General features: G+C 39.1%; 2 protein-coding genes across 3 annotated transcripts; both read left to right on the top strand.

Annotated features, from left to right (window-relative positions):
* Positions 1–15,476: 15,476 nt before the first annotated feature.
* On the top strand, positions 15,477–64,293 carry LOC149199496 (disease resistance protein Roq1-like). Of its 2 annotated transcripts, none has more exons than XM_089402466.1 (4): positions 15,477–16,298; positions 16,456–17,545; positions 17,682–18,047; positions 62,720–64,293. In XM_089402466.1, exons 1-4 carry the CDS (start codon positions 15,757–15,759, stop codon positions 64,058–64,060), a joined length of 3,339 nt encoding a protein of 1,112 aa, XP_089258592.1. In that variant the 5' UTR covers positions 15,477–15,756; the 3' UTR covers positions 64,061–64,293. The 2 variants fall into 2 exon arrangements, with proteins under 2 accessions (XP_089258592.1, XP_089258591.1); XM_089402465.1 differs by lacking the exon at positions 17,682–18,047 and adding an exon at positions 62,204–62,572 and having other exon boundaries at positions 62,720–64,287.
* Positions 60,033–60,824, top strand: LOC149199497 (putative 2' cyclic ADP-D-ribose synthase BdTIR). The gene has a single exon (XM_089403657.1). The coding sequence runs from the start codon at positions 60,279–60,281 to the stop codon at positions 60,822–60,824; it is 546 nt and encodes a 181-aa protein (XP_089259783.1). The 5' UTR covers positions 60,033–60,278.
* Positions 64,294–72,089: the final 7,796 nt, after the last annotated feature.

Genomic DNA, 72,089 nt, shown 5'->3' with positions numbered 1-72,089 from the left:
GAGAAGATCTAGAAGTGGGTATGTGTTTAACCTATTTGGAGGTGCAGTCAATTGGATGAGTAAGAGATAGTATGTAGTAGCACTTTCAACAACGAAGACAAAATACATAGAAATCACTCATGCAAACAAGGAATCAGTTTGGTTGGAGAGATTGTGTTCAAGTATGGGGTTAGTAAAACAAGCTATAAGGATAGACTGTGACAGCCAAACTGTAATTTTCTTAGCAAAGAGCCCTGCTTATCATTCAAAGACAAAGCACATTGATGTTAATTATCACTTTTGTGAGGTATATGGTTGAGAACAAAAAGGTGTTGCTGGTAAAGGTGGACACTTTAAAGAATATTGTAGATGCATTGACAAAATCTGTGGGCACTGAGAAGTTCTCTTGGTGTAGAGAAACAATGCACGTTGTAGGGTTGGATCAATGACTAAGCTCTCTTGTGGCCCCCTGTGGAAAGAAAACAAGTGGGATGATGTTGAGTGTGTGTTATATTCTTTCCACGACTACTGCACGCGTGGGAGGTTTGCAGGGGGGCGGTAGTGCCCCTGCACAGGGTCTGAGGCAGCACCCTGAGATTTTTTTTGGACCCTATATTAGGTGGGAGGAACTACCTATGGTTTTGTGCATGGATTCTGCACATGGATTTGGGCATGAGGGTTTTATGTCCATGGTATTTTGTAGATCCGGTCAAGGGAACTACGGTTATGTTCTAATCCAGGGTTAATGAATTTGGGTTTTTGGATGCTTCAACATGTATATATATGTATTGTAACATTGAAAGGAATATAATGAAAAGTCAATCTAGCAATCCTCGTTTTGGGATCCAGGGGTAAATCTCTGTGTATATCTATTTTATGTTTATTCTCTCACCGTTGTTTATTTTCTATTTTTTAGAATTCGTATGCAGGTAATTTTTGTACGGTGTTAAAACCTACAAACGTGTTGGATTATTCATGTGCCATATGTTTTCAAGTCATCGTATGTCCATGGGAACACATTATGGTACTGTCTGAACAAGCGAAAAAAGGCTTGCCGCTCTTCTGGTGTGCAACATGTATCGAGATTTACAAACTTCAGATCTTTGTCTTCTCCCAAGTTAATCTATGCTTGCATCAGTGTGGAACTTTTGGTTTTAGTGTTCCTGGGTCCCTAGAAGTGGTTATGCAAGTCGTATATCTTCTCGAGTGATACCACACCCTTGGGGATGAGGTTTCCTTCACAATCATCAATTGTGGCTTGCATAGACTGCTCGTGCACGTCTTCGTCAATCATTGTGTCTTTGAAGATGTCAGTGTTGGCCATAAAATGCAGTACCTGTTGATCATCGTAAAAAATGTGTAAGTTAGTAATGTTATATGGGACATATGGCTTAGACAAAATTTCAAATTCTAGCAGTTGCGTTAACCAAGGCATCTACAGTTGCGTTACACATTCTTGGTACATAAATAATATTAAAATCTTGGAAGTTTGAGATGAGTCACCATACCTCTTGTTGATAACTTTTAAGATGGGGTGAAAAACAATGTATAGTGTTACATACAAATGGGGTGAAAAACAATGTATAGTGTTACATACAAATGGGGTGAAAAACAACGTATAGTGTTACATACATGTCCTACCATGATCTCTGAGTCACCTACCACTTTCATCACAACAACGTTGAGGTTGATGACTTTGTGTAAGCCCAAAACAAGTGCTCCGTATTTAACAGTGTTGTTCATGCAATCGAACTCCAAGTGGATTGAGACTAAGTGTTTCCTTTGCATCGGGTCTATCAAGACACACCCAGCTCCAAATCCATCTCGCGTCTTGGATACATCAAAAAACAAGGTCCACATCTCATCTATACAAGGACCGCTTGTTGTGCTAGTACTACTACTACTGCTACTATTGTTACAATGTATTGTACATGATTCATTTCTTCTAGTTGGGGAAGGAAGGAGACCCAACTGTGTGTCTAGTGGGGTGGGGGTTTGATGTGCAAGATAACACCCCAGTTTTTTTTCCAAAAGGCAATTACCGAACATGAGTTCTGCGAAAGCCAATGGTTCGTTTTCACCGTTCAAGGGAGTCACGTTGTGTTTCATGTATCTCTCTAACAACACCTAGATTTGGTTGTTTCTACCCTTGTGTGGAAGCCATAAGTGTGACCAGTTTGTGGAAAAGTATCCTTGCAACTTGCTGGACCAGTCTCTACTCAACAATAGTCCATATGCTTCCAGAATGTCCACAATCACAATGTTGATGCACTAATGAACTAATCCATCGCACGATAGCTAGATGATCACATCTCGGAGTTCACGAATGGTTGGTACACATATTTGATCAAGTTGGATGATCTTCACAGTTGTATTGCTCCATTATGCATTGATCTACTTAGCAATGGAGAGTGGCATGACATTGACTAACGCGCCAGAGTCAACCAAACAATTGTGAACATTAAAGTTGAATATTTCAAATGAGAGAAAAAATGGTGGGTAGAGTGAGTTCGCTTCCTCCATGTGAAGTGTGTTGAGTATGGATGTGAGTGGGTCAGAAGACTTTCTTGTTCCCTTGCTAGAAGAGGCAACCCTATCTATGGAGGTTTTCCCCAGTGCGCGCAAAATAATGTCCCACTGACCCGTGATCTTAGTTAGATCATACAGAGATATGTTCACACAGTTCTTCTTCATGTCTCCAAAAATATTGTAATCCAAAGCGAGGAGACTCACAAAGATGTCTGGGGGTACAATTGTGTTTGTACTATCCAACGAAGTGTTTTGATCTTTGCTGCTCACAGACGTACCTTTCGCTATAGCTGTCTTCCCAGACTTGCTTTGTGTTTTCTGTGTTGAGGAGACTGGAGGATCAATTGCTTTGAGAAGTTGTTGTCTGATTTTTTCTTTCGATATCTCAAACACAATGGGGGCCCCTTGACTTCTCAAGTTGTATCAATTGTTTTGCTTTGGAGGCTCCTTCTCGATGTTTGTCTTCTGGGTAATGCATTCGCACTAATACATGTTAATCACCTGCCTAACACTTGGAGCTTCATCAGACGCAACATATTCTTATTCATCTTCGTCCTTAGGCTAAACCTGCTCACTGGATTTAAATTGATCTGTCAACCTTGTAGCTATGGTGCTCATCACTCTGTTCCATTTTGGACAAGTTTTTTTTTTTTTTTTTTGAATTCCAGTCTTCATGGACTGTGCAGAAGTGATCCGTTGCAATTTGGTCCAAGTGGAACACAATGTAAGAGCTCTGCGCAGATTTAGCCAATTGGCTATTGCTGCTAATACATGTTAATCACCTGCCTAATACTTGGAGCTTCATCAGATGCAACATATTCTTATTCATCTTCGTCCTTAGGCTAAATTTGCTCACTGGATTTAAATTGATCAGTCAACCTTGTAGCTATGGTGCTCATCACTCTGTTCCATTTTGGACAAGTTTTTTTTTTTTTTTGAATGCCAGTCTTCATGGACTGTGCAGAAGTGATTCGTTGCAATTTGGTCCAAGTGGAACACAATGTAAGAGCTCTGCGCAGATTTAGCCAAGTGGCTATTGCTACTGCTTGATGTCCCATTCCTCTTCTGCGCAAATTTAGGAGGCATACTTCTCACAACTATCTCGGTCGTCCGTTGCTTAAGGTCAGACACTTTGGTTGTCAGGGACTTGACGAGACATGTAAGGTTATCAATTTCACTTGCTTCCTTTTCCTTTTCCTTAATCGTAGCAATTTGAGACTTCCTGCCCGTGTCTTTGGAGTCTTTCATAGATTCATCATCTACAATGACTTCTATAGTGCGCAGGTATTTCTCCACAGGAATTGCCTCTTGGTAATTTTTAGGAAGTGTTGGTTTCATAGATCTCGATTTGCTTGACGAACTACGCAATATTGGTCGGTAGTGTGGACGTGTAGTAGTCAACAGTGATGGAGTCGTGAGGTTTAGTGTCCATAGACGGGTAAACCTCTGGCTGAAATATTTAACTTTTTCTTTCTACTCCATCTTAAGACTACCCAACTCCTTGGGAAACATGGTGGGGGTTTTGTCATTAGTAAATTTCTCAAGGAAAATTCGTTTGAACATCCCCCAGTTCTGAATGGAGTTCACAAGAATGCTATGATACCATATAACTACTCTATCATTAAAGGTACATGGAAATAGTCTACACGCAATGTCGTCAAAACGTACCTCAAGTGTCTGTATATGTAGGTAGAACATGTCTAAGTGGTCTTCCTCATTCACTACCTTGTCAGGGTCATACTTTGTTAACAACTTCTCTGTGTGCCTTGGCATCTTGTGCAAGACACCCAAGAGTGCCAATGGGACCTCAGTCATCCATTCATGGTTTTGGTTAGCCATGTTGTCTTCTTTTTCATCCTCCCCTTCTTCTTTAGAATCTGAGGGTTGCACTTTTGAGTCTGTTCGTTCGTCTCCACCTCTGCCTCCTCCGCTACCTTCCCCTCCGCCTCCTATTCCAGAACCTGAGCCTAAGAGCAAGAGATTGTATTTTTCTCCTTCTCAGAAGATTGAAGGTTCCTCTTCGTTCACAACAACTTCTGCCAGCTCTTCAAGAGTGTCGAATATTACTTCTTCTACATATGATACTACCACTCCTATGCGAGTAGTTTTTGGCTTCTTAGGTTCATATGGAAGAGAGTGTACTCCTAGAATCAGTCCGAGTGCTTTAGCAAATTAACAGGTGATGGGAAAAACATAGCAAATATGATAATACAAGATTTATTGTTTGGGTATGAGAGGTGAGGATTGACCAACTTCAGAATTGTGTGTGCGGGAGAGGGAGTGAGTGTTACTGTCTTGACCAGATGATGGATGAGTGGGGTTGAGAGGACATTCAACAATAAAATATTGGCGGCCCGCCTTCTGGCACAAGAAATGTTGATGGTGCTAGACTCACCAACATTCACGGGATCTCCTCGGTATGGATTCCCAACTAGACCTCACACCGTTTGGTGTAGAAGTCCCATCTGGTACAATGGCCTGGTTGCCATTATCTTAAAGGTTTGCTTTAGCTCTCGTTTTTTAGCACATGAGAGTGTTATTCTTGTGCCTTAAAAAAGCGAGGTAGGTGTGTCTAGTGAATGCGTAGTGTAACTTTTGTCCAAGTTATATCACTGTAAAGGGAGAGGGTAAAAGTGAGCCTCTAGATGAGAGGTAGTAGTACAACCCAGGGAGAGACACACGTGAAACAAGTGTCAGCCCAACATCCAACGGAGTAGTCCACAGCGCATGCAACAATCGTTAAAACAAATGTATAAGTAAAAACACATACACCACCTGGCAGAGTAGTCCATACAGATGTGACAGTCATTATAAAAATTGAACAAGATGAATTTTTCTAGTGTCCTATGCAGTAGTCCACACAGGTGACAATAATAGAAACCAATACAACACATCTTCAACAATGTATGCACTAAAATAGCCGAAATAGGTCAAATATCTTGGTACAAGTTAAGCCAACATGCATTACGAACATTTAAAGAATATCCTTACAAACAGATACAAAACATATGTGAAAACGTGATGGCCTAAACATGCTTATGAATTAAGAAAAATTTCCAAGGCACATATGTACACCATACATCGTTAGTCCTAGTAGTGGGACATTGGAGCCACTTCTTGCTCCTCAAAGAATAGACTACAAACTCTCAAGGCTATGTGGGAGGAGCCAAGGTGAAAATTACTTTTCTCATACAATGAGGGGTATATATAGCCAAGGGTGATGATTGACCCTTGTGACTCTTAGACTTCCCTCATGACCGTTCAAATTCCTATGACTTTTCAACTGACATGATTCTTCAACTTCATGTGTGCGTCCATTGGAATTTCACTTTAAATTACATTTAATTACAACAAGTATGGCCCATAGTAGTGATTTGGCCGTGACAACTCATGACACAAATCGACATGACATTGCTAACATGTACTCGATGATTGTGATGTCCATGTCAAGTTGTTACGCTGTTGAGTGATGGATATGCTCTCGGCGTTTTGTGTCTTCACCTCCGCATGGCAAAGTGTTGTGGGGTCTTCGATGGTCTTGGTATTTGTTTAATGGTTTAGTGCAAGTATTCCTTTCGCTTTTTGCTCGATGTGCTTTGTACATCCGTTCAGTTGTGAACAAGTCTTCTAGCATGTGATACTTCTTCATCCTGTTTGTCACCGTGCCATGTTCTATCAATGTACTTGTTCCTCCAATTCACTCATGACGGGACGACATAGAATCCAAAATTTCCTAGTCTAGCATGATGCATTGTTTTCTGTTTTGGTGACAGGGAGGGAGGACAAGACACTGAAACTGCATAGAGCACAACTCAAGTCGGGATGAGGGGTTCCAGAATACTGTAAAAAAAAACTACGTAGAGGTCACTGGGAGGTGGAATTGCACAATCAGGGACATCAATGACAACTACAAGGTGGAACCCAGCTAGGCAGAACTCCATAGTTCATGGATGGAAGAAAAGGCAAGGTGTCAGGGGGAACTGCTCGACATTTTTGCTCAATTTTCAGGATGAGGAATGAGCGGGTCATTTGGGCTCCAGCTGGGAATCTTATCAGTTTCTGAGATGAAGACAGAATGTGGTAGTAGAGGGAACTGACAAACAATTTTGCGCAGTTTTCTAGAGCAAGGCATGATTGGGCTGTGAGGAGAAGTTGGTCACAACTGTGTTGTTTTGAGGGACAGTGCGGGACAGGCAGTAGGGACCTTCCTATTATGACTGCACATTTTCTAAAAACAATGCAGAGTAGGGAAGCAGAGGGTGTACCAGTAAGAACTGCACATTTTTCAGGAATAGAGAAGAGTAAGCCAGCAAGAGGGTCCACTAGACAGGCTTGCACAATTTCTAGGAATAGTTAATAGCAAGGTAGCAGAGGCCTGACTCAACATGATTGCACAGTTTCTATAGGCAGTGCAGGGCAGGCAGTTAGGCATGTTTACGCAGTTTTAGAGAGCAGTGCAACCCGGGTCACAGTGCAGTGTAGATTTTCGGCAGTCCAGAGGGAGGCTTGATAACTAATCTTGCGGGAAGCGCAGATTAGTTCAGGCTTAGGGATAAATTTTGCGCAGTTCTAGGAGATATAGTAGGGTCATTGAGGGCTGAAACTATGTAGTGCATCTCAGTCAGGGTCTGGCTGAAGGAGGTTGTCCAGTCGAGAAAATTTTCAAGAAAATGGTTGTGTATCGAAAGCAAGTGAATCTGTGTAGACGTGACATTGTGATCACACACTTAGCATGACTCCAGGACAAGACACCACAAACCAACAAGACAATCATGCTCATTGAGACTGTCTTAAGGTTAAGAGAAATAAGTGTGACACTCGAGATAAACATTTGAACGACCGTGACGACACTTGCGCGAAAGTGCTTGCAACTTTGTGTTTGAGTATGAATGATGTTCACAAAGCGATGAGAACTCATGCACACAATGACAGAGCTTAAAAATTTCCAGAACAAGACTGCAAGCATGAAAAAGCAATCAATATTCCAAAAGATGATTATTGGACGAACAAAAAAAGGGTGTAAATACTCTACAAGAGCTCATGGAATGAGCTCGAGTGTTTGCAACCATCAGTGGAAAAACCAAGGAAGGCTCCGAAATTTGGATGCAGACCAAAATTTTGGAGGGTGTTGCGGCCAATACAATAGATCTTGATCTAATATTCAACTATATCTCAAAGGACTTGTTTCTTGGGGAAAATATGATAGCACCCCCTCCACAAATATCAGCCTAAGAAGCACCATTAATGAAGAAAACATTACATGAATGTGGGCTTGGAGGATATCAAAAGGAGTAGATCCATTAGTGATTCAGAGGTTGAAATAAATCTTTGAAAAATGCAAGAATCTAGGGCAAGATACAAGATTAACTGGAGGCCATTCAAAAATGAATTTGTTATAAACTTTTCGTATGTCCCATGCAAAGAATATAGGCAAAGATTTAAACATTCCCGTTTAAATTCCGGGAATGTTACTGTTCCCATTTATACCCCTTTATACTTTTTATTAACTTTGACCTCCATTTTTTATATCTAGCAATATAAAACCCCTTTACACCCTATTATATGCTCAATATATTATGCCATTTTTTCCTCAATATATATCCCCCAATATGAATGCATTGTGATATGGTATTTCTCCCCTAGTGAAGCCGTTTTCAACACTGCAGTGGAACGAAAAAAATCAAATCTTCAGCTCTCACTCTTCCTTGAACACATAGAACATTTTTAATGCATAAAATTTTTATGACAACATCTCAATTTGACTGATCAAATGATAGAAAAGACATGCTTGACCATCATCTTCAGAATAACCGAGACAAAAAAAGAACTATAATATATTGAATAGCCATAACAACGCCTCTTTCTACTTTTGGTCCATCACTGGCCAGACAAACATAGTAACGAAGACACACAAACACTATCATTTAGATTGGGCTTACACACTTGTAGTAGAGTGGGAAAACTACTCAAATAGATATTGCTACATTTCATTCAGTTCTGAATAGAAGAAGTCGATTTGAAATGGAACATTTGAAGATCCAAAAACATTTCATTGTGATGTCATGGTTGATTTTTTAATGGAAATCGGGGGCAAGAGGGCACTCACTGCAACCCCACATACCTGATCAACAATGCAACGACCTCATACCTTTTCACTGGCAGTCACGCTTGACAATCTCATTCTATTTGAATTCTCCAGTCTCCAATGTGCACAACGAGGAGTCAAAGACATGCCCGTTCTGCCATAATGTGTCGACAAAGAATCTCCTCCAAGATCTTATGACCAATGCTTTGGATGGCTACATGACTAGTGGCTCATTATATTTGATAGAGTAGATTAACCATGCTCTGATACCATTGTCGGAGACATGAATTGGAAAATGAAATCAACGCTATTAAGCTATCTGCTCAAAAAAATGATGTGCAATGTGTACACATTAATAAAATATGAAAATCGTTGATTCAATTTCCAAGTTTTCTTGGACTCTAATAACTAATCTCAATAACACACTGCAACCTAAATCATGACGAGAGATTTAGGTGTCTAACACTTGCTTGTTTGCTACCTATCTCAAACAACTTATCTAATTGGTAAAAATGTTGGAATGTCATATAAAGATCAATAACTTCTAGAAGTAAAATATAAATTAAATTATATAAGGATTATAATATAATAATACTAAGTAGAGGGGTTAAAAGTTAAAAAAATTAATGTGAAAATTACAATTTACTTATCATTTAAATTGTATGTAATATACCCCGGATGCGGGTGACAATGTGGACGGGACACACGTTTAATGGAGGCCACATGCCAGCCATGCGCTGTCACAAGGGTTATGCATGCGAGAAGACCTGTCTTCGGCCGCTAAGGAATAAATGGATGGATATTTTCCAGAGGCAATTCAATGCTCTGTCCGGCTCTTTGGTTCGAATGGAGAGTGCAGTAATGGCGGACAAGTTTCGAGGTGGCGGCAGGGATGTTAAAAGCCGCGGTGGGTTGGCTCTCTATGCGCCGGTTCATGCTCAGTCCATGGTTCTCTGTGCGCCGGTTCATGTTCACTCTATGGTTCTCAGTGTGCTGGTTAATGCTCAGTCTATGGTTCTTGCTGTCAGGGCCAATTTGCTGACTGTTTTGGGTAGTCCTAAGCCTGGTCGGTTACTCAATTTCGAGCTGCACTATATTCTTGGTGACCCTGCAAATATGGTGAGGCCTTGACAGCGAATGCTCAGCCATCGAGGTTCCTCCCGTGGCAGGTCTTTGCGCCCTCCAGTAGATGCTCCTTATCCCCATTGTTGCCACTGCTATTGCCATCGAACCTCTGAAGCTAACCCCCTTCAGTCTAGCCAATTTCTAGACTCAAGCGCTCCTGATTTTGGTTCGGCTTTCACGCCTGCATTCGGTTCCGCCATTTTCAATTTTAGCAGTTCTCTGAATAGACCCCGAATCAGTGCCCATGTGTCATTTCTCTTCCTCGAAGACTCTCCGGATGGTGGCGACTCTCAAGATAGTAGAGGGAAGCATCCTGCTGGCGGCTCAGAGAATGTCATGAAGAATCCTGCGGATGTTCTAGAGAATGTCTCTAATCGCCCTCTGGCTCAAGAGGCGACGACCAGCAAAGGGGACGAGGTCAACATGGAAACTGTTCCCACTGCAGCGGAGGTGGAGAATTATGGATGGTGTCGGGTGGTTGAGGAGGAGCCGGACGAATAGTTGCTCATCTGTTTGGACTCTCGGCCTCCCTCGCTGCTCAGGTTTTGTTTTGGTCTTATTGTTCATGTTATGTTGGCACATAGTCTGTTTATGGTATGTTGGTTCAGGGATGGGTCTGTCTTCCTCACGCGGGATTATGCTGAAGTTCTGCTGGCGCCCTTGTGGGGGATGTAATGCTTTGGTCTGGTGCCCCTGCGAGGGCTGTTTATTTTTGGTCTGGCGCCCCTGCGAGGGCTGTTTATTTTTGGTCTGGCGCCCCTGCGAGGGTTGTTCATTTTTGGTCTCAGCTGTTCCAAAGTGCCACAACAGGCCTCTGGTTCTTTCTGCCTTGAAATGATGTAACTATTTTCTTGCTTCTGTATATAATAGATTAGTTTTAACAAGAAAAAAAAATGCATGTAATATAATAAAAATCTTATTTCTTTGCATTTCACAACGGTAAGAAATAACTCATAGGCATGAAATCCATTAAATTATTATGTTATGAAATAAATTAAATTAAGCTACATTACCTTTTAAGATCAACCATTAACATGGAAGAGAAGACCATATCTTTGTAAAGGTTATGATTAAAATATAAACAACAAAAGAATGGATCATCGAAAGGATCTCTTTTACATAAAAAAATAAGATTATGAACTTTTTTTAGATAAAAGAAAATCATAATAGACATTGCATTAAAATATAACATATAAACCACAGTTATAAATTAACATCCATTTTACCATATAAATTAAAATAATGATTAGGTAACATATTAAAATTTAATTAATAAGCACATAAAAATTTAATATTTACAATATAACAAGATCTTAACTATGAATATTCATCCCATTTTATTATGGATATTATTAACTTCTACATAGGTTTTTTTACATTACCATGGGCCAATACCAGGATTATCAATACCACATACCCAAGTACCCTCACTCATTTAAAAAAAAATTATAAATATTTTAATGTAATTTATTTTTATAACATTTTTAAATTAAAAATTAATATTTACAAAACCTTCGATCGGGGTGTGAGTTGTCGGACAGAGCTAGTAAGGGTGTCATTATGATAGGGACTAAGCAGAATGTTGCCACCACCTCCCACACGCTTGAAGCGCAAGGTGCAGTGGCCTTTGGCATGTTTAAGGCAATTGGAATGAAGGAAAGCAACAGATGCGTGTGGGAAAGCTTACAGAACACGACGAAGGATAACAGATCGGGGACTGATAAAGAAGAGGTAGCGAAGGCAAGAGTGAAGCAGAGGCTCCAGAAAGGCAGGGTGATCCATCGGATCCAAACGCTGGTTACGAGGTATGTTAAATGGTCCTGCATCCACTCCATTATGCTTCCCTACATTTGGTTTGTTAATTGGGGTATGTATGGGGGCATGGGGTCCGTGGCCGAGTGCAATTTGGGCTGGGAGATATGCATGGTGTCAAATGTCTGCTGGAATAATCCTAGCTCAATGGGTTCCTCCCTGGTGTCAATCCATTATGAATTTTTTCTCTCTCACATGGGGCTTATAGGGTATGGTTAGGAGGGTGTCAGTATGAGCGAAAACTTTATCTTGTATGCTTGGTAAACCTGGGGATTGAGGGAAGGGATGTTGTAAATGTCGATGTGTTAATGTGCGTCTATTTGTTGGTATGCTCTGTGAATGTGGAGAAAAGTTTGACGTACTAGCTCCCAAGGACTGGAACCAAGTACCTGATGGGAGCTAGTAGTGGGGAGGCTATCACGGGACATGGTCTTTTACAGTTGGAGAATTGGCATGATTTGAGCGCTGGCCATGCTGACCTTGGTTGGTTGAAAGAAGTTGGGTGGCAAGCAAGGTTTGGGCTGGGTTCTTCTTGGAGGTTGGGGTTCATATTTTGCACTGTAACGATGGTTAGAGTAAGGTTAAGATGGTGATAAGTCAGGGGGGATGGGGGATTGGTCGTACTAAGGGAGGTAAATGAGGTGAGGGCATGGCTCCCATGGGCTTCGCTACCATGCTACAAGCTCTGGAGATGGCTAGCTTCTAGCACCTCGCTCCCAAGGTCGAGGTTGAAGTGTTTGTAAGGCTGGGGTCATGTCAGGGTGTCTGCTAGGGAAACGTTACTAGGGGGCGGGTCATGGTCATGCTGGGTGGGGGATCCTTAAGTTCGGGTGTAATACACATGTATCAAGGGTGGCAGATTTAATGAATTGGCAGATCCTTCGGGTGTTGGCAATACAAAATATAATGTTTTGGAAATTATGGTTTCCTGTTCCCATATCAAGTCCGCAGAGCAATAATCACTCTCGGACGAGAAGAGCAAAGAGGCTATTTTCTGGCCAACCACAGGATTTGGTTAGAAGGCATAGTGACAAAGGGACAATGGGTCATGTAGCAAAAGGCAAGGGCTGAGGAAAGTGACCGCGGGGGATCGATGCCGAGGTTGAACCAAGCACTTCGGGTAAAAGACGAGGTAGAAAACCTGATACATGAAGCAATTATTGCATATGCGGACGACACCAAGGAGGAGATAAGATGACTCATAACAGAATGGGAGAAAGATATAAATCACCAAGCGAGCGTGAATGAAGTTGATTTGGAGGACTGGAAACTCGTGGTTCCAGATCCGGGGCACACTTGAGGAAAAGGGACTCAATTCAAGCAAATGTTATATCTCTATTGGCTAATGAAATGCCTCTTGGGAAAGGCCATGGAGAAAATCTAGATGACTGCTATCCAAGATTTCCCAAACTACAAGTAGGATTTTCAAAATATGCAATTTCAATTACAAAAACAGGATGGTTGCCTCAACCGTATAGAGAGACACTTCACATTCCTATTCTTGTGGATAGAGCTGCCAGGCTCTAGTGCTAAATAGCTGACCCTAGTTACATTGGCATCCGCCAAGCAAGAAGAATAGAATGATTGGTTTTTAGTTATTTTTGTTTAGTTTTCATGTGGATAGATTTTAATTTCCAGTTTGCAGTTATATATATATATATATATATATATATATCTATATATATATATATATATATATATATATATATATATATCTATATATATATATATCTATATATATATATATATATATATATATATATATATATATATATAAAAGGAGATAGAATATGGAGGTGGACTTGGCAATCAAACATATCTAGCTTGGATAGATAGACTCAATATTTTTTGGTATTGGATGGTTTATGACGTGATTAGGTGGTCAACACTTGGTTTCCCGATGGGGCCACTTAATCTGGCTTTATGTTGTTGTAACTTGCTTATTTTATAATGCAAAAGAAGGATAAACCAAGCTTAACAAAAAAAACTTAATACTTACAATAAGCATATAATATAACAAGATTCTTAATTATGGGTATTCACCCCATTTTACCATGGACATTATTAACTTATAAATAGGCTAATACCATGGCTTATCAACACTACTTTCCCAAAAATCATAACTCATTTGTAAGTATCTTATTTTAATTTAGTTTTATAACATTATTTAATTATATATTTTTTAACAAGATTATTAACCATGGATATTCACCCCCATATTACAATGAATATTATTAATTAGTAAATAGGCTTTGTTACAATACCATGGGCCAATACCATGGCTAATCCATATTTTCCCAAAAACCATAACTTATTTCAAAACCTAAATATTTCATTTTAATTTTATTTTATAACATTTTAAAATTAAATCTAAAAGAAAAAAGCTATGGGATTCATTGTCGTAATTTCAAATTTTAAGCACCTATCAAATTTGATTGTTTCACAGACAATTTTCCCGTTTTCCCGTCAAATTCCATGGGATAGATGTTGTGGTGTAAATGTTTGTAACCATTTACATGTAGGCTCAGTGAACCCTCAAATTCCATCTCTGTATGGGATAGATACCAAGCACCTAGAGAGATCAAATCTTTTGAGATGCAAACCTCTTTTAGAGTGAAAGGAGATTTGAACCCTCTCAGGGCTTGGTAGATGTAGAGTTTTTTTTTTCAACTAAAGAAATTGTGCCTTTCTTACACATTTGTACCCAGGAGTGGCCACATGACCTGTGGGGACCACATCCTCTGGGCTCAATTTAGGTTGGTTCTTTTTGCAATTGCTCCTCTCTAAGTAACCATCATATATCCATCTTAAATACAGATCTAACATGAGCCTAGAGAGATCCAATTTTTTTAGATGCAAATTTTTTTATGAGTCAACATTATTTAATTATTTAATTTTTTGGATTTTTAATTTTTTTTTATTTTATTTTGGATGACATAAGCAAAATTTCAACTTTGATGACAGACGAACATAGTACACATCAAATTGGGTTGTAGAATGAGCCTCTAGGGTCAAATATCATATTGGGTTTGTAGAATGAGCCTCTAGGGTCAAACATCATACTGGGTTTGTAGAATGAGCCTCTCTGCTCAACAAAAAAAGAATTCACCCATGCCAAATTAACTAATTCTCATTATTAAAATGTAATTTCAATAAATAAATAGCACATGCATACATGAATTCCATAAAAATATAATTGTGTTATATAGAAATTATAATAATTCATTTTTTGAATTAATATAGTAAAGAGATAAAATATGAATATTCTTTTTTATATTATTATAAAATTTAAACATTTCTTTTAATAAAGAAAAAATATTTTTTTGGATAATGAAATAAAAAGTCATTAATAATTAGTTAAAAATTATAAAAATAATGACAAATATAAGATCTTGTGAAAATTTCTTTTGCTTTTTAAAAGTGATATAATTTCAATTTAAAAAAATTGTTATATAATTTCAATTTCAATATTTAGTGATTTTTAATGCAGGCTCAAATTTCAAAAGTGTAGGTGAGCATCTTTCCTTTTGAATGGAGGATACGTGTCAAAGTTTCATTACATGCAATAAAGTCATGTGAAAAATCACTCTTCCAAAGAAACACGAAAGTTAAACCATTGTGGACCCACAGGCAAAGAGAGGAAAGTCAAAAGTTATTCAAGAAAACATAAAAGTTAAACCATCGTGGACCTCGCGGAAAGAGAGTATGGCCAAAATTAATTCTGGGAAAAACACATGAAAATTAAACCCCACCCAATGAGATTATAGTGAAAGTTCCGAAAAAAACATGAAAGTTGAACCAGTGTGGAGTCGTGGACCCCACGCGCAAGAGAGAAAGATTCTCTGTAAACCATCAACCGTGTGGATCCCACGCACAAGACATGAAATTCCACGCGGTTCATGTGTGCGCCTACCACTGCTGTGTTAAAGTTCAAATATTTTATTTTTTTCACTGCTACATGCGGTGGTGGTGCAAGCATCTGGCAGAACGAAGATCTATACATCTCCGCACTCCCAAATTTTCTCCCCTTACGATCCTCTCCACATTTTCTGGTAGGCTCTTGAATTTATTTCCACCCTCGCATTTGGCGTCTCAGTGGCTTCGGCTTTCAGAGTTTCCCACTTTCTATTTCTATTTCTATAACCATTTGGCATTCACATACCCAACGCCCCCATCCTCGGTTCCCAAAAACCACTCTGAAATTCAAATTGATTCCTGCAACTACCATGCACGCTTCTGGCGCCTCCTCTTCCTCTGCTGCTGATCCCATCAACAGCAGCAGATACGGTGTGTTTATCAACCACCGTGGCCCCGACACCAAGAAGACCTTCGCTACTCCTCTCTACCGTCGTCTCTTTGAACGTGGACTCAAACCCTTTTTAGACCAGAAGGAATTAAAAGTGGGATTCAATTTTCCTTCTCAACTACTCGGCGCTATCCGAAATGCCCTGGTCCATGTCGCCGTCTTTTCGCCCACTTATGCCCATTCCCGATGGTGTCTCGATGAACTCTCTCTCATGCTGGAGTCGGGGGCTCCGATTATTCCTATATTTTTCCAGGTCGACCCTGCTGACCTCAGGTGGACAGATCAGAAGGAAAAAGGAGTGTACGCTGAGGCCCTCCACAAACTCCAAATGAAGAAAACGGTCGATCCTGAAACTCATGAAGAGAAGCCACGATATGACTCTGCCACTCTTCAAAAATGGAGAAAAGCTCTCTCTGATGTGGCAGATATAACTGGCTTTGATTTAAAAGGCAATTTTAACGGGTGAGACATCCAACTGCCTCTCTATGGATACAATATATATAACGTGTGTATGAATTGGTAACCAAATTGCCTGTGGTTTCAATTAAAAGTATAGATATAATGCATATGCATTTGGTTCCAATTACTTATTTATTTGGTTTTCTCGTTGAATGACCAGCGACGAGGGTCTGTTGCTAGATGAGGTCGTCAAACGTGTGGTGGAACTAATGCCCCCAAAGACAAAGTTGTATGTGGCCAAGAATCCCAGCGGTCTAGATGACAAAATTAAAGAATTTGAAACTACAGTATTAGCACAGCAACGCACAGGAGAAGTTCAGGTCGTGGGCATAGTCGGCTTAGGCGGAGTCGGCAAGACAACTTTGGCTAAAGAGTTTTTCAATCGAAACCGTTCAGAGGATAGCAAATCCTACTTTTTATCAGATGTAAGAGAAAATGCAAGAATCTCATTACATTCGTTGCAGAGTAAACTTCTGAAGGGTTTGTTTGATGTTGATCGGCAAATAGACGACATTCATCAAGGTACAGAGATGGTTAGACAACTTCTCTCATCTTCTAAAATATTTTTAATTTTAGATGACATAGATCATGTGAACCAGGTAGATGCCCTTTTACCGGATATAAATGGCTTAGATAAGGATAGCTTAATTTTGATTACATCTAGGGATGAAGGTGTCGTAGTGAGGTCAGGGGTGAAAGAGTCATCCATGTATAGGTTAACAGGCCTTCGTGAGCGACATTCGCGAGAGCTCTTTTGCTTATATGCCTTCTGTCAGCCCTATCCACACCGGGGGTTTGAGCATCTGGTAAATAAATTTCTAAGTGCATGTGATGGATTGCCCCTATCGTTAGTAGTGTTTGGGGCACTTCTCTCTGGAAATAACGACAAATCTTATTGGGAGGCCATACTTCGCCGAGTAGAACTTCCCAATGAGATAAAAATTAAATTAAAAATTAGTTATGATGAACTTGGCAATGAGGAACGACAGATATTTTTAGATATAGCCTGTTTTTTCATAGGAAAAAACAAAAATAGTGCCATAACAGTATGGAACGGGTCAAGGTGGGAAGGCTCGTTGGGGTTTAAAAATTTACAGCTCAAATGCCTTGCAAAAGTAGACGATAAACATGTTATACATATGCATGATCACCTGCGTGATTTGGGCAGAGAAATTGCAGAGACTGAATTCCCGCGCCGTCTTTGGCGTCCCACCGGGAACATTAATGATTGGCTGCACCAGCAATCATCTGTAAGTCCTCAACCATTCAAACTTTTAACATAGTTATATTTTTTCCATACAAATCTGTATACAGTTCTCAACTTCTCCATCGGTTTACATTTTCAAAATAATTAAATTTAACCATAGCAAGCATCCGCATGAACAGGTTATAATGGAAGCACGCGGAATCAGAATGCTTGCTCAAGGGCATAGCATCGAACCATTGGAGAGGAGGTCACAAATGTTGGCATGGTACCAATGGTGGAGTCACCAAATGTTGGGGAACCGCGTGATATTGAAGCTTCGCAACACACTGTCCAATAAACGTTTTGATGTCATGAATTTGCAACTCGTTGAGACTCAAGGGCATCTGCTGGATCGTGTTTTGCGGTTGCGCTCGCCAAATCTCATATGGCTTTCCTGGCGTGATTGTCCCTACAAGTACTTACCTTCGTGGATTACAACTAAGAATTTAAGGGTTTTGACAGTGGAGGGGGGTGTGTTGGAAACATTATGGCAAGGAAAATGGCAGGTAAATCTAAACTTTTTGATTTGGAGTGTGTGGTCATTAGCTATTGATCATTACCTATTGATATTACATTCTAAAAGCTTGATCTTGCAGGCACCTTTGCAGTTGCAGGAATTAGAGATAATTGAGGCGAGCTGCCTCTCCAGCATTCCCAAGTCCATAGGGCAGCTGGAGCACCTGGAAAGGATCGTCATTAATTACTCCTTTCTTGCTAAATTACCAAACTCTTTTGGTAAATTGAGGAACCTCCACAGCTTGGCCCTGAACAGGTGCGTGAAATTGGAGAGGCTGCCAGATTCCTTCGACAGCTTGACGAGCCTCCACAGCTTGGAGCTGGTTGGGTGCAAGAAGTTGGAGAGGCTGCCAGATTCCTTCGGCAGCTTGACCAGCCTCCACAGATTGGACCTGGATGGGTGCACGAAGTTGGAGAGGCTGCCAGATTCCTTCGGCAGCTTGACCAGCCTCCACAGCTTGAACCTGGATGAGTGCAAGAAGTTGGAGAGGCTGCCAGATTCCTTCGGCAGCTTGACCAGCGTCCACAGCTTGAACCTGGGTGGGTGCCAGAAGTTGGAGAGGCTGCCAGATTCCTTCGGCAGGTTGACCAGCCTCCACAGCTTGGACCTAGGTGGGTGCCAGAAGTTGGAGAGGCTGCCAGATTCCTTCAGCAGCTTGACGAGCCTCCACAGCTTGGACCTGAAGTGTTGCTTTGAGTTGGAGAGGTTGCCAGATTCCTTCGGCAGCTTGACGAACCTCCACAGCTTGGAATTGGGTTGGTGCGAGAAGTTGGAGAGGCTGCCAGATTCCTTCGGCAGCTTGACGAACCTCCACAGCTTGAACCTGAGTTGGTGCAATAAGTTGGAGAGGCTACCAGATTCCTTTGGCAGCTTGACGAACCTCCACAGCTTGAACGTGCTCGGGTGCATGAAATTAGAGGGGCTGCAGTGAAGAAGTTTTTTTTGTATGTTTTTTAAAATTTCATATTTAAAAACCATTTTAGTGGAGTGTTTTTATTAAAATGATTATATTTTTATTAAATATGACAATTATTTATATGCTTTTTAATTTTAATTTTAAATATTAAAATTATAACATTAATAATATTTTTCCTGATTAAAATATTTTTTTAATAAAATTAATTAAAATAATACTTTTAAATTAAATTAACTTCTTTAGAGGTTTTTATTTAAAACTTGTTTTCCCATATATAAAAAATAAATATGAAATAAATATATAATTAATAATTATATATATTTATAAATATTAATTTTTATTTAATTTTAACAAATAAAATATGAAATTCATATATAACAAATAATTATAGCAGTAGTCTATCTAGGCGGAGGAATTGCCCGGTTTCCGTGGCAGCATGGAAAAACTTCTGGATTCCTCCGCCTCTACCTCAGCCACTCGGCTGGCAATTTTGTGATTGATATAGTTTACTCAATTTTGTGATTGTTTTATGCATTCTTTTAATATTTTTAAAGATTTGGGTGGTATGGATTTTCAAGTTTATTATTTTGTTATTTTGGTGAGTGCTTATGATATTATTTAGAATAATTGACCGGTGAAGAATTTTTAATTCCTCCAAAATGGAGGCCAATATCTATTTTAAGTGGGCTTTTGACAGTTGTTGCTAGGTTCTCTGAGTCATCTTCTCAAGTGCTATGTTGATCTCCTTTCCATGGTAGATCCATGTTTATATTAAAAGAATAGTAATATTTTGATAGCACAGTGTCTCAAACCAATGTTGTTGTATTTCATTGTTAACAAGTAATATCTGGTAACCGCTGGATGTGTTAATCAAAGTTCCTTCATAGCTTTAAAGGTTTGGATCACCGATTTATATGTATCTAATATCTTTCTACTTTCAAGTAAATAATTGGATGATTGGTTTGTACATTGGACATATACAAAATCTTTAAAACAATGGGGTAATATAATGGCCACTTATACATAAAATACAAGATATTTATGCTAACCCTATTTCATTTTTAATATTTGATTTATTGCAATGTCATCATAAAAAAAGGTACTCCAATTATTAGTCCATCCAAAAAGGTAACAAAATTCTGGGAGGCATTCCATATATAGCTTTTTCAATAACATACAGTTATAAATAAACAATAACATACAGAACAGAAACTAGCCAGGAGTTCCTTTGAAACAAATATATACAAAGCGAAAGCTTGGCATTTTCATCTTACATGCTATAGTGTCATCTCCTCTCCATTGAAATCATCCCACAAGTGCTTGAACTCAAGCAGGCTTCTCTTGGGAAAAAATTGTGCCACGATGGTCTAAAGCCATTAAGAGAAATCTGAACTAGCTCATTATCCTCAATTGTGTCTCCGACTGCTACAATTTGATCTCTTAGTTTTGCTATCTTCATGATATAGCTTGTCATTATATTTGTCTTGCTCATGCAGTTAATGCTGAGCTTGTTATTTAAGAACATATTTTTGGATACATTCACACTTTGTTATAAGGTTCCCAAGTCATCATACATCTCTTTTGCAGTGTTCTTCTTGATGATATGAGGGATAAAGTGATATTCACTAATTCCAACAGGATTCGCTTTGCTACCACTGCTTTCCTGTTGTGTTCTACCAGATCTTGGGTATCTGTAGGTGGCACAACCACCTACTCAACAAGTTACCACAAATCTGCGATTTTTAAAAGAAATTGTTATCTCAACATTCATGGTACAAATGACTTTCTTGCATATCGGGAGTCTCCATTGTTACAACATCAAACAAGCTACACTTTACAATCATTAGATCAACTAGGGCTTCTCACCCCACAACTTGTCTTAGGTCCATGTGCCAATCATTAGCACAATTCACTTAGATCACTAAAGTTTGGAACACTCGCTAACACATACTATAGAAAATATATAACTAAAACTTACATTTCTGTCCTAAATCACAGTGCTGTTAATAAGCAGGAATACAAATTACAACATACTAAATCACTGTTAAAAGCAAAACAGAAGCTCAATAGATGAACTGTCAAAACTTGTTATTTCTTTCTCATTAATTCTGAACTGGAATTTGTTATAGGAAAAATACAACAGGGTAATTCATTGCTTGTTGCTGAACTAAATGAATGAGCCTATACCCTTGCTTTCTACTTTATAGACGAAGAAGAGTAAGCCCAATGAATCTGGACACATGTACAACAACGCATCCATTGGAGATGATCTGAAGCATTCAAACATGGATCCTCTTAGAGATCTGTACCCTTATCTGTATGTATGCACCTAACTAAACTTACACTTAATCTACATTTAGAAAACTGCTTAATAAAATGAAATTAACACATGTGACTGTATGTGCCCTCTTTTACTTAGAAATGATATGCAATCTTCTAGAACTGGAATCTAACAATAACCTTAGCTTATCCTAACTATAGATAGCACATGCATTCATGCATGCGCCTTCAATGGTGGAAGCCTAGAATCCTAGATATAGTGATGTGCCCAGTGTTGTATGCATCCATTGTGTGTGTGATGTTGCTGTAACAGAAAAACGCTTATATCAGTAACACGTGGAAAATGCTGTAGAAGACTATCTGAGGTACACTCTTTAACAACTTCTCACTGTAGTAATAATGCAAATTTTCGCTTTTGGATTTGCCACCAAACAAAATCTTTCTTTGGTTGGAGACATACGTTCTACCACCTCCCTCCCCTAAGGAGGATTCAGAAAAATATGGAACATCCTGCAGTCACTCTAGAGAGTTAAGGACCTCAATAGGATGGGAAATCTGCCTCCATAGGAGAAAAAGAATATCCTCATAAAAGTTCAGGATATGTTGAAAAGTAGTTTTAAGTGTAGAAGATCCAGTCCTCCATCATTCTATCCAGAATCCCGATCTGGAAGCTCCTAGAGGCATCCCAGCGTAGAGCCAGACAGGGAGGCCATCGAATAAAAAGCCCTGGGAACCCTCCTTTGATCAAGATTGGCTTGGGTATCCCAACGTAAGATGAACCTAATAGGTGACTTGCTTCAAAGAGCTATAAATGGGGGAATATATTATGAAAGGGAGGAGCACAGAAATTGTGTATTGTCTGAGCTGAAGGCATTGGATAACATCCTAAGAAAGTCTCTATTAGAATTCAAAGAAGTTTTGATTGGATCGCTCTTCGATTTGGTGATTGTAGCCAACAAAAATATAGGCTCTTCCCCTATTCCTGCACCTTTCACTGTTCTTTGCATGGCATTTAATCCAATTTCTTATGGAGATCTAACGCTGAATGTTCGTTTCTTGCATTTTGTTATGTAATCAGTTTGTAAGGCAGAATTCTTGTGACTTAGAAGGAGAGAAAATTGGCTTGCATGGAACTCTGTAGGAGCCAAGCCTCTCCCCATATTTTTATGGGTTTATGCAACAACGAACAAAGCGCTGATGAATCTCACTGTTACTCCTACCATACAGGAACAACCACAGGTTTTTTAGAAGCAATTCATCATAAACATTACTTCTATTGCATTGAGATATGGTACTATAAAGGCCTCGGACTAGAGCATTATTACAAAATTATGAGCTTACATACAAAATAGCTTTAGTAAAAAGAGTCTAATGCCCAATAAAGATGTCACGGGGTACACAACAATGAAAGAAAACAAAATAGTTGCGTCTTAATATCTGGCCTGAAGCCTTGTTATATAGTTGCTCTTAATATCTGGCTTGAAGTCTTGTTATATAGTTGCGTCATTATATGCTATTGTTCAAGCTACAAACAAATTTTTTTACATCTACAGCAGTCCCGCAACAAACTCTTGTCAAAAGGCTTCACCTTAAAAAATCACATAAAACTCCAGTGACCAATTTGGGAAATTTATAGAGGGAATTTAAACAAACCTTCAATCCACATATCTATATAATAGATAAAATTTCATTTTTTTTTTTTTTTGGTCATTTTAATAAAAATAATAAAAATCGCACTTCAAGCATTATTCTCCAAGTTATATAAAGGAAAAGCTCTCACTTTATATTTGGAGAAATGTAGCAATACACCTATATAAATAAATGAAAAAGCTATTCATGAATGTAAAGCAACATCCAGTTGGTGCCTTTATAAAGAGCTGGCTAGAGTCAATCAAAGCTTTCGGTCCAACTTCGCTTTCTGGAGCCTGTGCTGCTTCTGAGTGCCTGCAAAAAGACACCCGAGGGAAGCAAAGAATTTATAACTTTCAGTAAACAATTAGCAAAACCTTATTATATATATAACACGACACAACCTCTACCTTCATTGCAAACCATTCGTTGTATACCAATCTCTGTTCATCATGGTCATGGATATGTTTGGTGATGGTCATGCAAGTAGTGGAACTAAGAGTGGGAATGCACTGTGATAAGTGCATTAAGGAAATCAAGAGGGCCATCAAAAAACTTGAGGGCATAGAGACCTACAAAGTTGACACAGTCGCCCACAAGGTAACTGTTACAGGAGATGTGACCGCCAAAAGGGTTCTCAAAACGCTGGTTAGATCTGGAAAGCCTGCTTCTTATTGGGATGAAAGCGGTCACAGCTGATTAAGCTCTGCTTCTTCATTCTCAATAAGCTCAATTTCAGGCAAAAGGCAGGGTTCAGTCTCATGATGGCTGCATTTTGTTCCCCAATTTCAGCGATTTTTATCAAGAACCTGAAAAATTCGATGATGTAAGCTAGATTATTCATATAAATACAGCAGAGCACACAGAATTGCCCTTAAATATTGTTGCAATGACAGTACTTTTGAGAACGTGTTGAAGCTTGATATTATGAAATTGTTATGCCTTGGCAGATAACAATTTCATAAAAATCGCTGAAATTGGGGAACAAAATGCCTTGGCAGGTTCTTGATAAAAATCGCTGAAACTAGACTACCATATCACTAGAGGATTGGGTTCGATGAATGAACCTGCCTGTTTTCCGCCTTATTCTGGTGAGCTGCAGGAGCCGAGTCGAGCCCTTTTCCGCCTTGTTCTGGTGACCAGGTGAGCTGCAGGGGAGTGCCAGGTCGAATTGGCCAGGGAGCAGCCCGCGGTTATTTCCGAATTCGAATTGGGAAGGTGCATTAACTCCCGACGGCAAGACGGCGATGGACTCCGCAATTCCTGTCAGTCGAGCTTGCGGAGGGTGGCGGGGCGGAGGAATTGCCGGCAGCCAGAGCCAGAGGTTTTTCTAGCGACGACAGAAACTGGGCAATTCCTCCACCTGGATAGATGTCACACCAACGTTCACATACACATAATTTTTTTTTTACTGTATACCTTATTTAAAGAACTTGCTATATGACACATGATTTCCCAACCTTTATGTATACACGTATGTTTAATTATTACCATACGCATGCCACGTATTTACAGCTGATTAGCCTATGTTTTGATTACTGTTGTAACCCCGGTTTATATAAGCTACGTGGCTATATATTACACTGTCATACAGGTTTTGTGTACGCATTGACTTCATGTAGAAGCCAGCTATTAGACCACCAGTTCTACAGTGAATATTAATGTGGCATCGGGCTTTGGCGGTCCTGCCGCAGCCCTTGCAGGTGCCAACTCACTCTTGCCTTAATGACTTCAGTCCTTAACGAGGCAGGTGGCAAGGTTTGGCTCCTTTGGCCATGTGACATCTCGGTCACAGTGATCTCGGCCTTTACGCTTTGTATTCCCGCCTTGCATAGACGGTCAGGATCTCACCCTTGGATCAAAGGGCTGAGATGCACTCAAGGGTTTAAGTCCTTACAAAACCTCATCCGAACGTTCTCGGGGTTTATTCATTCGTTCGGCCTTTCCGGCTCCGTCTCGACGTTCATCCTCTGGTTCAACCCCACCCGCGCTACCTTCTTCACCTGCAATTGCTCCGAAAGCTGTGAAGTGCCTGACACTAATCCAGCACAGGTATATGGGACCTCGACTCTTAAATCTATTGCATATATTTACAGTTCTGATTATCTGTAACGATCTCTTATGGTTTGTTTTCTCTTTGCTTACAGGGCGCGCAGTTGGGCTATCCGAACCCCTCTGGTGGTGCCAAGGCGGTTATACATGCTGGTTCCACCCTCTCGGCGGCCACAGGTATGCCCTCAGATTCTTATTTGCTTTGCCCCTGTCCACAAGAGCTCGCGGACCATCGATTTGAGTTGTTTAAAATTATGATTGTGCAGACCGCTGTTCGAATGAGGGTCTCTTCGCATCGATTGCCGAGGTATTCTCCACAGAGAACCCTCACAATTTGCACTTAGGTTTTCTTTTGTGTTCTGGTCAAGTCCATGACCCGTCCTATTGAGATGTTATCCACAGCGGAACTCTCCTGAGTTCTGTTGTATGTATTTAAGGACTTATTTTGTTTGTAATGCAACCCCTTGTGGCATACTCAGATTTTTGGTTTACCATATCTGATCTTGGACATGTGACTTCGGATCTGGCCGTAACGCACAGATCTGGCTAACGGGTTCAGGTTCTGTTTGAGGTTTCCCCGTTATTTAATGTATGAACAGTTCTATTCTCCAAGATTTCGCCATTCGGGTTTTGTTCTTTTGTGTTTTATATATGGAACCCTTGCAATTTATGCATGGACTACGACTCTATCTGAGCCTTGAGGGCAATTTACGTTTTGCACCTTATATGAATATAATCTATGTATTTAACCATGCTAGAACAGTGCATGGAGTTCATGTTTTTATTACTGGTTTCGCTCGTCTCCACAACGGCAACCTCATGGATTATCTCAGGTTATGATGACTGCTTCGAATCATTCGTTCTGTATTCTCTATACGACTGACGTGTTTGCTAAGCTTGTTCAGTATGTACAATATGCATTTGGATGGTTATAAGAAAAGATATTATACTTTCCCCTTTCTTATGAGAATGTCGAAGTAAATGCATGCCTGATTTTCCTCTTTGAAGTAACATGTACAGGATTACTTGAATATACATATTCATAACTTGTTTCATTTATCGCTCTAAATGAACTGGGTTCTCTGATATTGAGTCCGTGAGCACTGTAACTTAATAATGTGGTTTGATGGAATACAATATGATTCCCGTTCTCTGTTTTGCATAGTTTACAGAATAGACTCTGTTTATCTGAAGTAGTTTATTTGTTTCTTTATATATCACAGTCATTTATTCTAAATAACTGTAGCCGTCGACGAGATAGCATCCAACTGCCGTCGGTGCTCTCTACCCAGACTCAGAGGTTCTAACCTCGTTCCTGTCGACACATTCAAGTATCTGCTTGATTATTTATCAAGGTGTTCAATACTATTTATTCCACTGTTAGTTTTTTTTTCTATTGTTAAACAGTGACTTGGTCTTTCGGACGAGGTTATATCATGACCGTTATTCAATAACCAGTTTTTGATTAACCTCCCCTTGTGCCAATATCCAGTCTTTAACTATATACATTTATGTAGCTTTAACTACAGTGCGACTAGTTCAGACCATGTCTATTGAATGACAATCTGTCCCTTAACTTAAAACTACATCTGTGCAGTTATATTATTATTATGACAGTAACTAGGAAAATGAACTTAGTTCCTGTTTGACTACTGTAAATTCACAGTATTTTCATATTCAATCAGAGACTCTGCAGTTTGAAACCGTACCTGGTTCACCAGAGTCAGGAATGGGCTCTCAAACAAGTCACCTGTGCTTTGATTTTGCTCTACCACCCAGCCATGAGATCCATCTCTCAGACGGAATTCTCCCCCCGAGCCATCTTGCAGGCCTCAAGCCCTCAACAAGATTTGTGCACTTTGTGCTTGGTTATCTGGTCCTAACCAGACTTAACCAGTTCTTCTTTTCTTTTTCCTTTTTCCTCTTCTTGGGAAAGGTCTCTTCTGTCTGTCCCCACAGCACAGAACTTCCTCCCTACAGCCAGGACTTTTCCTGTTTGGGAGGGTAGTTTCCATCAGTTATTATAACTGATCTCTTTCTTTTAAATCCACCTCCTAGAGGCTGCCAGCATTTCAAGAAAATATTTAAATTACTTTTAATAAAATAGTTTGTCACAATTTTGTTTTTAAAACATAAACAACAACTGTCTTACTGTCTTTTACCACAATACATTTTCACATTTACATAGTCTGGGGTCATTACATCTCCCCCTCCTGTGATTGGACATCGTCTCGATGTCTGTCTCCCTTAAACAAATTCGGGTAAGCTTCTCTAAGGAGTTCCTCATCCTCCCAAGTGGCCTCTTCAGGCCCATAGTGCTGCCACTGCACTTTAGCTTGGAAAATAACCCGTTTCCGCAGCCGCACTTCTCTCTGGTCGAGAATGGTCAGTGGTTCGACCAGAACCTCGCCTTCCGGCTCGACCTGCAACCAGCAACAGATTTAGTTATTTTCTTATTTAGGAACAAAGCTTATCTAGAATGACCAGATTAATTCTTACCCGAACATTCTGGCATTGAATCACATGTTTAGGATCGTAGACGTATTTTTTAACATGGAAACGCGAAAAACATTATGGATCCTAATATGGCTTGGTAGGGCGAGTTGATAAGCTACCGGCCCCACCCTTGCCAAGATTTGAAAAGGTCCAAAATAGCGAGGTGCAAGTTTGGCACACCCGCTCCACTGCAAAGTACTCCTTCTGGGTTGAATTCTAACAAACACATGGTCCCCAACCTGGAATTCTTTGAACCTTCCCTTTCGATCAGCAAAAATTTTCTGTCTGTTCTGAGCGGCTTTTAAGTTGGTACACACTTTTTTTACCGTGTCTTCCATTTCCTTGAGCATTTCAGGACCAATTCGTAACCTATCCTCAGGTCCACTCCAACTTGAGGGTGTGCGGCACTTCCGCCCATACAACACCTCAAAAGGACTCAGCTGTGTTGAGGAATGATACCCATTGTTATATGCAAACTCGACCAGGTGGAGGTATTCCTCCCATTGAGTTGGTTTCATCATAACACATGCTCTCAGCATGTCCTCCACTACTTGATTCACTCGTTCCGTCTGGCCATCAGTCTGGGGATGATAAGCTGTGCTAAAGTTCAGCTGTGTTCCCAGTTCAGCAAACAATGTCCTCCAAAAGGTTGATGTGAACTTAACATCACGATCAGAGATAATTACCTTCGGAAGTCCATGCAATTTGAACACATTTTGCATGAAAATATGAGCAATTTGCACAGCCTTATACGTTGATTGCACAGGTATGAAGTGTGCTGCCTTACTTAACTTATCCACTACCACCATAATGGAATCATTATTTTTCTTCGTTCGAGGCAATCCGGTTATAAAGTCCATGGAAATAGTCTCCCATTTCCATTCCGGAATGGGTAAGGGTTGTAGCAGCCCTGCTGGATGCAGATGCTCCATTTTAAATTAAAACTTAATACTTACAATAAATATATAATATAACAATATTATTAACCATTGATATTCACCCCATTTTACAATAGACATTATTAACTTATAAATAGACTTTGTTACAATACTATGGGCCAATACCATGGGCTTATCAATACTACTTTCCTAAAAATCATAATTCATTTGTAAGTATTTTATTTTAATTTAGTTTTATAACATTTTTTAAATTAACATTTTTTAACAAAATTCTTAACCGATGTATATTCACCCCCATTTTACCATGGATATTATTAACTAGTAAATAGGCTTTGTTACAATATCATGTCCCAATACCATGGCTTATGCAAACTTTCTCAAAAACCATAACTTACTTCAAAATCCAAATATTTCAATTTAATTTTATTTTATAACATTTTTAAATTAAATCTAAAAGAAAAAATCTATGGGATTCAGGATAGGAATTTCAAATCTTAAGCCCCTGTCAAATTTGACGGTTTCATGCACAATTTGCTTGTCAAACTCCATCTTCGTATGGGATAAATGTTGTGGTGTTGTAATGTCCTCTGAACATTTTGACTGAGTCAAAGTAAAGTAAAAATTAAATTAAAATAAATGAAATAAAATAAAACCAACCCATATCCATCTTAATTTTGGATCTACCAAGCACCCACAAAAATCAAATCTTTTGGGATGCAAGTAAAAGGAGATTTAAACCCCCTTAAGGCTTTTTTTTTCAACTAAAGAAATCCTCCGTGAGTAGCTCTTAGTCGTACATAGTCCTACTCGACCACAAGCCATAAGCCTTGTGGAGACCAAAACTACCCTCCCACATCCTCACGACTTGGTAAATCCAGAATTCAAATGAATGTAGGTTAGTTCTACTTGCAGTTGCTCGTCTCCAAGTATCAAGAAAAGAATTCACCCATGCCAAATTCACTAATTCTCATTATTAAAATGTAATTTGAATAAATAAATAATAAATGCATAAATGAATTCCATAAAGATATAATTATGTTACATAGAAATTATAATAATTCGTTTTTTGAATTAAGATAATAAAGAGTAAAATCTGAATATTTTTTGCCCTAGTATTATAAAATTAAAACATTTTTTAAATAAAGAGTGACGGATATTTTTTTTTAATGGAATAAAAAATGATTAATAATTAGTTTTAAATGATAAATGAGTTTTGTCGGCTTCAGCACATTAAAAGAAGATAAATGGCGAGAAACTGACTTGAGTTAGTGGAACGTCCATTCCATGTCTGCTTTACAGAAATGCTAAATGCGTTTTGTCGGCTTCAGCACATTAAAAGAAGATAAATGGCGAGAAACTGACTTGAGTTAGTGGAACGTCAATTCCATGTTTGCTTTACAGAAATGCTAAATGCGTTTTGTCGGCTTCAGCACATTAAAAGAAGATAAATGGGGAGAAACTGACTTGAGTTAGTGGAACGTCCATTCCATGTCTGCTTTACAGTTGCCCATTTTAAGAGGTCCAGCTTTTCTTGTATGCAGAGTATACGTCTCGATGCATACGTATCGTCTCTTTTTTGGGGGGATGCATCATTTTGGAGGTGAGCAAATTTCCTTTTGAATACGTGTCAAAGTTTCATTACTTGCAATACAATAAAGAAACACGAAAGTTAAATCATTGTGGACCCCACACGCGTAAAGAGAGGAAAATTCGATACTTATTTGAAGAAAAAATAAATGTTAAACCAGTGTGGACCTCACGGAAAGAGAGTAGGGCCAAAGTTAATTCTTGGAAAAACACATGAACGTTAAACCCCACGCAATGAGATGATAGTGAAAGTTACGGAAAAGACATGAAAGTTGAAACACTGTGGACCCCACACGCAAAGATAGAAAGATTCGCTGTGAACCATTCACCGTGTGGACCCCACGCGCAAGAGAGAAAGATTCGCTGTAAACCATTAACCGTGTGGATCCCACGCACAAGACACGAAATTCCTTCAGCAGCTTGACGAACCTCCACAGCTTGGACCTGACTTGGTGCTCTCCAATTGGAGAGGCTGTCAGATTCCTTCGGCAGCTTGACGAACCTCCACAAACCATGTTTCCCATGTTTCCCTAGTTTGATCCTTTTTCAGTTATTTTGGCATAAACCTCTAACAAGTTAATTCTCGTAATCAATGTTGTCACTAATAGAGATGGTGAATTTTGTATTCACTATAAGGAAAAATTTCTACTGGTCATTAAAAGTTATCTATGTAATATTGTTTTATTGTAATAGAAATATATTTACAAAGCTTACAAAATGCAAAAAGAATATGTTAGCGAGGAGGCTATAAGCAATATAGTTTATATAGCTATAAGTTGTTGGGTCTTAGTTAGAGCTTTCTTAGCAGCTAAGAAAGAGCTTGAGATTGTGTTCTTTCTTATTCATTTACAACAATTTCCATTCAGTCAATCAGAGCTGGAGAGACACGATTAGGCAATCAACCACCTCATGGGATCATTATGCTAGTCCACTCTTTCTGTGGTTGAAAATGCTCCACTCTACTTCATTATAAATGATTAGCTAGTAATGGTACATAGGTCTAAGAATTTAAATTTAAAAATATATATAGAAAATTTTAATATATAGAAAATTAATTTAAATTAAAAATTTTATTATTCATTATTAAATTTATTTTAAAAATATATATATAATAAAAGGAAATATCAAGTATATCAAAATATATTTAATTTTAAATTATAAAAATTATAAAATAAATTTATTTAATAAATTAAAAATTAAAATACATTTTAAATTTTAATCTTAATTAGAAATTATATAATTTTTAATTTAAATTAATCAAAATCCAATTTAACTTTAATCATATTACAATTTTATCCTAAATTTAAAATAAAATATTTTTTCATCTAAATTCATCCTAATTTATTTTAATCGTAAGTGAAAAATACCATCAAAAAAAATAATATAAAACTTCAACATAGTAATTCAGGCTATCCTCTTACGGTAGACTTACATCTGAAGCAACCAGATTCTCAGTGACAGTTACGTGTATTGCAAATTTTGGAGATAAAGAACTCACTGGTTTTGTTTTCCAACGATTCTCTTGTCTTGAAATTTTGGTTACTAGCGATTAAATGAAAACCTTTAGGAATTTTTTTATTAGGTTGTATACCTACCTAACCACGATTGCAATAAGAATTGCAAAGATAATAAACACTTACATATAATAAACGGTACGAAGAACCAGGGATCTCGTAAAACTGGTTGCATCTTCGATATTTTTGCCTGTAAACATCAAACACAGTATATATGACAATGAGTTTTAATTTCAAACTCGTTTTGAGAAGAGTCTTTAATATGAGAAAAAACGAAACATTAAAAATAAAAAATAAAAATAAAAACCCCAAAAAACCTTTCTGATAAACAAGCAATTGAAGATGAAAATGACCCTCAAAATTCTAATACCAAAAAATCAAAAAATGAAACATAAATATGACCCTAAAACTGGCAGCTTGACGAACCTCCACAGCTTGGACCTGGCTGCCGAATTCTTTCGGGAGTTTAAGTAGCCTTAAATATTTTGATCCCGAGTCTTGTTCTCTTTTAAGAATCTCAAGCGATCTCAACAATATTGTCCTTGCAGAGGTTGTATGCAATCGATTGTGTGAAGTTGAAGAGCATACGAGATTTGGCGCAGCTAACAAAACATCATGGGTGTCCTAGGTTGGGCGAGTTGAAAGGAGTTGCACATTATAACTTTTTCTTCTAGCTCTTTAATCATGTCCTTCATTTTAAGACTCTCTAAAGTATCAACATCTACTCATTGGGATGTTTGCTTCATATCTTGGTTTTGTTTTTCTATAACCTGTAACCTAGTCTCCATTGCCTCCATCTTATTCTCCAATAGTTCTATTTTATTTTCTATTTGTTTTTGGATCTTGTCTTCAATAGATGTGAATTTATTTTCCAGCATAGCTGCTAACTTTGTTTGTAGCTTGACTTCTCTTTCTTCTCTACGTTTCTCTAAAGACTCTATATACTCATAAAGGCTCTTGAAAATATATGAGCAGATATGTATTATAAAAATATAAGGAATGTGTGCATTTGATATCAACAAGCCGGACCGCAGACCCACGTGCCCCGAATTGTTTTTCAATTACCACAGAGAGATCATGAATTATTACCGCAGCGAGATCATAAATTATGACCACAAAGATCGTAAATTATTACCATAGAGAGATTGTAAATTATTACCGCAGAGATCGTAAATACATCACCCTAAATTATTACCATAGAGAGATCGTGAATTATTATTTAAAATTTAACTTTTTTTATATTTAACTTATAAATATTAATAAAAATATTTATAAAAGTTAAAATATCTTTTAATAATTATAAATAAATATAAATATACACTCATTTTTAATAGGTATTACATTTTGTGTTTTTGTTAAATTTAATTTTTTTATATTATAATTCTAATTTTTTTTACAAATATTTATGAAAAAACTCTACTAGAAGATGAAATTCATCATTTAATTCACATAAACATATATGGTTGTTGTTTGTAACTATGTTTGTTATTCATAATAAAAAGGTATTATGAGTTTGAATTGTATTAATATAATTATATTGAGTGTTAAGTTAACATAATAAAACCATCTTAACATAAGAAGGAAAATTCATGGCTAAATTAAAGATGCTAGAGAAGACTTGCTTTCAATTTGGGTTGTATAATTTGAATGCGCCAAAGCATAATCCTTCTTTGGGAAGGCCATGATCCTCTTGCTTACCTCCTAACATTGCAATTCAACCATCATAACATTCACTTTTATAATCAGGGCATTATAGATACACCATAATCATATAACAAATTTTATGAATACACAAGGTATTGTTTACCAAGGAGTGGGGTTTTGATTCTCGGATTTTTTATTGCTTGTGCTCCCTTATTGTCGCCCACATCCCTGTGTGAAGGATAATGTGTCCCAAAATAATGTTGGCGACTCACCGATTGACCTCCCAACTTACTCCTTGGGTATTCTTCTTCCCCACAGACCATTGAGTTATAATGTGGTTGTAAGTAGAAAAAGAAATACTAGTTAATGAAGGCAAGAACTCCTAGCTCAAGATCTCCATTTCTTATCACCTACACCTCACAAACTCACTTTAGTCTTTGTAGTCAGAGGTAATAGAATTATCTTGTCCAGCCAACAATAGGGCCCAAAAATATCCCTTCACCCATAGTTTGCTCCTTTTATAGGAGGCTCCATAGGGGATACTTGGCACTTGATGCAAAATAACTATTTTTATTAATTAAAAAGTTTGATTATTCACCCATCCATGTGTTACCATCTCACCAAGGCTCTCTTAATTTCTTTTACTCAAATTTTTATTAAAAATAATATTTCTCCTCACCCCAACATGACTCCCTATTTATTGTCCTAGATGTCTCTTTATCCCCGTTTTCTATGCCTTAATTTGTGTTCATTACTGAAGTCAACTGATAGGTCTCATATTTGGTCCCCTGACTACATTCTAGTTTAACTCAAATTGAATCTTAGATGGATATCCTTTTGTTGGCTCTTGCCACATAGAGGTTTTCTAATTTTTCTCTAATTTAATTTATTAATCTTTATTTTCATTCTCCACCATCTCTTCTTAATAAGGCTAGACTATTCTAGGATTAATTTTCCTAATTAACTCTATGCCCCTTTATCCCCTTTTCTTATTAAAACCTTATGTACTTTGGAGTTACTCTATATGCACATTCTCTACCTAAGGTTTTCCAAATGTGGGAAGGGTAGAGTTCTTAATTGGTCCAATCTTTTATTTCTTCCTAATCCCCCTTTACTCGAAGATTTACCCTTGATTTAGTTTGCTTGGTTTTAAAATCACACTTACTTCATTATGTGAATTAGTATGATTACCTTGTCTTAATTATATTTCAGTGGTTTCTTTTTTATGCAAGGGTGCCAATTCTGTCGTTCCCTTCAAACACTTCCCTTTGAAGTTCCAAGGGTGTCACATCAATCAATGCTTTCTTTATGCGAAGGGTGCCATATCGGTTGTTCTCTTCAAGAACTTCCCTTTGAAGTTCCAAGGGTTCCATGTTTCTTGCCCTTCAAACATCCAATGACATATGACAGAATCAAAATTACTAAAGATATCACCACATCATTTCATTAGATAAAACAAGATCTTTCACTGCTGATGATTCATCTACGTAGTCATAAAAGAATGATAGTGATATGTTACAGGTAAAATTTCTTATTTAACATCATTTACTTTACAAAATTTATAAACATTACCCTTAGGATAATCAAAAAATGTTACACTAGATGTTACACCTAGTCCATCTAAAATCTCATTTGGTAAAGCAAGAGAGGGTAAGAATTTTTTGTTATAACGGTCATCTTTCCAACTCACTATTCCATGATTAATATAAGATTCATCTTCCTGAAATCCTGAACGAGAATCATCACAATCTTCATCTAGTAAACAACAAAAATTTCCAACAGGTGAATTAGAAGGATACGTAGCTACATAATGTTCTTAAAAATTTGTATCTCAAATATCGACATCGCTCAAAGATCTTCTTGAGATGGCACAGGTGGTTTGACCATTTTCTGGAGAAGACTGTCACATCATCAAGGTAAACCACCATGCTCTGTCTGATGATCCCACAGAAGGCAATTTCCATTGCTCGTTGAAATGTCACACCTGCGTTTACCAACCCAAATGACATTCTTTGATTATCGAATGTACCAAGTAAGACTGTCACATCATCAACGTAAACCACCATGCTCTGTCTGATGATCCCACAGAAAGCAATATCCATTGCTCGTTGAAATGTCACACCTGCGTTTACCAACCCAAATGGCATTCTTTGATTATCGAATGTACCCCACTTGGTACAAAATATAGTTTTCATTCTGCCAGGCTCTACTACCAGAACCTGGTTATATCTCAAAAAACTGTCTAGCAGAGAAAACATTTCTACTCTATATACTGTCTGCAAGATGTGTTCCATGGAAAACACTGGGTAGTTGTCTTTGTCTGAGGCACAGTTAAGGTTACGAAAATCAATGAACAGGCAGATCTCCCCGGACTTCCTTCTCACAAGAACTAAGTTCGAAACCCAAGTAGAATGACGAACCTTGTAAATGATCTGAGCATTCAACAACTTGGTTAGTTCTGTCTATACGAGGGGTTCAAGTGATAGATGTATTTTCCTGATCTTCTGCTAAAATGGCTTGGACCCTTCTTTGATCAAGATAATGTTGTTGGGTTTGTGTTATATTATTTCTAGGACTACCCCATGTGTGGGGGGGTCACTGGGGGGGCAACAACACCCTCTGTACATTGCACCAGGAACAGTGCCTTGGGATTTTTTTTTTGGACCCTATATTAGATGGGCGGACCTACCTATGTTTTTGTTCATGGATTTCGCACATGGTTTTGGGCATGATGGTTTTTTGTCCATGGTATTTTGTAGATCCGATAAAGGGAACTATGGTTATGTTCTAATCCAGGGTTAATGGATTGGGGTTTATGGATGCTTCGACATGTATATATAGGTATTGTAACATTTAAAGGAATATAATGAAAAATCAATCTGGTAGTCCCGGTTTTGGGATCCAGGGGAAAATATTTGTGTATATTTGTTTTGGAGAATTCATATGTAGGTAATTGTTGTATGGGGTTAAAACCTACATTTGGTATCAGAGTTGTTTGGCTTCAAGGGGACACCTTTTCTGCTGGGGGGTTTTTCTCGAGTGTGTAGTAGACCCTGCTCAGTGGGATATTTTTGGGATTGATTCTTGTGGTGAAAGAAGATGGCAAGTAGTAGAAAGTTAGAGATCGAGAAATTTAATGGTCAAAGTTTTCAGTTTTCGAAACTCAAGATGGAGGATCTGCTAGTGGATAAAGATCAGTGGATCACGATAGATCCATGTACTAAACAAGCAACAATGTCAATTGAAGACTAGGCAAAGTTGGATTGGAAGGCAAAGAGAAAAATACAATTATGTCTCTCAGATTCAGTATTGTTGGCTGTATCAGGGGAAGCTTCAGCGAAGGCTTTATGGGACAAGTTAGGGACTTTGTACCAATCTAAGTCTCTGGTGAATAAACTGTTCCTACAGAAAATCTATATAACCTGAGGATGAAAAATGCAGACTCGACGACAGAGCATCTGAATGCCTTTAACACTATGGTAAGCCAGTTATTATCTATTGACATTAAAATTTCAGATGAAGATAAGTGCATTAGTTTGTTGTGTTCTCTACTAGATTCGTGGGATAGTCTAGTTGTTGCAATAAGTAGAAATGAAACTGCCTTGCAATTTGATGAAATAGTATCATCCTTAATATCAGAGAAGATGAGACGGAAAAATATGGAGGGCCAGAATGGTGATGCTTTGCCTGTACAAGGATGGTCCCTTAACATAAACAAAAATAATTCCTTGAGTGGGAGATCTAAATCTAGAGGGAGATCTAGATCTCTAAGAAAACCTAGAAAGGTGTTCTAGAAATGCGGAAATGAAGGGCACTTCAAAAGGGATTGTAAATCTAAAGCTCTTGAGAAAGGAAATGGATATGATGATGCTCCTTCTGTAGACACGAAGACCACCTTAGATGAAGGTGGGGATGTGTACTTGGATTCTTCTTCAAGTAAACATGTAGATCATGAGGCATGGTTGATTGACTCAGGTGCATCCTTTCACTTCACTCCCCATAGAGATTGGTTCTGTGAGTATAAGAAATATGATGGTGGTAATTTTTTCTTAGGGGATGACAGGAAGGATAGAATCATCGGTCACGGAAAAGTCAAGTTGAAGTTGCAAGGCGAAAGGATTAGAACACTTCCAAGTGTTCTGCATATTCCTGCATTGGCCAGAAGTCTGATTTCTGTAAGCAAGTTGGATGATGCAGGTGTAAAAACAATGTTCAAGAAAGATACCTACAAGATGGTTCGGGGGCACTAGTATTGATGCTGGGAGTTTAGATTGGAACTCTCTACAAGCTTCAGGGTAGCACTGTTATTGATGGGTGCAACAGTTTCGTGGTTCCTAAAAGTGGAGCAGAAAATCTAGTGGTCTCTGGAGAAAAGACCATGCTATGGCATCAAAGGCTTGGACATATTGGAGAGAAGCTCCTTCGAATACTTCATGGTAATGGTAGGGTATAACGTATGTCTAATTTCTCTCTGGATTTTGATTTTTGTGAAAATTGTGTATAGGGGAAGCAAAATCAGGTGAGTTTCCCCTCTGGTGCTAAGAGGGCGAAACATTTATTAGAGCTTTCACACAGTGATGCATTTGGACCTGTGTCGGTTCCATCACTGGGTAAGTCTGTGTACTATGTATAATTTATAGATTACTTCTCAAGGAATACATGGATATATTTCCTCAGGAATAAATATGAAGTCTTTGACAGGTTTAAAGAATTTAAGGCTCTGGTGGAAAACCAGACAAAGAAGAAGATAAAGGTGCTTATGACAGAAAATGGTGGATAGTTTTGCAAGAAGGAATTTGAAGAGTTCTGTAAGAAGTGTGCTATAGCACGACAGAATACTACTCCATACACACCTCAACAAAATGGAGTTGCAGAAAGAATGAAAAATACGTTGATGGAAAATGCAAGAAGCATGATCAATGGTGTCGAGCTAGGACAAGAATTCTAGGCAGAGGCGGTGGAGACTGCATGTTACCTGGTCAACAGATCACCTTCATCAGCATTGGAAGATAAGACTCCAAAAGAGGTATGGACAGGTAAGAAACCTTCTCTTTCACATATGAGAGTATTTGGATGTGATGTTGATCCAAATTTAAACAGGAATGCAACAAATTATAGATATAACCATAAATACAGAGATGCAACAGAAATAACACTTCCTTTGATTAATATCAAATAACTAAATATGCTTACAAACAATATGGAAATGAGACTAGGTCGGGCGATGGTAGCTTATCTCTGAGAAGAGATGTGGTTGCTACATGCCTTTGAAATGAGTTACAATGAGGCTCAAGGGCCTTTTTATTATTGAACAATAAGAGAAAACCCTAAACGACCAAAACCCTAACCCGAGGAGATGTAACACCAAGAGTTTATGGGCCTTGTTGGGGTTAGTCGGGCAACCAAATTCCCGAGGTTGTAACTTGGTCATATTATCTTCGTTTGACATGCGTGATACCCCATTGGAAAGATCTCTCCGAGGACTACAAAGGAAAACATGACATTAAAAGAGTCATTGGTGGTAGATTGCCAGGAAAACGTCATTTAGGGCCTCAAAATGGCTTCAGAATTTTAGGACCCGAAAAACTGCTAAAAATAGTAAATTGTGCTACAATTAAGGAAACTGAAAAACTGAAAGAAACAATGGTGGGGGTCCAAGTGGAATTGCCGAGTTGCCACCAATATCCACCTAGTTCATTCCTCCCCCTTTAGGAAGCAATGGTCCCCATTGCATTGAGTTCCTCCATGAAATGAGGAAACTTCTGCTGAACTTGGTCCCTGGTGAGCCACTTGCGTTGGTGAAGGAGTTGGCTTCCTTTGACAACTCGATGCATTTGGATCTTCTGCTTGCGAGTGTTCTTGATCTTCATGTCCATGATCCGATCAATTGCAACTTATTCCATGCAGTCTGGATTTAACTCTGTTTGTGTGAGTTGTTCTGTAATGTCGGATGCGTCTAATAATGGTGGAAAGTATGGCCAAAGGCGATCTAAATTAAACATTGGGTGTAGGACAAGGAATGGGGGAATCCTGAGCTCCCCACAACCTTGGTGACGGTGTATGACCTATATCGAAGTGGGAGAATCTTGCGGTGGGGCCCAGCGAGGCACTCCTTCTACAAATGTAGCCAAATTTTGTCACCCACCTGGAACTTGTGTGGCACCCGATGCTGATCATTCCGCTGCTTGTACTTGGCATTGGCTTTGTCCAATATGTCATGGACCTATTTTTGAATGTGTTGAATATGCTCAATGAAGCTATTTGACTTGTCAGATTCGGACTGGACATGAGCCAAATCTCCCTGAGTCACTGCAACTGGTATGGCCACATCAATGGGACATAGTGGCTGGAATCCCAAGCCCACCTGAAAAGGGTTGTGGCTAGTCAAGCTGTGGAGAGCCCATTTGTAGCTATGTTGGACATAGGGGAGGCTCTCATCCCATGTGCTTGGATGATTTGAGTTGTACATGCGCAAAATGTGTACAATCATCCTGTTGACGACCTCTGTTTGGCCATCAGTTTGGGGATGGAAAGTTGTGGACTTAGTGAGCTTGGTGTCCAGCATCGACCGGAGACTGGACCAAAATGTACTGGGGAACCTGCTATCCCGATATGAGATGATAGACTGTGGGATCCCAAAGTCTACCCACACGCGTTCAAAAAAGAGTTTAGTAGTGGCTTCTGCTATGATATTCTTCTTGCAGGTCGCCATAATGGCGATCTTCAAGAATCTGTCGATGACCACAAAAAGACAGTCCTTGCCATGCTTAGTAGAAGGAAGGCCTGAAATGTAATCCATGGAGATGGATTCCCAAGGTCAAATAGGGGTAGGCAGTGGAGTATAGAGACCTTGCTTCTTAATGGTCAGTTGACAATGACACAGGCAGTACAGGATCTGATGTACTTCTTGACATGCTGTCGAAGATTCGGCCAATAGAAATACTTCTGCAGTACTTCCCTTGTTTTCTCGACCCTAAAATGCCTAGCGGCCCGACTATAGTGTGCTTCCCAGATCATCTTCACACACTCACTCAAAGGAGAACAAAGGTGTTCCATATGGCATAACAGAGCATCCTGGAGGTGAAAACCTGGAACTTGCTGACCCTCCAAGAGTGTGGTATGTGTGGCCAAATTCTGGGTCACTTTTGTAGAGAAGTGGCTAATTAGAAGTCTCGTGCCCACAAGAGTTGAGCACGATAGTTAATGCCATGATCGGTGGTTGGCTGAGGCAGTTTGCAAAATTATTTGTGCTACCATTATTGTAATTGATATTCAAATGGAACTGTTGCAAGTATGTGGACCACTTCTGATGGCGATCATTCTGCAACTTCCCTTACATCTGTATGAATTGCAGGGGTCAGTGGTCTGTGTGGATGACCATTTTCTTCCCCAAAATGTAATGTTTCCATTGTCAGTAGGCAGACACAGTGGAATACATCTCTTTATCATAAGTGGGATACCTCCGGACCGTATCTAAAAGTGCCTCACTGTGATATGCCACTGGATGCCCCTATTGAGTAAGGACTGCCCCAATAGCATAGTCAGAGGTATCTGTCTCAATCTCAAATGGTTGTTGCAAGTCTGGTAATGTGAGCATAGGAGAGGCAATGTTTCAACTCTGTGAATGCCTTCTGTTGAGATTCAGACCAAAATAATTTTTCTTTCGCTCCTCCTTTGGTGACTTGAATCAAGGGCCAAGTGATATGAGAGAACCCCAACACAAACCTGCGCTAGAAATTAGCAAGACCCAGAAGGTTGCGAAGCTCTATCAAAGTGGTTGGGGCTGGCCAATCCTAAATGGCTTGGATCTTGGCTGGATCCACATGCACCCACCATTCATCAATAAAGTGTCCCAGATATTGAACCTGGGTCATGCCAAAAGTGCATTTCTCCAAATTAGCACATAACTTGTGTCGCCGCAATGTTTAGAGAACCTGTCGGATGTGGTGGAGGTGCTCTTCCCAACTCTAGCTGAAGATCAGGATGTCATCCAAGTATACCACTACAAATGAGTTGGTGAATGGGTGTAAGATGTCATCCATGAGCCTCATGAAGGTTGCAAGAGCATTCGTCAACCCGAAATGCATAACCAACCATTTGAAAAGGTTCTCGTTGGCTTTGAAGGCAGTCTTCCACACATCGGAGGGTTCGATTGATACCTGGTGATATCCGAACTTCAAGTCGATCTTGTTGAAATATTTTTCTCCCTTGATTTGGTCCATAAGGTCATCAATCTGTGGGATCGGGTACCTATTCCGAACAGTGATCTTGTTCAATGCCCGATAGTCAATACAAAGTCTCCAAGTCCCATCCTTCTTCTATACCAACACGATCGGGCTCCCACAAGGCGATGAACTCAGCTGAATATGACCGTCCTGCAGCAGCTCCTGAATTTTCCTTTTGATTTCGTCGTTCTCCATAACAGAGTGTTGATAGTTTGGTCCATTAGGTAACGACGTATCTTGGGTCAGATCGATGGAGTGCTTAACTTGACAGTCAAGAGGCACCCCTGTAGGGGAGGTGAAGATGTCCTCATACTCCTCCACAACCTTGTCCATCTGTTGTTGTCGTGTGGAGGAGCCTTCTCTAGAGGTTGTGGCCATTGTCTTCTTCTTTCCTTGAGGGCATATCATCAGAAAAACAAATTTCCTAGTTTTTGAAATGAGCTTACTGCATTGTTTTGCAGTAACCAGAGAGATGGTGGTAGGTGGGTTTACCTTCAGTATCTTGTACAACTTATTTCCCAATGTGACAATAATAACGCGAGGCCTTGACTCATACATAGCATGTCACTTCCACAAGTATGTTTGGACTAATAATACATCACAAACATCAAGGGGAGAAACATCACATAATACCTCATCTGTGAAGGGCTTGATGCTGTATGGAAGGCGGCTTTGTTGGCTCACGTGTAGATCTAGTCCTTGGTGAAGGCACCCGATGGTGTATGGTTATGGGTATGTTATGGTCGATAAGCCCAGCTACTTCATGACCTCTTCTGCAATGAGGTTCTTTTGGGTCCCGCTGTTGACAATGAACTGTAGCGGGGAACCCTTTACCCACATCTGGGAGTGGAAGAGACGATCCTCCTCCTCTGGATCTTCGGGTTCCTCCTTTTAGATCTTTGTGGTGGCGATGGTGGCGTTGGGATCCCCATCAACAATTTTCTTCCTTTTTTCATTTCCCTTTTCGGGTTTTGACTCAGAGTCGGAACATGCATCTGATTCTGAAGCCTTCAGCTCGACCACCAATGATTGCTTGGCCTGACACTTGCTTGTGTTGTAGGTGGAGCTCTTATGGAACTCACACCAATTTCTTGTGTCCTTTAGTTTGTAGTGTTGTCCTTTGCTTGTGGCCTTGATGGGTTGTCCTAGGTAGTCTCACCTTGGATTTATCCTTTGTTATGTGGTTTTTGGGTACCTTTCCCTTTCTTTTGATTCACAGATCCAAAGTCTCGCTTCTTCTGTTTAAAATTCTGCTCAATCTTGACCTGTATCGCTACGCTGTGCCGAGCAAGGAGATTTCCAAGAACTCCATCTCATCTTGGATGTATCTATGTAGGCAACTGTGGTACTTGAGTACCAAATGTTTCTCAGAATACCTGATACCTAACTTCGTGCGAAGGGTATGAAAAACATTGGTAAACTCCAGCACATCTTGGTCCCTTCCCTCGCGTAGCGTGGTCCACTTTATGTATTTGTCCTCGTAGCTCCTAAAAGGGTAGTATTGCTCCTTGATGGCATCCCGGAATGAATTCCAAGTGGAAGCGGCTGAAAACAGTGAAGTCGTACTTTCATCCTTCTGTTCACAATAGGTTTCCCACCAATCCTTGATGTGGGGGGTGTCTTTGAGAAGATCAAAAGTAATATTTTCTCGGCTGGAAAAATCATGAACAGAAAAATATCCTTTTAGCATATTCAACCATTTATCTATGATGTCTGCATCTATTTGGCCCTGAAATATGGGAATGTCAAAGTTTACTTGTACCTTAAAAGGTGTGGAGCCTCCAGAGTGGCTATTGGATGTGGATGTGCCGTTAATGGGCAAACGTTGAAGGATTTGGGAAAAGTTATCCATCATTGTGCTCCTTTGTTTCTTGAGGGCCTCCTTGAGCAATATTTTGATAGGATCTCCTGCTCCCTCGTCTTTCTTTTCTTCTTCCATGGGAGGTCGTCGGGATTTCCAAGGCTAGTCTTTCAAAGGTTTGACGAGTTCGATTCCTAACTCCTTATATCCCGACCTCGTTGGGGACATGCAAAGAAAACAGAGAAAGAGTAGACTGCTCTGATACCACTGATCCGAATTTAAACAGGAACGCAATAAATTACAAATATAACCATAAATACAGAGATGCAATAGAAATAACACTTCCTTTGATTAATATCAAATAATGAAATATGCTTACAAACAGTATGGAAATGAGACTAGCTTGGGCAATGGTAGCTTATCTTTGAGAAGAGATGAAGTGGCTACATGCCTCCGAACTGAGTTACAATGAGCTCAAGGGAATTTTTATTATTGAACAATAAGAGAAAACCCTAAACAACCAAAACCCCAACCCGAGTAGATGTAACACCAAGAGTTTATGGGCCCCGTTGGGGTTAGTTGAGCATCCAACTTCCCCGGGTCATGATACCTTGTTGGAAAGATCTCTTTGAGTAATACGACAGAAAACATGACTTAAAAAGAGTTGTTGGTGGTAGATTTCCAAAAAAACGTCGTTTAGGCCTCAAAAAGGCTCTAGAAGTTTAGGACCCAAAAAACTGCTAAAAATAGTAAACTGTCATACAATTAAGGAAACTGAAAAACTAAAAGAAACAATGGTGAGGGTCCAAGTGGAATTGGTGGGTGGCCACCAATATCCACCTAGATTAGATGCATATGTACATGTTCCAAAGGAGAAAAGAACAAAGTTGGATTGTAAATCTGAAAGGTGCACCTTTATTAGGTATAGGGATGGTTTAAAAGGTTATAAGCTTTGGAAACTAGAAACAAGGAAGGTTATGTACAACCGAGATGTGGTGTTTAGAGAGGTGAAAAATGTTATTAACATGAAGTCCTACCAAAGGAACCTAGAAATATAGAGTTTGAGCTAAAGGAGGAAGAATCAGACTCTACAGTAGAAGAGGAATCAGAAGATGAAGAGCCACAAACTCCAGCTGTGAGAAGATCAGTTCGAGAAAGAAAGCAACCAAAAAGGTATAGTCCATTTGCTTTCTGTTAAATTTTTTCTTTATCTATTACTAATGATGATCCCAGAAATGTGAGGGAAGCAGTAGATTCAAAGGATGGAAAACTCTAGAAAGAGGCCATGGTTGATGGAATGGAATCTTTGCATAAAAATGAGGCCCGGGATCTGGTGGAGTTGCTGACTTGAAGGAAACCCATTGGTATAAAATGGGTGTTTAATAAGAAGATGAATGCAGAAAGAAAGGTGGAGAAATACAAAGCTCGGTTACTAGTAAAAGGTTATTCCCAAGTGTTAGAAATTGATTTTGGTGATATTTTTTTCTCTTTTTGCCAAGGTAGCTTCTATTAGCTTAATTTTACTTGTTGATGCTGCTTTTGATTTTGAGGTAGAATATATGGATGTGAAGACAACATTTCTTCACGAGGATCTAGAAGAAGAGATATACATGAAGCAACCTGAAGGCTTTGCAATGAAGAGTAAGAAGGAACTAGTATGCAAGTTAAAAAAGTTCCTCGGTTAAAATAGTCACCAAGGATGTGGTATCAGAAATTTGATACATTTGTATGGGGACTTGGCTTCACTAGAAGTAAAGTAGATTACTTTGTGTATTTTAAATTAATTGGTGACCGCGTTATTTATATGGTCTTATATGTGGATGATATGTTGTTTGTTGGAAATGGCAAAGAAATTATCTAGGATTTGAAGACCCAATTGTCCTCTAAATTTGACATGAAATATATGAGTGTTGCAAACTATATTTTGGGCATGGAACTTAAACAAGATCGGGCAAAGAGGAAGCTCTAGTTAAACTAGAAGAAGTATGTCGAGACAATACTGCAGAGGTTAAATATGAATGATAGTAAACCGGTGAAGGTTCCTATTCCTTTAGGTGTAATTTTATTTGTTAAACAGTGTCCCAAGACACAAGAAGAGGAAGAGGACATGTCCCATGTTCCATATGCAAATTGTAGTCGATAGGCTGGTGAATGCAATGGTATGTACTAGACCAAACACTACACATGCAATGGGAGTATTGAGTAGGTTTATGTCAACACCGGGGAAGGAGCATTGGACAACAGTGAAGCGGGTTTTTAGGTATTTGCGTGGAACTAGTGATTATGGTTTGTGCTACCATGGAAGACCATGATTGGATAGAGTTTTGGAAATCAATGGCTTTGTTGATGCAGATTGGGCTAGAGATCTGGATCAGAGAAGATCTAGAAGTGGGTATGTGTTTAACCTATTTGGAGGTGCAGTCAATTGGATGAGTAAGCGATAGTATGTAGTGGCACTTTCAACAACAAAGACAATATACATGGAAACCACTCATGCAAACAAGGAATCAATTTGGTTGCAGAGATTATGTTCAAGTATGGGGTTAGTACAACGAGCTATAAGGATAGACTGTGACAGCCAAACTATAATTTTCTTAGCAAAGAGCCCTGCTTATCATTCAAAGACAAAGCACATTGGTGTTCATTATCACTTTTGTGAGGTATATGGTCGAGGAAAAAAAGGTGTTGTTGGTAAAGGTGGACACTTTAAAGAATATTGTAGATGCATTGAAAAAATCTGTGAGCACTGAGAAGTTCTCTTGGTGTAGAGAAACAATGCATGTTGTAGGGTTGGATCAATGACTAAGCTCTCTTATGGCCCCCTGTGGAAAGAAAACAACAAGTGGGATAATGTTGGGTGTGTGTTATATTCTTTCCACGACTACCGCACACATGGGAGGTTTGCAAGGGGGCGGTAGTGCCCCTGCACGAGGTCTGAGGCAGCAACCTGAGATTTTTTTTGGACCCTATATTAGGTGGGAGGAACTATCTATGGTTTTGTGCATGGATTCTGCACATGGATTTAGGCATGAGGGTTTTATGTCCATGGTATTTTGTATATCCGGTCAAGGGAACTACAGTTATGTTCTAATCCAGGGTTAATGAATTTTGGTTTTTGGATGCTTCAACACGTATATATATGTATTGTAACATTGAAAGGAATATCATGAAAATTCAATCTAGTAGTCCTCGTTTTGGGATCCAGGGGTAAATCTCTGTGTATATCTATTTTATGTTTATTCTCTCACCGTTGTTTATTTTATATTTTTTAGAATTCATATGCAGGTAATTTTTGTATGGTGTTAAAACCTACAAACGTGTTGGATTATTCGTGTGTCATATGTTTTCAAGTCATCATATGTCTATGGGAACACATTATGGTACTATCTGAACAAGCAAAAAAAGGCTTTCCCCTCTTCTGGTGTGCAACATGTATCGAGATTTACAAACTTCAGATCTTTGTCTTCTCCCAAGTTAATCTGTTCTTGCATCAGTGTGGAACTTTGGGTTTTAGTGTTCCTGGGTCCCTAGAAGTGGTTATGCAAGTCGTGTATCTTCTCGAGTGATACCACACCCTTGGGGATGAGTTTTCCTTCACGATCATCAGTTGTGGCTTGCAGAGACTGCTCGTGCATGTCTTCGTCAATCATTGTGTCTTTGAAGATGTCAGCGTTGGCCATAAAATGCAGTATTTGTTGATCATTGTAAAAAACATGTAAGTTAGTAATGTTATATGGGACATATGGCTTATACAAAATTTAAAATTCTAGCAGTTGCGTTAACCAAGGCATCTATAGTTGCGTTACACATTCTTGGTACATAAATAATATTAAAATCTTGGAAGTTTGAGATGAGTCACCATACCTCTTGTTGATAACTTTTAAGATGGGGTGAAAAACAATGTATAGTGTTACATACACGTCGTGCCACGATCTCTGAGTCACCTACCACTTTCATCACAACAACGTTGAGGTTGATGATTTTGTGTAAGCCCAAAACAAGTGCTTCGTATTTAACAGTGTTGTTCATGCAATCGAACTCCAAGTGGATTGAGACTAATTGTTTCATTTGCATCGGGTCTATCAAGACACACCCAGCTTCAGAGCCATCTAGCGTCTTGGATACGTCAAAAAACAAGGTCCACATCTCATCTATACAAGGACCGCTTGTTGCGCTAGTACTACTACTACTGCTACTATTGTTACAATGTATTGTACATGATTCATTTCTTCTAGTTGGGGAAGGAAGGAGACCCAACTGTGTGTCTGGTGGGGTGGGGGCTTGATGTGCAAGATAACACCCCAGTTGTGTTTCCAGAAGGCAATTACCGAACATGAGTTCTGTGAAAGCCAATGGTTCGTTTTCACCGTTCAAGGGAGTCACGTTGTGTTTCATGTATCTCTCTGACAACACCTAGATTTGGTTGTTTCTACCCTTGTGCGGAAGCCATAAGTGTGACTAGTTTGTGGAAAAGTATCCTTGCAACTTGCTGGACCAATCTCTAATCAACAATAGTCCATATGCTTCCAGAATGTCCACAATCACAATGTTGATGCACTAATGAACTAATCCATCGCACGATAGTTAGATGATCACATCTCGGAGTTCACCAATGGTTGGTACACATGTTTGATCAAGTTGGATGATCTTCACAGTTGTATTGCTCCATTATGCATTGATCTACTTAGCAATGGATAGTGGCATGACATTGACTGACGCACCAGAGTCAACCAAACAATTGTGAACATTAAAGTTGAATATTTCAAATGAGAGAAAAAATGGTGGGTAGAGCGAGTTTGCTTCCTCCATATGGAGTGTGTTGAGTATGGATGTGAGTGGGTCAGAATACTTTCTTGTTCCCTTGTTAGAAGAGGCAACACTATCTGTGGAGGTTTTCCCCAGTGCGCACAAAAGAATGTCCTGCTGACCCGTGATCTTAGTTAGATCGTATAAAGATATGTTTACACAGGTCTTCTTCATGTCTTCAAAAATATTGTAATCCAAAGTGAGGAGACTCACAAAGATGTCTGGGGGTAGAATTGTGTTCGTACTATCCGACGGAGTGTTTTGATCTTTGTTGCTCACAGATGTACCTTTTGCTATAGCTGTCTTCCCGGACTTGCTTTGTGTTTTCTGTGTTGAGGACTGGAGGATCAATTGCTTTGAGAAGTAGTTGTCTGATTTTTCTTTCGATGTCTCAAGCACAATGGGGGTCCCTTGACTTCTCAAGTTGTATTGACTGTTTTGCTTTGGAGGCTCCTTCTCGATGGTTGTCTTCTAGGTAGTGCATTCGCAGTAATACATGTTAATCACCTGCCCAACACTTGGAGCTTCATCAAACGCAACATATTCTTATTCATCTTCATCCTCAATCTAAATCTACTCACTGGATTTAAATTGATCAGTCAACCTTGCAGCTATGGTGCTCATCACTCTGTTCCCTTTTTTTTTTTTGTCTGAATGCCAGTCTTCATGGATTGTTCTGAATGTCAGTCTTCATGGATTGTGCAGAAGTGATCCGTTGCAATTTGGTCCAAGTGGAACACAATGTAAGAGCTCTGTGCAGATTTAGCCAAGTGGCTATTGCTACTGCCTGATGTCCCATTCCTCTTCTGTGCAAATTTAGGAGGCCTATTACTCACAACTATCTCGGTCGTCCGTTGCTTAAGGTCGGACACTTTGGTTGTCAAGGACTTGACGAGACATGTAAGATTCTCAATTTCACTTGCTTCCTTTTCCTTTTCCTTAATCGTAGCAATTTGAGGCTTCTTGCTCGTGTCTTTGGAGTCTTTCATCGATTCATCATCTACAATGACTTCAATAGTGCGCAGGTCTTTCTCCACAGGAATTGCCTCTTGGTAATTTTTAGGAAGTGTTGGTTTCATAGATCATGATTCGCTTGATGAACTACGCAATATTGGTTGGTAGTGTGGACGTGTAGTAGTCAACAGTGATGGAGTCATGAGGTTTAGTGTCCATAGTGAACATTTTCAGGATACAGGTAAATCTCTGGCTGAAATATTTAACTTTTTCTTTCTACTCCACCTTAAGACTAGCCAACTCCTTGGGAAACATGGTGGGGGTTTCATCATTAGTAAAATTCTCAAGGAAAATTCATTTGAACATCCCCCAGTTCTGAATGGAGTTCACAAGAATGCTATGATACCATATAACTACTCTGTCATTAAAGGTACATGGAAACAATCTACATGCAATGTCATCATAACGTACCTCAAGTGTCTGCAGATGTAGGTAGAACGTGTCTAAGTGGTCTTCCTCATTCACTACCTTGTCAGGGTCATACTTTGTTAACAAATTCTCTGTGTGCCTTGGCATCTTGTGCAAGACACCCAGGAGTGCCAATGGGACCTCAGTCATCCATTCATGATTTTGGTTAGCCATGTTGTTTTCTTTTTCATCCTCCCCTTCTTCTTCAGAATTTGAGGGTTGCGCTTTTGAGTCTGTTCGTTCGTCTCCACCTCTGCCTCCTCCGCTACCTTCCCCTCCGCCTCCTATTCCAGAACCTGAGCCCAAGAGCAAGAGATTGACTTTTTCTCCCTGTCAGAAGATTGAAGGTTCCTCTTTGTTCACAACAACTTTTGCTAGCTCTTCAAGAGTGGCGAATATTACTTCTTCTACATATGATACTACCATTCCTATGTGAGTAGTTTTTGGCTTCTTAGGTTCATATGGAAGAAAGTGTACTCCTGGAATTAGTTTGAGTGCTTTAGCAAATTGACAGGTGATGGGAAAAACATAGCAAATATGCTAATACAAGATTTATTGTTTGGGTATGAGAGGTGAGGATTGACCAACTTCAGAGTTGTGTGTGTTGGAGAGGGAGTGAGTGTTACTGTCTTGACTAGATGATGGATGAGTGGGGTTGAGAGGACATTCAACCATAAAATACTGGCAGCCCGCCTTCTGGCACAAGAAATGTTGATGGTGCTAGACTCACCAACATTCATGGGATCTCCTCGGTATGAATTCCCAACTAGACCTCACACCATTTGGTGTAGAAGTCCCATCTGGTACAATGGCCTGGTTGCCATTATCTTAAAGGTTTGCTTTAGCTCTCGTTTTTTAGCACATGAGAGTGTTATTCTTGTGTCTTAAAAAAGCGAGGTAGGTGTGGTTGGTGATTGAGTAGTGTAACTTTTGTCCAAGTTATATCACTGTAAAGGGAGAGGGTAAAAGTGAGCCTCTAGATGAGAGGTAGTAGTACAACCCAGGGAGAGACACACGTGAAACAAGTGTCTGCCCAACATCCAACGGAGTAGTCCACATCGCATGCAGTAGTTGTTAAAAAGAATGTATAAGTAAAAACGCATATACCATCTGGCAGAGTAGTCCATACAGATGTGATAGTCATTATAAAAAGTGAACAAGATGAATTTTTCTAGTGTCCGATGTAGTAGTCCACACAGGTGACAGTAATAGAAACCAATACAACACATCTTCAAAAACGTATGCACTAAAATAATCGAAATAGGTCAAATATCTTAGTACAAGTTAAGCCAACATGCATTACAAACGTTTAAAGAATATTCTTACAAACAGAAACAAAACATACGTGAAAATGTGATGGCTTAAACATGCTTATGAATTAAGAAAAATTTCCAAGGCACATCTATACACCATACATCATTAGTCCTAGTAGTGGGACATTGGAGCCACTTCTCGCTCCTCAAAGAACAGACTACAAACTCTCAAGGCTATGCGAGAGGAGCCAAGGTGAAAATTACTTTTCTCATACAATGAGGGGTATATATAGCCAAGGGTGATGCTTGACCCTTGTGACTCTTAGACTTCCCTCATGACTGTTCAACTTCCTATGACTTTTCAACTGACATGATTCTTCAACTCCATGTGTGCGTCCATTGGAATTTCACTTTACATTACATTTAATTACAACAAGTATGGCCCATAGTAGTGATGTGGTCGTGACAACTCATGACACAAATCGACATGACACTGCTAACATGTACTCGATGACTGTGATGTCCATGTCAAGTTGTTGCGTTGTTGAGTGATGGATGTGCTCTTGGTGTTTTGTGTCTTCACCTCCACATGGCAAAGTGTTGTGGGGTCTTCGATGGTCTTGGTCTTTGTTTAATGGTTTAGTGCATGTATCCCTTTTGCTTGTTGCTCGATGTACTTTGTACATCCGTTCAGTTGTGAACAAGTCTTCTAGCATGTGATACTTCTTCATCCTGTTTGTCACCGTGCCATGTTCTATCAATGTACTTGTTCCTCCAATTCACTCATGACGGGACGACATAAAATCCAAAATCTCCTAGTCTAGCATGATGCATTGTTTTCCGTTTTGGTGACTAGGAGGGAGGACAAGACACTGAAACTGCATAGAGCACAACTCAGGTCGGGATGAGGGGCTCCGGAGTACTATCGGAAAAAACTATGTAGAGGTCACTGGGAGGTGGAATTACACAATTAGGGACATCAATGACAACTACAAGGTGGAACCTAGCTAGGCAGAACTTCATAGTTCCTGGCCGGAAGACAAGGCAAGGTGTCAGGGGGAACTGCTCGACATTGTTGCGCAATTTTTAGGATGAGGAATGAGCGGGCCATTTGGGCTCTAGCTGGGAATCTTATCAGTTTCTGAGATGAAGACAGAATGTGGTAGCAGAGGGCACTGACAAACAATTTTGTGTAGTTTTCTAGAGCAAGGCAAGATTAGGATGTGAGGAGCAGTTGGTCACAACTGTGCTGTTTTGAGGGATAATGCGGGATAGGCAATAGGGACCTTCCCATTATGACTGCACAGCTTCTGGAAACAACGTAGAGTAGGCAAGCAGAGGGTGTACCAGTAATGACTGGCAGTTTTCAGAAGTAGAGAAGGGTAAGCCAGCAAGAGGGTCCGCCAGACAAGCTTGCACAATTTCTGGGAATAGTTAATAGCAAGGCAGCAGAGGCCTGACTCAACATGATTACGCAGTTTCTATAGGCAGTGCAGGGTAGGTAGTTAGGCATGTTTACGTAGTTTTAGAGAGCAGTGCAACCCGGGTCACAATGCAATGCAGATTTTCAGCAGTCCAGAGGGAGGCTTGATAACTAATCTTGCGGGAAGTGCAGATTAGGTCGGGCTTAGGGATAAATTTTGTGCAGTTCTAGGAGATATAGTAGGGTCACTGAGGGCTGAAAATGTGTAGTGCATCTTAGTAGGGGTCTGGCTGAAGGAGGTTTTCCAGTCAAGAATATTTTCAAGAAAATGGTTGTGTATCGAAAGCAAGTGAATCTGTGTAGACGTGACATTGTGATCACACACTTAGCATGAATCCAGGACAAGACACCACAAACCAACAAGACAATCATGCTCATTGAGACTGTCTTAAGGTTAAGAGAAATAAGTGCGACACTTGAGATAAACATTTGAACGACCGTGACAACACTTGCGCGAAAGTGCTTGCAGCTTTGTGTGTAAGTATGAACGATGTTCACAAAGTGATGAGAACTCATGCACACAATGACAGGCCTTAAAAATTTCCAGAACAAGACCGCAAGCATGAAAAAGCAATCAATATTCCAAAATATGATTGTTGGACGAACAAAAAAAGGGTGTAAATACTTTATAAGAGCTCATGGAATGAGCTCGAGTGTTTGCAACCATCAGTGGAAAAACCAAGGAAGGCTCCGAAATTTGGATGGAGACCAAAATTTTGGAGGGTGTTGTGGCCACTACAATAGATCCTGATATAATATTCAACTATATCTCAAAGGACTTGTTGCCTGGGGAAAATATGATAGCACCCCCTACACCAATATCAGCCTAAGAAGCACCATTAAAGAAGAAAACATTACATGAATGTGGGCTTGGAGGATATCAAAAGGAGCAGATCCATTAGTGATTCAGAGGTTGAAATAAATCTTTGAAAAACGCAAGAATCTAGGGAAAGATACAAGATAGATTAACTGGAGGCCATTCAAAAATGAATTTGTTACAAACTTTCCATATGCCCCATGCAAAGAATATAGGAAAAGATTTAAACATTCCCATTTAAATTCCGGGAATGTTACTGTTCCCATTTATACCCCTTTATATTTTTTATTAACTTTGACCTCCATTTTTTATACCTGACAATATAAAAACCCTTTATACCCTATTATATGCTCAATATATTTTGTCATTTTTTCCTCAATATATATCCCCCAATATGAATGCATTGTGATGTGGTATTTCTCCCCTAGTGAAGTCGTTTTCAACATTGCAGTGGAACGAAAAAAATCAAATCTTCAGCTCTCGCTCTTCCTTGAACACATAGAACATTTTTAATGTATAAATTTTTTATGACAACATCTCAATTTGACTGATCAAATGATAGAAAAGACATGCTTGACCATCATCTTCAGAATAACCGAGACAAAAAAAAGAACTATAATATATTGAATAGCCATAACAATGCATCTTTCTACTTTTGGTCTATCACTAGCCAGACAGACATAGTAACGAAGACACACAAACATTATCATTTAGATTAGGCTTACACACTTGTAGTAGAGTGGGAAAACTACTCAAATAGATATTACTACATTTCATTTAGTTCTGAATAGAAGAAAGTCGATTTGAAATGGAACATTTGAAGATCCAAAAACATTTCATTGTGATGTCATGATTGATTTTTTAATGGAAATCGGGGCAAGAGGGCACTCACTGCAACCCCACATACCTGATCAACAACGCAACGACCTCATACCTTTTCACTGGTAGTCACATTTGACAATCTCATTCTATTTGAATTCTCCAGTCTCCAACGTGCACAACGAGGAGTCAAAGACATGCTCGTTCTGTCATAATGTGTCGACAAAGAATCTCCTCCAAGATCTTATGCCCAATGCTTTGGATGGCTGCAAAACTAATGGCTCATTCTATTTGATAGAGTAGATTAACCATGCTCTGATACCATTGTAGGAGACATGAATTGGAAAATGAAATCAACGCTATTAAGCTATCTGCTCAAAAAAATGATGTGCAATGTGTACACATTAATACAATAGGAAAATCGTTGATTCAATTTCCAAGTTTTCTTGGACTCTAATAACTAATCTCAATAACACATCGTAACCTAAATCATGATGAGAGAATTAGGTGTCTAAAACTTGCTTGTTTGCTACCTATCTCAAACAACTTATCTACTTGGTAAAAATGTTGGAATGTTATATAAAGATCAATTACTTTTGTTTCCAAAATGAATGAATCAATAACTTCTGGAAGTAAAATATAAAATAAATTATATAAGGATTATAATATAATAATACTAAGTAGTGGGGTTAAAAGTTAAAAAAATAATGTGAAAATTACAATTTACTTATCTTTTAAATTGTATGTAATATAATAAAAATCTTATTTCTTTGCATTTCACAACGGTAAGAAACAACTCATAGGCATGAAATCCATTAAATTATTATGTTATGACATAAATTAAATTAAGCTACATTACCTTTTAAGATCAACCATTAACATGGAAGAGAAGACCATATCTTTGTAAAGGTTATGATTAAAATATAAACAACAAAAGAATGGATCGATCGTCGCAAGGCTCTCTTTTAGATAAAAAAAAATAAGATTATGAACATTTTTTAGATAAAAGAAAATCATAATAGACATTGCATTAAAATATAACATATAAACCACAGTTATAAATTAACATCCATTTTACCATATAAATTAAAATAATGATTAGGTAACATATTAAAATTTAATTAATAAGCACATAAAAATTTAATATTTACAATATAACAAGATCTTAACTATGAATATTCATCCCATTTTATTATGGAATTATTAACTTCTACATAGGTTTTCTTACATTACCATGGGCCAATACCAGGATTATCAATACCACATACCCAAGTACCCTCACTCATTTAAAAAAAAAATTATAAATATTTTAATTTAATTCATTTTTATAACATTTTTAAATTAAAAATTAATATTTACAAAACCTTCGATCGGGGTGTGAGTTGTCGGACAGAGTCAGTAAGGGTGTCATTATGATAGGGACTAAGTGGAATGTTGCCACCACCTCCCACACGCTTGAAGCGCAAGGTGCAGTGGCCTTTGGAATGTTTAAGGCAATTGGAATGAAGGAAAGCGACAAATGCATGTGGGAAAGCTTACAGACCACGGCGAAGGATAATAGATTGGGGACTAATGGAGAAGAGGTAGCGAAGGAAAGAGTGAAGCAGAGGCTCTAGAAAGGTAGGGTGATCCATTGGATCCAAACACTGCTTACGAGGTATGTTAAATGGTCCTGCATCCACTCCATTATGCTTCCCTACATTTGGTTTGTTAATTGGGGTATGTATGGGGGCATGGGGTCTGTGGCCAAGTGCAATTTGGGCTGGGAGATATGCATGGTGTCAAATGTCTGCTGGAATAATCCCAGCTCAATGGGTTCCTCCCTGGTGTCAATCCATTATGAATTTTTTCTCTCACATGGGACTTATAGGGTATGGTCAGGAGGGTGTCAGTCTGAGCGAAAACTTTATCTTGTATGCTTGGTAAACCTGGGGGTTGAGGGAACGGATGTTTTAAATGTCGATGTGTTAATGTGCGTCTATTTGTTGGTATGCTCTGTGAATGCAGAGAGAAGTTGGACGGACTAGCTCCCAAGGACTGGAACCAAGTACCTGATGGGAGCTAGTAGTGGGGAGGCTATCGCGGGACGTGGTCTTTTACAGTTGGAGAATTGGCATGATTTGAACCCTGGCCATGCCGACCTTGGTTGGTTGAAAGAAGTTGGGTGGCAAGCAAGGTTTGGGCTGGGTTCTTCTTGGAGGTCGGGGTTCATATTTTGCACTGCAATGATGGTCAGAGTAAGGTTAAGATGGTGATAAGTCAGGGGGGATGGGGGATTGGTCATACCGAGGGAGGTAAAGGAGGTGAGGGCATGGCTCCCATGGGCTTCGCTACGATGCTACAAGCTCTGTAGATGGCCAACTTCCAGCACCTCTCTTCCAAGGTCGAGGTTGAAGCGTCTGTAAGGCTAGGGTCATGTCAGGGTGTCTGCTGGGGAAACGTTACTAGGGGGCGGGCCATGGTCACGCTGGGTGGGGGATCCTTAAATTCGGGTGTAATACACATGTATCAAGGGTGGCAGATTTAATGAATTGGCAGAGCCTTCGGGTGTTGGCAATACAAAATATAATGTTTTGGAAATTATGGTTTCCTGTTCCCATATCAAGTCCGCAGAGCAATAATCACTCTCAGACGAGAAGAGCACAGAGGCTATTTTCTAGCCAACCACAGGATTTGGTTGGAAGGCATAGTGACAAAGGGACAATGGGTCATGCAGCAAAAGGCAAGGGCTAAGGAAAGCGACTACGGGGGATCGATGTCGAGGTTGAACCGAGCACCTTGGGTAAAAGATGAGGTAGAAAACCTGATACATGAAGCGATTGCTGCATATGCGGATGACACCAAGGAGGAGATAAGATGACTCATAACAGAATGGGAGGAAGATATAAATCACCAAGCGAGCATGAATGAAGTTGATTTGGAGGACTGGAAGCTCGTGGTTCCAGATCCGGGGCACACTTGAAGAAAAGGGACTCAATTCAAACAGACCTTATATCTCTATTGGCTAATGAAATGCCTCTTGGGAAAGGCCATGGAGAAAATCTAGATGACTGCTATCTAGGATTTCCCAAACTACAAGTAGGATTTTCAAAATATGCAATTTCAATTGCAGAAACAGGATGGTTGCCTCAACCGTATAGAGAGACACTTCACATGCCTATTCTCATGGACAGAGCTGCCAGGCTCTAGCGCTAAATATCTGACCCTAGTTACATTGGCATCCGCCAAGCAGGAAGAATAGAATGATTGGTTTTTAGTTATTTTTGTTTAGTTTTCATGCGGATAGCTTTTAATTCCTAGTTTGCAGATATATATATATATATATATATATATATATATATATATATATATATATATAAGGAGATAGAATATGGAGGTGGACTTGACAATCAAACATATCTAGCTTGGATAGATAGACTCAATATTTTTTGGTATTGGATGGTTTATCATGTGATTAGGTGGTCAATAGACTTGATTTCCCGATGGGGCCACCTAATCTGTCTCTATGTTGTTGTAACTTGCTTATTTTATAATGAAAAAGAAGGATATACCAAGCTTAACAAAAAAAACTTAATACTTACAATAAGCATATAAAATAACAAGATTCTTAATTATGGATATTCACCCCATTTTACCATGGACATTATTAACTTATAAATAGGCTAATACCATGGCTTATCAATACTACTTTCCCAAAAATCATAACTCATTTGTAAGTATCTTATTTTAATTTGGTTTTATAACATTATTTAAATATATATTTTTTAACAAGATTATTAACCATAGATATTCTCCCCCATATTACAATGAATATTATTAATTAGTAAATAGGCTTTGTTACAATACCATGGGCCAATACCATGGCTAATCCATATTTTCCCAAAAACCATAACTTATTTCAAAACCTAAATATTTCATTTTAATTTTATTTTATAACATTTTTAAATTAAATCTAAAAGAAAAAAGCTATGGGATTCACGGTAGTAATTTCAAATTTTAAGCACCTATCAAATTTGATTGTTTCACAGACAATTTTCCCATTTTCCCGTCAAATTCCATGGGATAGATGTTGTGGCGTAAATGTTTGTAACCATTTACATGTAGGCTCAATGAACCCTCAAATTCCATCTCTGTATGGGATAGATACCAAGCACCTAGAGAGATCAAATCTTTTGAGATGTAAACCTCTTTTAGAGTGAAAGGAGATTTGAACCCTCTCAGGGCTTGGTAGATGTAGAGTTTTTTTTTTCAACTAAAGAAATCGTGCCTTTCTTACATATTTGTACCCAAGAGTGGGGCACATGACCTGTAGGGACCACATCCTCTGGACTGGGTAGATCCAAAGTTAAAATGAATTTAGGTTGGTTCTTTTTGCAATTGCTCCTCTCTAAGTAACCATCATATATCCATCTTAAATACACATCTAACATGAGTTGAGAGAGATCCAATTTTTAAAATGAGTTTAGGTTGGTTCTTTTTGCAATTGCTCCTCTCTAAGTAACCATCATATATCCATCTTAAATACACATCTAACAAGAGTTGAGAGAGATCCAATTTTTTTGCGTGCAAATTTTATTATGAGTCAACATTATTTAATTTTTTTTTATTTTTTGGATTTTGGATTTTTTAATTTTGGATGACACAAGCAAAATTTCAACTTTGATGACAGATGAACATAGTTACACATCAAACTAGGTTGTAGAATGAACCTTTAGGCTCAAACATCATACTGGGTTGTAGAATGAGCCTCTCATCAAACTGGGCTGTAGAATGAGCCTCTAGGCTCAAACATCACACTGGGTTTGTAGAATGAGCCTCTAGGCTCAAACATCACACTGGGTTTGTAGAATGAGCCTCTCGGCTCAACCAAAAAAGAATTCACCCATGCCAAATTAACTAATTCTCATTATTAAAATGCAATTTCAATAAATAAATAGCACATGCATACATGAATTCCATAAAAATATAATTGTGTTATATAGAAATTATAATAATTCATTTTTTGAATTAATATAGTAAGGAGATGAAATATGAATATTCTTTTTTATATTATTATAAAATTTAAACATTTCTTTTAATAAAGAAAAAATGATTTTTTTTGGATAATGGAATAAAAAGTGATTAATAATTAGTTAAAAATTATAAAAATAATGACAAATATAAGATCTTGTGAAAATTTCTTTTGCTTTTTAAGAGTGATATAATTTCAATTTAAAAAAATGTTATATAATTTCAATTTCAATATTTAGTGATTTTTTAATGCAGAGTAATTGTCTGGATAGTTAAAAGTGATTGGAATTTGGCTAAAACTTTTCAACAGATCTAGCTGTAGCAACGTTTGAATCATATTTTTGATAATGAAAATTGATTCAACACCATAAAAAATCTTTAGACACTCAAAATCTTAAAATTTAATGACTATAACCTAAACATACAAATTAAAATTTAATAACTATAACCCAAACATACAGATTAAAGTACCCAAAACCCTTAAATTTAATAACGTTTACCTCGATGTACAAAAATTCATGTATGATTTTATCACAATCTTACTGGAATTTCCATGATACAAGGCTCTTCAATGGCAACGACGATATCACTTAAGGCTGGTTCGGTCCGTTACACGTGTCGGTAGGTGATCGTTTTGCAGGTTTGAACACATAAAAAAGAAGATAAATGGGGAGAAACTGACCTGAGTTAGTGGAACATCAATGCCTTGTCTAGTACAACTTATGAGGTTCAACTTTTCTTGCAGGCAGAGTATCGTATTTTTTGTGGCAGGATGCATACATCTCGATCATGCCATACACCTCTCGAGCATCTTTCCTTTTGAATGGAGGATACGTGTCAAAGTTTCATTACATGCAATAAAGTCATGTGAAAATTCACTCTTCCAAAGAAACACGAAAGTTAAACCATTGTGGACCCACAGTCAAAGAGAGGAAACTCAAAAGTTATTCAAGAAAACATAAAAGTTAAACCATCGTGGACCTCGCGGAAAGAGAGTATGGCCAAAATTAATTCTTGGAAAAACACATGAAAATTAAACCCCACCCAATGAGATTATAGTGAAAGTTCCGGAAAAAAACATGAAAGTTGAACCAGCGTGGAGTCGTGGACCCCACACGCAAAGAGAGAAAAATTCGTCGTAAACCATTAACCGTGTGGACCCCACGCGCAAGAGAGAAAGATTCTCTGTAAACCATCAACCGTGTGGATCCCACGCACAACACATGAAATTCCACGCGGTTCATGTGTGCGCCTACCCCTGCTGTGTTAAAGTTAAAATATTTTATTTTTTTCCCTGCTACAGGCGGTGGTGGTGCAAGCATCTGGCAGAACGAAGATCTATACATCTCCGCACTCCCAAATTTTCTCCCCTTACGATCCTCTCCACATTTTCTGGTAGGCTCTTGAATTTATTTCCACCCTCGCATTTGGCGTCTCAGTGGCTTCGGCTTAGAGTTTCCCACTTTCTATTTCTATTTCTATAACCATTTGGCATTCACATACCCAACGCCTCCATCCTCGGTTCCCAAAAACCACTCTGAAATTCAAATTGATTCCTGCAACTACCATGGACGCTTCTGGCGCCTCCTCTTCCTCTGCTGCTGATCCCATCAACAGTAGCAGCCACGGTGTGTTTATCAACCACCGTGGCCCCGACACCAAGAAGACCTTCGCTACTCATCTCTACCGTCGTCTCTTTGAACGTGGACTCAAACCCTTTTTAGACCAGGAGGAATTAAAGGTGGGATTCAATTTTCCTTCTGAAATACTCGGCGCTATCCGAAGTGCCCGGGTCCATGTCGCCATCTTTTCGCCCACTTATGCCTATTCCCAATGGTGTCTCGATGAACTCTCTCTCATGCTGGAGTCGGGGGCTCCTATTATTCCTATATTTTTCCAGGTTGACCCTGCTGACCTCAGGTGGACAGATCAGAAGGAAAAAGGAGTGTACGCTGAGGCCCTCCACAAACTGCAAATGAAGAAAACGGTCGATCCTGAAACTCATGAAGAGAAGCCACGATATGACTCTGCCACTCTTCAAAAATGGAGAAATGCTCTCTCTGTTGTGGCAAACATAAGTGGCTTTGATTTAAAGGGCCAGTTTAACGGGTGAGGCATCCAACTCCCTCTCTATGGATACAATATATATAACGTGTGTATGAATTGGTAACCAAATTGCCTGTGGTTTCAATTAAAAGTATACATCTAATGCATATGCATTTGGTTCCAATTACTTATTTATTTGGTTTTCTCGTTGAATGACCAGCAACGAGCGTCTGTTGCTAGATGAGGTCGTCAAACGTGTGGTGGAACTAATGCCCGCAAAGACAAAGTTGTATGTGGCCAAGAATCCCACCGGTCTAGATGACAAAATTGAAGATTTTGAAACTACAGTATTAGCACAGCAACACACAGGAGAAGTTCAGATGGTGGGCATAGTCGGCTTAGGCGGAGTCGGCAAGACAACTTTGGCTAAAGAGTTTTTCAATCGAAACCGTTCAGAGGATGGCAAATCCTACTTTTTATCAGATGTAAGAGAAAATGCAAGAATCTCATTACATTCGTTGCAGAGTAAACTTCTGAAGGGTTTGTTTGATGTTGATCGGCATATAGACGACATTCATGAAGGTACAGAGATGGTTAGACAATATCTCTCATCTTCTAAAATATTTTTAATTTTAGATGACATAGATCATGAGAACCAGGTAGATGCCCTTTTACCGGATATAAATGGCTTACATAAGGATAGCTTCATTTTGATTACATCTAGGGATGAAGGTGTCCTAGTGAGATCAGGGGTGAAAGAGTCATCCATGTATAGGTTAACGGGCCTTTCTTACCAACATTCGCAAGAACTTTTTTGCTCATATGCCTTCTGTCAGCCATATCCACACCCCGAATTTCAGGATCTGGTAAATAAGTTTCTAAAGGCATGTGATGGATTGCCTCTATCGTTAGTAGTGTTTGGGGCACTTCTCTCTGGAAATAACAACAAATCTTATTGGGAGGCCATACTTCGCCGATTGGAACTTCCCAATGAGATCAAGATTAAATTAAAAATTAGTTATGATGAACTTAGCTATGAGGAACGACAGATATTTTTAGATATAGCCTGTTTTTTCATAGGAAAAAACAAAAGTAGTGCCATAACAGTATGGAACGGGTCAAGGTGGGAAGGCTCGTTGGGGTTTAAAAATTTACAGCTCAAATGCCTTGCAAAAGTAGACGATAAAGATGTTATACATATGCATGATCACCTCCGTGATTTGGGAAGAGATATTGCAGAGACTGAATTCCCGCGCCGTCTTTGGCGTCCCACCGGGAACATTAATGATTGGGTGCACCAGCAATCATCTGTAAGTCCTCAACCATTCAAACTTTTAACATAGTTATATTTTTTCCATAGAAATCTGTATACAGTTCTCAACTTCTCCATCGGTTTACATTTTCAAAATAATTAAATTTAACCATAGCAGGCATCCGCATGAACAGGTTATAATGGAAGCACGCGGAATCAGAATGCTTCCTCAAGGGGATAGTATCGAACGATTGGAGACGAGCTCACAAATGTTGTCATGTTACCAATGGTGGAGTCAGCAGTTGTTGGGGAACTTCTTGATGGAGCTTTGCATTAGTCTGTCCAATTGTTTTCTTGGTTTTGATGCCATGAATTTGAAACTTGTTGAGGCTGAAGGGCATCTGCTGGATCGTATTTTGCGGGTGCGCTCGCCAAATCTCATATGGCTTTCCTGGCGTGATTGTCCCTACAAGTGCATACCTTCGTGGATTACAACTAAGAATTTAAGGGTTTTGAGAGTGGAGGAGGGTGTATTGGAAACATTATGGCAAGGCAAATGGCAGGTAAATCTAAACTGTTTGAGTTAAAGTGTGCGGTCAGTCGCTATTGATATTGTATAACAGGGTCTCCAATGATTTCTGACGGTTTTCCTCACGAGAATCATATATATCTTTCTTACATTCTAAAAGCTTGATCGCTTGATCTTGCAGGCACCTTTGCAGTTGCAGGAATTAGAGATAATTAATGCGAGCTGCCTCTCCAGCATTCCCAAGTCCATAGTGCAGCTGGAGCACCTGGAAAGGATCGTCATTCATTCCTCCTCTCTTGCTAAATTACCAAACTCTTTTGGGAAATTGAGGAACCTCCACAGCTTGGACCTGAACCGGTGCGAGAAATTGGAGAGGCTGCCAGATTCCTTCGGCAGCTTGAGGAACCTCCACAGCTTGGACCTGAACCGGTGCGAGAAGTTGGAGGGGCTGCCAGATTCCTTCGGCAGCCTGAGGAACCTTCACAGCTTGGACCTGAACCGGTGCGAGAAGTTGGAGAGGCTGCCAGATTCCTTCGGCAGCTTGAGGAACCTCCACAGCTTGGACCTGCACTGGTGCGAGAAGTTGGAGGGGCTGCCAGATTCCTTCGGCAGCTTGAGGAACCTCCACAGCTTGGACCTGCGTCGGTGCGAGAAGTTGGAGAGGCTGCCAGATTCCTTCGGCAGCTTGAGGAATCTCCACAGCTTGGACCTGAGTCGGTGTGAGAAGTTGGAGAGGCTGCCAGATTCCTTCGGCAGCTTGACGAACCTCCACAGCTTGGACCTGAGTTTGTGCGACAAGTTGGAGAGGCTGCCACATTCCTTCGGCAGCTTGACGAAGCTCCACAGCTTGGACCTGCGTCGGTGCGAGAAGTTGGAGAGGCTGCCAGATTCCTTCGGCAGCTTGACGAACCTCCACAGCTTGAACCTGCGTTTGTGCGGGAAGTTGGAGAGGCTGCCAGATTCCTTCAGCAGCTTGACGAACCTCTACAGCTTGGACCTGCGTTGGTGCAAGAAGTTGGAGAGGCTGCCAGATTCCTTCGGCAGCTTGACGAATCTCGACAGCTTGGACCTGCGTTGGTGCGAGAAGTTGGAGAGGCTGCCGGATTCCTTCGGCAGCTTGACGAACCTCCACAGCTTGGACCTGCGTTTGTGCGAGAAGTTGAAGAGGCTGCCGGATTCCTTCGGCAGGTTGACGAACCTCCACAGCTTGGACCTGCGGTTGTGCGAGAAGTTGGAGAGGCTGCCAGATTCCTTCGGCAGCTTGAGGAACCTCCACAGCTTGGCCCTGAGTCAGTGCGAGAAGTTGGAGACGCTGCCAGATTCCTTTGGCAGCTTGACGAACCTCCACAGTTTGGACCTGACTCAGTGCGAGAAGTTGGTCAGGCTGCCAGATTCTTTCGGCAGCTTGACAAACCTCCACAGATTGAACTTGAGCGGGTGCACTCAATTGGAGAGGCTGCCAGATTCCTTCGGCAATTTGACAAACCTCCATAACACGTCAAACTCCACAGCTTGGACCTGAACTGGTGCAAGAAATTGGAGAGGCTGCCAGATTCCTTCGGCAGATTGACGAACCTCCACAGCTTGAACCTGAGTTGGTGCGAGAAGTCGAAGAGGCTGCCAGATTCCTTGGGCAATTTGACGAACCTCCACTGCTTGGACCTGAGTGGGTGCTACAAATTGGAGAGGCTGCCAGATTCCTTCCGCAGCTTGACGAACCTCCACAGGTTGGACGTGCTGGGGTGCATGAAATTGGAGAGGCTGCCAGATTCCTTTAGCAGCTTAGTGCAGTGAAGAAAGTTTTTTTTGTATGTTTTTGAAATTTTATATTTAATAACCATTTTAGTTAAGTGTTTTTATTAAAATGATTATATTTTTATTAAATATCACAATTATTTATATGCTTTTTAATTTTAAATATTAAAATTATAACATTAATAACATTTTCGCTGATTAAAATATTTTTTTGATAAAATTAATTAAAATAATACTTTTAAATTAAATTAATTTTTTTTAGAGTTTTTTTTTTTTAAACTTGTTTTTCCATATATAAAAAATAAATATGAAATTAGTATAAAACTAATAACTATAAATATTAATATTTATTTAATTTTAACAAATAAAATATGAAATTAATATATAACAAATAATTATAGGTAACTATAAATATTAATATTTATTTAGTTTTAACACATATTATAGTTAATTTTTTCACTTTAAAATAAATTTTTTTATACTATATTCTTAAAAGAATTTAACAAATATTTATAAAAGTTACATATTAATAAATAAATATAAATATACATTAATTTTTTTAATTAATTTTTTTTATATTGTATTTCTCAAAAATTACAAATAAAAAATGAAACATATATCTTAATTAGCATAAACATATATTTTCACTATTTGCAACAAAATTGGATTATGAGTTTAGATAATTATTAACTTAATTATATCAATTAATAAATAGTTTTTAATATATAAATATAAATATAAATATACATTATAGATATTGTTTTTCTTTGTTTTTGTTTTTTTTTTTAAAGTTAAATGTTTTTTACATTATATTCCCAAAAAATAAAAAATAAATATTTATGAAAAAGGACTTCAAAAAATAAGCATATATTTTAATTAGCATAAATATATATGAATATATATGTTCTTTGTTTGCAACAAAAACAAAAATGTATTAAGAATTTGGATATTTTATTAATTTAATTATATCGATTAAACTATATTAACACAAGAAGGAAAGGCAATTCAGCTATCTCAAAGTTCTATATATGGGCATTGAGTTATTTTTATTATTAATATGTTTTTAAATGTCACATATCAATTCCATATTAAACATCAAGGAATTAGAATTTCTTAGAAAGAAAGTATTAATGAAATACTCTCTCTCTCTGTCTATATATATATATATATATATATATATCTTTTACTTAATATGTATTGAAATATTTGATTTATAACCCAAGTTAAATTTTTCTCCATATAAGTAGTGAAGAAATTGCATATCCCCTTCATACGACTATATAAAGTTGATATAAAATTAAGGTGAAAATTGAAATATTTTATTTATGGCACATTATTATTTTTTGTTATTACTATTATTTAGGACGGGTCTTGAAATCACACTTCCATTCCCTTTTGAATATATTTTCCAATAATATACTGTTTTTCTTCAACTCTTTGATGTAATTATACCAATGGAGCTTTTGTTATCTAAGGACCACCTTGGAAGAAAATAATTCTTTTGTTGCTAAGATTTCCTTTCAACTAACGATGTATAATTTGAATGCCACTAAGCATCATTCTTCTAAAGGGAGATCATGAGCCTCTTGGTTTGGCCTCCTTTGCCTATGTAATTTCACTCTATCATTATGCCTTCATACAGACATTAGTTTCGAAGGAATTTGACTCGAAAGAACAAGATGGAGTAGGTTATCTCCTCTATAATTTGACTTACAAGACTAAGTTGGAGTAGGATATCCCTTCTATTATCCAGAGTAGAAAAATGGTCGCTATCACCTCTCCATAAGAGCCTCAAATCCACTACTTACCCAAGCTCCCCAACCAACAACCATTTGGTGCTCGATTTGTTTTGCTATGAATCATACCTCTCATGTTTAGTGGCTTGAGACCACCAAACACATAGAGAACCTAGATTAGCTTGAGAAATTTACCATGATTCAAAGTATGCTTAAAGAATATGGAATGGTCAATATTAGTTTTGTACCCTAGAACCTTAATGGAATCTCAATCAAAGGAAAGGATTAATTCCCTTAGTACCTCTCTAGACCACCACCTTTGTTGTTTCCCCCCAGTACTAGAATCTAGGTTAGGGTCTTAGAATCACTAACACTACTAATCCAAATACCACAACAAACTGTTTTTCACATCGGAATATAAACAAAATTAAATCAACACGTGAAAATATAAACAACTTTTTTACAATTTTCAACAACCCTACTTTGTTATATTAACAAACTATAATACAACCCTCTAGGGGCCCCGTACAAGGGATAATGGCCCTCATACATCCACTAGTACACGAATACAAGAACAACATACACTGATGGTTGAGCTGATGTAGTGCACAATCATAGCTCCTGTTGTCGTATCCTGAACACAACCATTAGTCCTTTTGCTCCCAATTTGTAGCACTACCTCTATTAATGGTCCTAGTCCTTTAGGTCACTAATAATGGCTCCTCCAACTACTCTCTAGCTTATCATTAGTCCTTCAACGCATCAACACATAGAGACTCTGGTTTAGTTGTTCACAACTCTATTTGTGAATAACTCTCAACCCATTGTTGCTCCTTTGCTCCTTTGGGATTTCTTCACTCTAATGCCTTCTTGTGCTACTCCAATGAAGACAAACTTTGGGTCGAAGGGTTTCCACCTATCATTGCAATATGTCCTTCTCTTCATTGAACTTGGGTTGATCCAACTACTCACTTTGGCCTCCTTCTTTTGTCCTTTGAAGATCAGTCACTAGAACTTCCAACAATCTACCCCTTCTAGCAGTCCTCTTTGTCCTTCTAGCAGTTCCCTGTCATTTAATGTAGATTCCTAGTGTTGGAACCAAATCCACTATTTGAGGGATTTTGGAGAGGAAGTCTTCCTCCTTTAAAGTTGAATGTTTCCTCATCATTTTTTATAAGTACCAACTTGAATTTTACTCTAGAGGCATGTATTTTTAGTTTTCTTGTAGAGAAAACTTGAATTTTTGCAGCGCCACTTTCATTTCTCACAACAATACTTGGATTGATTCAAATAATTAATTTTGGTGTCATTTTTAACTTCTAAAGCTTGTTCTCCTTTATAGGACTCTGAATATCCTTGGACTTGGCCATCCCAAGAACCTCAAATCCTTTTGTATAATTTTGTTTTCTTCTTTTCATTTCTTATTCTTGAAGGGAAACGACGATATCACTTACCGCTGGTTCGGTTCATTACAGGTGTTGGTAGGTGATCATTTTGCCGGCTTGAACATATAAAAAGAAGATGAATGGGGAGAAACTGACTTGAGTTAGTGGAACGCCAATTCATTGTCGGATTTACATTTTCCCATCTTTTGAGGTTCAGCGTTTCTTGCATGCGGAAATGTTAAAGGTGGAGGTGAGCATCTTTCCTTTTGAATGGAGGATACATGTCAAAGTTTCATTACATGCAATAAAGTTATGTGAAAATTCACTCTTCGAAAGAAACACGAAAGTTAATCCATTGTGGACCACACACGCAAAGAGATAAAAGTCAAAAGTTATTTCAAGAAAACATGAAAGTTAAACCATTGTGGACCTCACGGAAAGAGAGTATGGACAAAGTCAATTCTTGGAAAACACATGAAAGTTAAACCCCACGTAATGAGATTAGGCCAAAGTCAATTCTTGGAAAACACATGAAAGTTAAACCCCACGCAGTGAGATTATAGTGAAAGTTGAGGAAAAAAACATCAAAGTTGAACTAGTGCGGACCCCACACGCAAAGAGAGAAAGATTCGCGGTAAACCATTAATTGTGTGGACCCTACGCGCAAGGGAGAAAGATTCGTTGTAAACCATCGACCGTGTGGACCCCACGCACAAAAGATGAAATTCCACGTGTTTTATTTGTGCGCGTACTATTGGTGTGTTAAAAGTTAAAATATTTTAGTTTTTTTCCCTGTTGCATGCGGTGGTGGTGCAAGCATCTGGAAGAACGAGGATCTATATATCTCCGAACTCCCAGCTTTTCTCCCCTTATCCTCTACGCATTTTCTGGTAGGCTCTTGAATTCATTTCCACCTTCGCATTTGGAGTCTCAGTCGCTTAGGCCCTTCAGGGTTTCCCATTTTCTATTTCTATTTCTATTTCTATATCTAGCATTCACATACCCAACGTCTCCATCCTCAGTTCCCAAAAGCCACTCTTAAATTCGAATTGATCAAAATCACCGTTATTCTCCTACAACTATGATGGACGCTTCTGGCGCCTCCTCTTCGTCTGCTGCTGATCCTATCAACAGTAGCAGCTACGGTGTGTTTATCAACCACCGTGGCCCCGACACTAAGAAGACCTTCACTACTGATCTCTACCGTCGTCTCTTTGAACATGGACTCAAACCCTTTTTAGACCAGGAGGAATTAAAAGTGGGATTCAATTTTCCTTGTCAAATACTCGGCGCTATCCGAAGTGCCCCGGTCCATGTCGCCATCTTTTCGCCCACTTATCCCATTCCCAATGGTGTCTCGATGAACTCTCTCTCATGCTGGAGTCGGGGACTCCTATTATTCCTATATTTTTCTAGGTCGACCCTGCTGACCTCAGGTGGATAGATTAGAAGAGAAAAGGAGTGTATGCTGAGGCCCTAAACCAACTCCAAATGAAGAAAAAGGTCGACCCTCGAACTCATGAAGAGGAGCCACGATATGACTCTGCCACTCTTCAAAAATGGAGAAAAGCTCTCTCTGATGTGGCAGACATAAGTGGCTTTGATTTAAAGGGCAAGTTTAACGGGTGAGACATCCAACTCCTTCTCTATGGATACAATATATAACGTGTTAATGAATTGGTAACCAAATTTCCTGTCGTTTCAATTAAAAGTATACATATCATGCATATGCATATGGTTCCAATTACTTCTTTATTGTTGAAATGGTACTTTCAATGGTAATTTCAACTGCAGGACTAGTTAAACAACGACCTCAAATATTTTGGAAAACTGTTTGAGGATTCCCCGCACCGTTTTTGCCAAATGGTGGTATTTCTCGAGGGGGCAGCGAGCACATTCACCTGCTGACACGTGCCCTGAGTGGTTTCGCAAAAACAACCTTCCTCGGCTGTTACAGGGAAAAGTGTCTACACAGAACTGCTTATCCCACTAAGGTGTGATAGCTACCTTAGAAACAAACAAAGTAAAGCTACTTTCGTTTTTCCTTTATGAAATATAGATGAGAGAAGAACAAATAAGACCAACCTCTGTCTTGCGCTAATCTCTTAGTTCGATTCCTCTCTCTCTTGATAGTCTTTCACTACTTGTTCCCTTGCACGCCCAGCTTCACAGAGTACCTGTAAGATCATAGTAGCATAGCACTATACAAGAACATGGATCTATAATCATAAACAATCTAGGATCAGATGTAAATTGACCATACAAATGCAGAAAACATAAATGACACAAGAGTATGGAGGAAAACTTGAATAGCTTTTATTGATAAACAAGAAAGAGCCAAGAGAGTTACAACCAGTTGTTCTGACCCAGCATCATCCTCTCAGCAAGGAAGCCCCTCTTCACCTCATACAAAGCTTAGATCACCCAACAATCTGATGTTGTCTCAAGAAACCAACAACAATTCCTTACAATATGCAAAATTCCAGCCTCTGGATCTTTGGGATGAGGGATCCATATATAGATATCTGTAAGGGAGATGAGTCAGCTTGTGATTTGATTAGTGTCTTCCCTCTGATAGTTCTTGCTTCCACTTGGAGATTGATGATCTCTTACTCATCCTTGGTTGAATTCAGAGAGGCAAGTGTCACAGGAGAAGTTTCTGGAAGTTTCCATGCCTCTCCACCTCGCGGAATGACACTGCCATTTGTCACTTCTCGCCCATCGCACCCCATAGAAGGGCTTTTTGAAATGAAACACACCTACACAGTGTATTTAGGTGAGATGCAACGCACTTTGCCTATGGAGCAGCTGAAATGATCTTGTTTTGACCAGTTCTGAGCAGTTTTTCATGGAGAACTTCTGGGAGAAGCTGTAATCAGTTGACCTTGTTCCTTTAGGGGTTAGAACAACACTTTTAGGGACTTAGGAGCCCTTGGTTTATGGAAATTTCATGCTTGGGGTTGTAGTGCCCAAAAATGTCTATAACAGTTGCCCCCTAAAGCATGAGGTCGTTAATCTTTTGATGTTGGGTGAAATGCTTTATTATGAGGATCCGAAGTTCTTTCAAGCTGGGAGGAGACATGTAATAAGATACAATACAATACATTATTTTCATAATATTTTCATGATCTAGCTGAGGCGGACATTCCCATGCTTAGCTTTATAAATTCATTTTCACGTACATAGGACAGACAATCGTCTGAGTGTAGACTGATGATTCTGGCAGAGTCATCACCCCTTTGATTGGATGATTATCTGTGCAGCAATGATGTACATTTGATGTCTTTATTTCCCTGAATATATATCGCAGCCCAGATGGATGGAACTAGATCCGGGGTCTTCAATCTCGTTCGATCTTCACTCGAAGTACAAGTCTATCCATGTGAGAGATGTTCTGGAGTCGAACATGGAAAGACATTGCCTGCTTACCAGCCAATGATGTAAGCTGTTAACAGGCACGAGAGGAATCACCGATAATGATAATGACCCTCAAGGTACTGCAGTACAATTCATGTGGTGTGAATAAAGGACTTGGCATCGAACACCACGCAAAATCTTTCGGTCGAAGGCCATTGATGTAAACATGTCGCTGGAAGTGAGAAACTTGCCATTGAGGCATGCAAGCTTCAAAGTACTGAACGGGGTGTTCCTAGATCGACTTCTTGGATAATGAGCTGATGTCGACAAGAAGCGATCCATCACAGGAGGGCCTTAATGAATCCCACATCAATGACACGGAACGGAGCAAATGATTTTAATGGAGGTGAAAACGATCTGATGACATACGGTTCAGGGTGGCGGTCATGAAAGAATGGAGTGTAAATGTATTGTAGCGGGTGAGACACAGGTGAATTCTCTGAATGACTTCTCTTAAACATATCAGTGACACTGACATGATGGATTTGTAGCATTACCCCAAATGTGGATGGTGTGATGGGACCATGGTGATGTGACCGGTGAATGAAACAACCCAACCCGACTTAGATGTAGAGTGAAAGTGTCATGTTCAAGAGCGACTTGCTACCAACAAAGTTTCTTCAAGTTTTCTTCCCAATTTTCCCCATTCATTGCTGACCAGTACCTCTTTATTTTTGTCAAGCTTGAGGAGGATAACATATGCTTGTTCTATAATTTTCCCTTCGGGAAAACCCATCGCTATGTTTTAACGAGCCTAGCGATAGTGAAACTCGTTCTTGTCTGCTATGGACAAGTTTGTCGCTATTAAGTTTTAATGAGTTTAACGACAAAGATAACTCGGTACTTTTCAATTTTAGAGAGTCTGAAAAAGAACGTAAAGGAAACTCCAAAATTCCTTTTTCGTCATCTAATCCCTTAAGTCTGAAAAAGTATAAAACAATACAGAAGGGATGAATTTTTGATACTTTTAACGAGCCGAACAAAACAAGCGCTTGATCTTTTTGTGTAATAATCCCTCAGGTCCAAAAAGATTAAAATTTAGAGGAGGGATAGCACTTCCAGTCCCTTTAATGAGCTGGAGAGGCCAATGGCTCGACAATCTTTTCATATTTTACGAGTCAGTTGAAAAGAGCTTAAAGGAGACTCGTCTTTTCAGGAACGAGTGATAAAATTGGGTAGCAGCTGATTCCAGGTAAGGTTTGGAATGTTCCAATCACGACAGTGTTACAAGGATGGATAGTGAGATCACTCTTCGCAG

The sequence above is a fragment of the Pinus tabuliformis genome, chromosome 2_1 (genome assembly GCF_031772625.1).
Source record: "Pinus tabuliformis cultivar Carrire ecotype Pingquan chromosome 2_1, CPIR1, whole genome shotgun sequence".
Taxonomy (NCBI): domain Eukaryota; kingdom Viridiplantae; phylum Streptophyta; class Pinopsida; order Pinales; family Pinaceae; genus Pinus; species Pinus tabuliformis.
Note: the sequence above shows the minus strand (reverse complement) of the source record. Positions and strands in the feature narration are given on the sequence as shown.

Excerpts from the sequence above, each read along its gene's own strand:
- LOC149199496 (XM_089402465.1), top strand. The coding sequence starts at position 15,757 with ATGCACGCTTCTGGCGCCTCCTCTTCCTCTGCTGCTGATCCCATCAAC. Across the intron at positions 17,546-62,203 it reads GGCTGCACCAGCAATCATCT|GTTATAATGGAAGCACGCGG; the intron begins GTAAGTCCTCAA and ends CCGCATGAACAG. Across the intron at positions 62,573-62,719 it reads TATGGCAAGGCAAATGGCAG|GCACCTTTGCAGTTGCAGGA; the intron begins GTAAATCTAAAC and ends TTGATCTTGCAG.
- LOC149199497 (XM_089403657.1), top strand. The coding sequence starts at position 60,279 with ATGGACGCTTCTGGCGCCTCCTCTTCCTCTGCTGCTGATCCCATCAAC.